This window comes from Marmota monax, unplaced genomic scaffold (assembly GCF_021218885.2).
Source record: "Marmota monax isolate L192 unplaced genomic scaffold, Marmota_monax_Labrador192_F-V1.1 WCK01_AAM20220418_F8-fsc00070, whole genome shotgun sequence".
Lineage (NCBI taxonomy): Eukaryota > Metazoa > Chordata > Mammalia > Rodentia > Sciuridae > Marmota > Marmota monax.
The window spans coordinates 165,466-237,554 of record NW_026692116.1 but is presented as its reverse complement, the minus strand read 5'-3'; the positions used below and the strand labels follow the sequence as shown (position 1 = coordinate 237,554).

The 72,089-nt window shown below is 37.4% G+C and overlaps 2 protein-coding genes and 1 long non-coding RNA gene across 8 annotated transcripts in view; all 3 read left to right on the top strand.

Annotated features, from left to right (window-relative positions):
* LOC124104412 (guanylate-binding protein 6) overlaps positions 1-26,590 on the top strand; it is a 30,818-nt gene extending 4,228 nt beyond the window's left edge. Inside the window, exons 2-11 of the mRNA XM_046461368.2 lie at positions 6,269-6,464; positions 7,860-7,987; positions 9,769-9,878; positions 10,066-10,262; positions 11,909-12,154; positions 14,161-14,441; positions 15,776-15,988; positions 18,308-18,410; positions 18,727-18,920; positions 26,062-26,590. Coding sequence (XP_046317324.1) covers positions 6,275-6,464; positions 7,860-7,987; positions 9,769-9,878; positions 10,066-10,262; positions 11,909-12,154; positions 14,161-14,441; positions 15,776-15,988; positions 18,308-18,410; positions 18,727-18,920; positions 26,062-26,289 — 1,890 coding nt within the window. The 5' untranslated portion in view covers positions 6,269-6,274 and the 3' untranslated portion in view covers positions 26,290-26,590. The remainder of the gene's footprint in view (positions 1-6,268; positions 6,465-7,859; positions 7,988-9,768; positions 9,879-10,065; positions 10,263-11,908; positions 12,155-14,160; positions 14,442-15,775; positions 15,989-18,307; positions 18,411-18,726; positions 18,921-26,061) is intronic.
* An 11,870-nt stretch (positions 26,591-38,460) lies between these two features.
* On the top strand, positions 38,461-55,572 carry LOC124104379 (guanylate-binding protein 5). Of its 4 annotated transcripts, XM_046461333.2 has the most exons (11): positions 38,461-38,784; positions 41,720-42,035; positions 42,676-42,803; positions 43,966-44,075; positions 44,331-44,524; positions 44,887-45,129; positions 46,279-46,559; positions 47,426-47,638; positions 48,494-48,596; positions 48,892-49,073; positions 50,489-55,572. In XM_046461333.2, exons 2-11 carry the CDS (start codon positions 41,846-41,848, stop codon positions 50,582-50,584), a joined length of 1,740 nt encoding a protein of 579 aa, XP_046317289.1. In that variant the 5' UTR covers positions 38,461-38,784; positions 41,720-41,845; the 3' UTR covers positions 50,585-55,572. The 4 variants fall into 4 exon arrangements, with proteins under 4 accessions (XP_046317289.1, XP_046317279.1, XP_046317271.1 ...); XM_046461323.2 differs by having other exon boundaries at positions 41,827-42,035; positions 48,892-55,572; XM_046461315.2 differs by having other exon boundaries at positions 41,789-42,035; positions 48,892-55,572.
* Positions 55,573-64,006: 8,434 nt separating this feature from the next.
* Positions 64,007-71,879, top strand: LOC131423146 (uncharacterized). 3 transcript variants are annotated; one of them, XR_006855423.2, is made up of 6 exons: positions 64,007-64,214; positions 66,325-66,606; positions 67,634-67,844; positions 68,520-68,620; positions 68,911-69,092; positions 70,493-71,879. It is a non-coding gene; the product is annotated as an uncharacterized LOC131423146 (long non-coding RNA). The 3 variants fall into 3 exon arrangements; XR_006855422.2 differs by lacking the exon at positions 64,007-64,214 and adding an exon at positions 64,379-64,707 and having other exon boundaries at positions 67,768-67,844; XR_006855421.2 differs by lacking the exon at positions 64,007-64,214 and adding an exon at positions 64,379-64,707.
* The last annotated feature ends 210 nt before the right edge of the window (positions 71,880-72,089 follow it).

Below are 72,089 nucleotides of genomic sequence, written 5' to 3'. Positions count from 1 at the left end.
ACTTAATCACTGAGCCACATTCCCAACCCTTTTTATTTTTTGAGATAGGGTCTCACTAAGTTGCTTAGGGACTTGCTTAATTGCTGAGGCTGACTTCAAACTTGTGATCTTTCTGTGTCAGTCTCCCAAGCCACTGGGATTACAGATGTGTACCACCACATCTGGTGCATTTGTTAGCTTTTAATTGTTCATGGTTCTGACTCTGTTAATTTTCAATAGATAATCACTTTGTGTGTGTGTGTGTGTGCTAAGAATTGAACCCAGAGCCTAACACTCTAGCCCTCTAACAATGAACCAACACCCACAGCCCCAGTAATCACTTTTGAATTAATATTTTGTCATGTTTACTTAAATAAAACATCCCAAATATATAAATTCCAGGTTCCCGTTGTCTAGATTTACTCTAGTGAAAAAATTGGTAGAATAAGCTTGGAAATAATAGGAGTGAATTTGGAATATAAAGTTGGAGACAACATACACATGTATGATTTTAGTCTTAATGAAAAGTGCTGATAACACTAGATAATAATAACAAGAAGAGAGAGAGAGAGCGAGTGAGCAAGAGATGAGCAAGTAAAAATTTAAAACATCAATCTTTACCCTACTAAAAAAGTACCACTGAGGTAGGATGTTGAAATGCTCTAGTCTTTGGTCACTGTGGTGACATTCCTGCCTGCTGTTCTATATCTATTGTGGAGGTGAAGGACCCCTAGGGGAGGAGGGACACACCCAGGGTGTTGAAATCAAAGTCCAGGTGTGCAGCAACAGAGGATGTTTCACTTGGCTTCAGCCATTCACTCCAATTTCCATTTTGGTTAAAATGCAATGAAAAGCCCCCCAAATAGTTGAATCCTTGAAAAAAATCACATACTTTTGATTTTGATTCTCTTCACCCTGACCTTAACTAGAGACCAAAATTCAGCACTCTGGTAGACAGGTGGCTGTGGAGTAGCTTCCTCCTGTCCACTCCCATTCTCTAATGTTTCCTGACTGTATTCTGTTGACCACTGGGAAAACAGTGAGAAAGATGATCTTTAAGAGAAAATACTGATCTTAAGAGATTGTAATTATCTGTCAGTCTTTTAATCAACAGTTGAACTAATTATTATTAAGGTTTGGATTATATGGTGTCCCCTAAAATCTCATGTATGAGATAAAACAAGAAAGGTTAGAGGTAAATGATTGGGTTATGAGAGCTCTAACCTAATTAGTGCATTAATACAATTGAATGGATTAACTGAGTGGTATCTGTACGCAGGTAGGGTGTGGCTGGAGAAGACAGGTCACTTGGGACGTGCCTGTGGGTTTGTTGGTGGTGAGCAGAGGTTGCTCTTTGCTACCTGGTATCCTGACCTGAGCTGCTTTCCTCCTCACACCTTTCTGCTATGATGTTCTGTTCCAGATGTCTATGGACTGAGACCTTTTGAAATTGTGAATGTCAAACAAACTTTTCCTCCTCTAAAGTTGTTTTTGTCATGTCTTTTGGTCACAGTGGTGAAAAAGCTGATGAAAACAATTACTAAATGGTTTAAACCTGTGGTTTCTCTCAATGTGTCATCCAAGCAACCAGACACAAAAATTACTTTCACTTTCAAGTTCAGTTTTTCACTCTGTTTTCCTTTGTGAGAATGAAAAAAAAATCCTCAGTATGTTTTCATCTTCTATAAAATAACATCAGAAAATTGGGTGGAGGAAAGAGAACAAGATGAGTGAACAACAATTGGCAGCTTTTTTGGATCACACTGCCCTGCACAGAGATAGAGCAGAAATGCTTATTCAAGGACTTTCTTTTAGTCTTTAGCTTAAGTTCCTTAATTTCTGACTTAAAGTGGCATATGAGAAGGGAAGTGAGGGAGAAGACAGTCTGATGGCCTGGATTGCAGGGTGCAGTTGTTAGCTTTAGTTGTTATTAGTCTAAAAGCTAGTCTCACTGCTAGTTTGGAAGTAACAGTGAGATGGGAGGCTCCTCCCCTAAGATCAGGAACAAAACAAGGATGCTCTCTTTTTTCACTTTTTTCCAACATAGTACTGGGAAGAACTAGCTAGAGAAAATAAGCAAGAAAAAGAAAGAAAAGACATCCAAATTGGAAAGGAAAAATTAAACTTTTCTGTTCCTAAGTAATGAGATGTAGAAAACTCTGTTAATTTCATAAAAATTTCTGCAAAGTGGCAGGCTATAAAATCAACACTCAAATATTAGATGCACTCCTATATATTAACAATGAATATTCTGCACAAGGAAATTTTAGAAATACAATTTCATTTACAATGGCTTAAAAAATTGAAATAAAAAACACAACGAAATATTACTGAAAGAAATAAAAGAAGACATAAGATAAATAGGCAACCTAGAGAATGGGAAACAATATTTGTAAATCGTATATCTAATTAAGGATTAATATTCAAACTATATAGTGAACTTCTAAATCCAGCAGTGCAAAACTAACCTGAAGCAAGAATGGCAGTGTATTTGAATTAACATTTCTCCAAAGACAATATACAAATATACAATGAGAACATGAAAAGATACCCAGCATTACAAATTATTATGAAAACATAAATCAATACTACCATGAGAAACCACTTTATACTCAGTAGGAAGGTTATTGACATTGAATATAAGGATTAGGGATGTAGCTCAATGATAGAGCACTTGCCTATCATGAATGAGGTCCTGGGTACAATCCCCACCCCCCACCCCTCACCCCGCAAATGAAATAAGTAAATTAATAATAAAAGTTAATAAAGGGAGACAAACACACATATACACAATAACCAGTGTTGAGAGGAATATGGAGAAACTGAAATGCTTCTGAGCTCTTGGTGGGAATGTGAAAGGGTATAACTGCTGTGAATAATGATAATGATGGTTCCTTAGAAAATTAAAAAATGTAATTATCATATAATTCATCAATTCCACTTGTGACTATATTCCCACAAGTATTGAAAGCAGGGTCTCAAGGAGACATTTGTTCACCAATGTTCAGAGCAGAATTATTTGTAATGTGTAAAACACAGAAGCCACTAGTTATTCATAATTATGCATGAATTAATAAGCAAATCATGGTATATGTATTTGATAGAATATTATTTAGTCTTTTAAATGAAGAATATTCTGACATATATTACAAATATGAATAAAGGCTGAGGTCATTGTGCCAAGTGGCTTATTTGCCAGTCACAAAAAGATAGTTGGTGATTCCTTATTTGAACTATTTTGAAACTTCAAGTATTATAAAATCATATAGACAGAAAATAGAATGTAGTAGCCTAGGGATGGGTAATAGAGATGTGGGATTATATTGTTTAATGGATACAGAGTATTAGTTGTGCAAAATGAAAACCATCTTGTAGATGCATAGTGGTTTTGGTGCAAAAAACGGCATAAAGATATTTGAAACCACTGAGCTGTACATTTAACAAGGTTTTATGTTGTTAATTGAGAAAATGGAAAAAAGGAAAATTTTAGTTTTCCTCAAGGACCTTCCTGATCAAATAGCATCCCTCACAAAGATGGTGGTTTGCAAATACAGAGAAAAAAGAGTTTGTCCCTAGTATTTTATCACAATTATCATTGGAAAAGATTGTTTCTTATTTATACTGGTGGAAAAATTAAGTACCTACATCTATTCCCTTTAGGTCAAATAATAGCTCTGTAGTCAAAACTGAGGTTTTTCTTTTTCTTTTCCATAGATTTATTTTCTTTAGGTATATCAGGATTAATCTAAGGTAATCCAATGTGTATCAATGTGTATGTACCCCATGTGTGGTGACTTTTTTACACACATTGATTCTTTTTGGGGGGTGGGAATGGAGAATCAAATTCAGGGGCACTCACTCAACCACTGAACCACATCCCCTCCCTTTCTTATATTTTATTTAGAGGCAGGGTCTCACGGAATTGCTTAGTACCTTGGTGTTGCTGAAGTTGGCTTTGAACTCATGATCCTCCTGCCTCAGCCTACCAAGCTACTGGGATTACAGGTGTGTGCCACCATGCCTGGCCACACATTGATTCTTAAGTTTGGGAATCTGGGTTTTACAACCACTCTGAGTGATACTCTTCTGTCTTACATTTTGAAAAGGACTTTCTGAGCACGAGTGAAAAACATTATTCTGATAATGTGAAGCTACAATTTGTGATTCTTTAATAATAATAGAGGCATGACAGGCCTGGTTTTTATAAATAAATTCTGCTATCAAATTCATATCATTTTGCAGTCCCCTTAATCTGCTCCTTGAAAAAAGGAAAGCAAATCCAGAATTCTAATGTGGCCAAAAGGAGTTCTTATTTTCCATATTCATAGAGCCTAAAGGTTCTAACAAAATAAACATAAACAAAAACAATGTTTTCAGCCTACTAATGTCTCATTCCAATGAAAAATTTATTTTACACTGTATGACTCTTTAACTTGCATTTACAGAATATTTTGAAATACATTATCTGGTAGACCAATCTTCATGGTAGTTTTTGCAGATTCATCTTTTTAAAAATTAATTAATTAATTAAATTTACAATAGAATGCATTTTGACATATTGTGCACAAATGAAGATTAATTTTATCAAAACCATCAATCTGTTGATTAAATAATGTTACAATAAAGGTTACATCATTCCATTTAAATCTCAAAACAAACTTGAGGTAGGAAGAATTTTTTTTTAACCTGTAACCCTCATAAAATGACGAATGTGTTTTGTTTTCATTCCTTGACACCCAGCTAGCTTAAGCTCTTTGCTCAAGTTACATGGGTAGATGTGTTAGTCAGCTTTCCAGTACTATAACACAGATCTGAGATGATCAGCACACAAGAGAAAAGGTTTCTTTTGGCTCACAGTTTTGGAGCTTCCAGTCAATGTCAATTGGTTTCATTTATTTGGGTCTATGATGACACTAGCATAACACATCATAGCAAGAGTGTGTGGCAGAGCAATACTATCCTCCTTGTGGCCAAGAAGCAGTAGAGAAAAAAGAGGAAGTGGCTGAAATCTGCAGTTATTTTCAAAAGCACACCCCCAGTGACTTGAAGACCTACCATGAGGCATCACATGTTCAAGGTTCTACCGTCTCCCCACAGTGCTACCTTGGGGACTAAGCTTTAACACATGGGCCTTTGAGGCACATTCAACATACAAACTGTAGCGGTAGTAAACTGTAGAGCTGAAAAATTTTGAAAGTCATAGATACATGCTAAATATTTAGCATTTAAAATATAAATATATTTGAGTGACTTCAACAGAATGTTCTTACATATTATTACAATAAAAAATTGGATATATCATAGAAAGCCACTGATATACAAAGCTAAATAAATGCTTGCCAAAAGATTCATACAATAATAGTACTTTTCATGCTTAATAAGCTCTAATTAAATCTTTGTTTTAAAAAAAATAATTCTGAATTATAGAGAAAGTTTAAGACTACATGAAAGTTCAGATATTTCTTCTCTTAGATTCATTCCTGGTGATATTTTGGACATCATTTATGTACTTTTGTTTTACAAATGGAAGCACAGTTTTTCTATTTTCATTCCTATTCCAATTTTTAGTTGACAAAATAGCAGAGAACAAGACCTCTCATGTGTGCAGGCCTGACTCTTTGTGGTATGCAGGCCTGACTCTACAGGAATAAGTGGAGTCCATTCCATCACCCTAATGTATCAGAGCATCATGCTGTTGGTAAAGGAGTGTCAATGGAAAGCCCCTGTATGTTACTGATTAAGGAGCACAGGAAGCAGTGTTGTTGAGAAAGATCATTCTGCCAGATGAGTGGTCACAAAGCACGGTGTAGGGAAGTGACATTCCTGGCTTCAAACGTTGGGACTCCCACTATTCACTAGATATGATGAAGCAAACTCCTCAGTCTTTCTGAACTTCATCTTGTACATATGCAAAGTGAGTATAAATAGCGTTAACTTTCAAAATTCCTGTAAACATCAATGAACTCAGGCATGTAACACATATGTGACAGCTTTGTATAGACTGTCAATGCATGATAAACATTGCTTGAATTTTATTTTTATTATGGAAGTAAAACCTTGGACTGGTACCTAACTACTTCATTACTTCAGATTTTTTCATTCATTACTTTTAACTTCAGATTTCTAGTAGAGGAAGCCCTATGCAAATGATATCCTACATTTTGTGCCATAGAAAAATATGGAAATCCTCTGAGCTCCCTCCTGTCATAACATGTTTGATTAAACTTCAGGGGTTGGGGGAACTAATTTGTGATCTTATTTCTACAGTGAGGCCCTTTTATTTTTGTAGATCACCATGACGTCTGGACCAATTATGTTGGTCCCAGTGTGTCTGGTAGAAAACAACAATGAGCAGCTAAGGGTGAACCAGAAAGCCTTGAAGATTCTTCGCAAGATTTCTCAGCCTGTGGTGGTTGTGGCTATTGTAGGGCCTTATCGCACAGGAAAGTCCTACTTGATGAACCGTCTTGCTGGAGAAAACCTTGGTGAGTGAGGTCCCTCGGCAGGGCTGTTTACTTCAATCTAGCTCTATCTCAGTTTGTCACTGCATCTTCAGGGTAATAAGGAGGGAGATTCTGAATCTCCTCTCCAACAAATCTAATTCTTTCCAGCAAAAGTGCAGCCTTGTCAATGTGTCCAATGCTGTGATTTACATCTGTCATTTCAGCTTCCTGTAAAAGGGATATCCTTCATTTCTAGCAGCTTAGGACCTGAGCTCTTACAATGACCTTCACCCACCAGTGGTTTTCCTTTTTCCACTATCTTATTCTTATTAACTTGATGCTCTCTCTGAATTCTGTATCTCATTATGGCTGCCATATCACTGTTTTTTTTTAAACTCTATCTCAAGCAAAATTATATTGTCTCAATTTCCTTTTTATACTTTCTTCCCACTTTTCAATCAACTCCTCTCTTTTCTTAAAACCCAACATTCCACTGAATTGCTCTTTCTCTTTCAATATATACCAATGACCCTGTCTTTTCTGATACAAATTATGTTTCTTTTTATCCATCCCAGACCCTTGCTTAGCATCACTTCTCCTGTTTCACCAGCTTGCTCCTAAAAACACTTTCCTTTCTTATTATCTCTATACCACACACTCTTGGTTTCTTTCTATCTCTGAGTCTCCATCTCCATCTTTTCAAGGTACTCACAGGCTTTAGCCTCAGAAGGGCAGGTATTTCAGCCTCATTCAGTCCTATTGTATCTCCTGGAGCTTTAACTTATCTATAGTACCTGGAAAATAATAGTTACTTAATAAGTAATTGTTGACTAAATTTCTTTGTTTATTCCTCAGATGATTAAAAGGACTTGATCTAATTACAATACCATCACTAGCTTAACTTCCTTTTGAAGTCAGGGTGGTTGGACAGCTAAGAATCAAAGCATCTTTGTGTGTAGTGTAACTTCTTTCATCCAGTGCACTGGTGGGCCACACCAACAGGAAGGCACATTTTCTTACAATGGGAAGAGGAATTAGAAATTATGAATAAACCAAACTTTAAAATGTGGGAGAAGCTGACCGAGAAAAATATGAGGTGTTTATGTGACACTAAGTTGGATTTCCTCAAAGAACAGAGAAGCATCATCTTTTTTTTTTCATTGCAATAAGTATTATCATTGTAAAATAAAATATAAATATACTATATGCAACAACATATCAACACCCACTAAAAACAAATATTCACACACACATATACTTATAGATATACATGCTTATACTTTATAAATATATGAAATGTACACGTAAATATACAAAATCAGAGAAGTAGTATCTCGTATCACCAGCTCTTACGATCCTACAAGTGCAATTCTGAAGTTCAGGAGGTTCCTGAATATCTGCTGGGAGTGTAAGTAGCTCTCTGCTCTTCACTTGCAGGCTTTCCTCTGGGATCCACAGTGCAATCTGAAACCAAGGGCATCTGGATGTGGTGTATGCCCCACCCCAACAAGCCAAACCACAGTCTGGTTCTTTTGGACACTGAAGGCCTGGGAGATGTGCAAAAGGTGAGGAAGAAGCTCAGACAGATCTTTTTTATTCTGGTATTTTTTCTTAGCTTTCCATGATACTTTTTATTTCAACTTCTGTATTTCATTCCTGAAATCCCCAAATGCTACTCTATGGAATGAGACTTTCTTCGATCTCTTTGAATTTATACCATATAATGTGATATGTTAGGTAAAATTGTATTCCTGAGAAGTGAATTGAACAGTTTCATCCATTTTAGTAAGCCTTTATGGAGAAGCTGAGATATAGGGTCTTGGGCAAGTACTGTTGATGAGGTAAAGGTCCTGCTCTCTCAGAGCCTTCAACTCTGTTGAGGAGATGGTGTGTATAAGTCAGCTAGAATACCATGTGATCACTGCTTGGGTGTGAGTGAACCAGGTGAATTTCCTAGAAAGCAGACTAAGAGACAGACACCAACAGGCAGGAGGTCTTTTAATTCAGGTTTTAGTTTGCCTATTTTTACGTTAGAGTGAAATTAAGACACCATGTCTATTTCTGTATCTGTCTCTCCCTCTTTTCCTCCTTCTCTATTTAGAGATTAAATTGGAAACAAGATCTATATTTCTGTAGGATTCATTTCCTCCCAAGATTAAGCAGATATTCTGTCCTTACTTATAAAACAACATACCAAAGATACGGTCTTGGTGCCAAAACCTATTGTTGTTTCTCCAAGTCCAACTTGTTCTGATCTCAATTTACTGAGAATTTGGGAAATGCAGTATATTCATAATATTTTTTCTTTTTCCAAATTCCCATATTCTGGATTTGAGTTTCAGGATTTTCATTTCCTCAAGCAGGTAATAAAACATATCAGAGTTTTACTACAACTGACTGCTGGCTTCTTCAGTGATTCAGTCAACACAAAAGCAGCTTTTCCTCTTCAAGGCTCTCACCATCTCTCCACAGAGCTAGCTTTGAAGCCACATCTTCTGTATCTACCCTTGGCTCTGAGCCAGTCAGACCTAAGAACTCTATGCTTATTTAATTCTAATATTGATTTGACTTCTGCAAGTATTTCTATTTGCATACCCTTTTGTTAAGTCCACATTTTACAAAAACTTCAGCACTCAGATGTAATTTCCATTTATATTCTATGTCACATACAGTCATTTCCTACTTTCAGTAGCTTTTGTTCTCATTGACACATTCATTATTTTTATTCAATATAATAGCCGTCCCTTTTACTTTAGATCCATTACTAATATGTAAACCCTTTAAATATGTTATTATCCTTGTTGCCTCTATTTTCAAATTAATGTGTTATTAGATAATCACATAGATTGTAAAAATTGCTGTGCTTAACTATGTTTTTCACCAAATAAACAAGGTGAGCAACATTTTTTAGTAGCCCACACATATGTATGCTCTGTGGATTTGACTTAAATGCTCAGTGGTGATTAGCACAGCATGGATTATGTGGCCCTCTTATTGTTAAGTGAGACATGGTCTCTTACTACTAAGCAACTAGTTGCATATTGGACCCTGTTTTTTCAACCTGTATTTTCTTATTTCATCTCATTCAGAAAAAGAAGGATCATTTGAAGAAAGTATTGTTAGAATCCTTCCATAGATGAGGAAACAGGGGTCACAAGAAATTTCATTGCTAAAGTTGAGATTTAATTTTGTTTTCATGTTTTTTTTCTTTGTGTCAACACTATGCTGTCTGTAATAACAAATGAAAAGTAACTGAACAACAACAACAACAACAACAACAACAACAAAACCTGAATGAACATTGAAGGAAAAGATCATTCAGTGCTTGTTTTAACATGTTTTCCAGGGTGACCCTAAGAATGACACATGGATCTTTGCCCTGGCTGTGCTTCTGAGCAGCATGTTGGTGTACAACAGCATGGGCACCATCAACAATGATGCCTTGGAGAAGATGCAGTATCCTTTTGTAGTTTATTGAGAAATTGTGGAGGGAATGGAGACCAAGCTGAATCCTTCCCCCAGTGGCTGAGTTGCCTTTGGTAGGACAGAGAGGACCCAGGGGAAGGGAGAGCATTCGTAATAATTTTTTAAGGGGAACAAGGAAATTGTGCCTGGCCGCTCCTTTTCCTTAACCAAGTCCTAGTTATGTGACAGAACTCACAGAACTAATCAGGGTGAAGTTTTCCCAGAGACTTGATGGAGTAGAAGATTCCACAGAATTTGTGAGTTTCTTTCCAGACTTTGTTTGGACTGTACGGGATTTCACTCTGGAGCTGAGCCTACATGGTCACCCCATCACAGAAGACGAGTACCTGGAGAATGCCTTGAGTATGATTCCAGGTATATGAGCATGATCTGGGTGGGGAGCTGACTAGTAAGGGTTGATATTTGGTGAACATTGTCCATCATCTCTGGGGTTGCATTGTACTTCAGACTAGCTCAGGTCTACAGAAATGACTGGGTTTTGGGTTATTACTCTTTGATAAGTTTTAATGACTAGAGTTAACTCACCCAGTGACAGTAGGGCATGAATGTGTACAAAGTTATTCCAAACCAATTTTCACTTAAAATAATTTGTACTTTAGCATTTAGCTTATGTCAGGCACTAAACCTTTCCAGATACCTGACATTGCTCTTTCTTATGCTTCTCCTTTTTTTTTTTTTGGAAAAACAATGAGAAAAACAATGTACTAGTTAATTGTTAGTCATAGAATTACAAGGCAGAACCTACTTTGTTCAGTTTTATTTATTCTCCTTTCAGACATTGTTTTAGTCAGCTTTTTCACTGCAGTGACTAAAGGTCCTGACCAGAACAACTCTAAATGAGGAAAAGTTTATTTGAGGACTCACGGTTTCAGAGGTCTAAGTCTATAGAAGGTCAGCTTCATTCCTCGGGGCTTGAGGTGAAGCAGAACATCATGGCAGAAGAGTGTGGAAGAGGGAAACAGCTTACATGATGATCAGGAAGCTGAGAGAGAGACTCTACTTGCCAGATACAAATATATACCCCAAAGCCACGCCCCCAATGCCTACTTCCTCCAGCTGTGCACCACCTGCCTTCAGCCACATAACGTCTGCCTCAACTCCATTAGGTGATTAAATCACTGATAGATTAAGGCTCTTGTAAACCAATCATTTCTCTTCTGAACCTTATTGCATTGTCTCACTCATGAATTTTTGGGGGACACCTCACATCCAAACCATAACAGAAATGTATTAACTTTTCAGAGAATGGCTAGTTATGTCTTCCATAAAAGCAACTTTACACTCCAAATAGGCCTCAACAGTCCCTTCCAAACTTTTTCAATACTTCTACTGTCTGCCAGAGCCTTCATTTGTGTTTCCCTACCATATCATTCTCTTCATATTAGCACCTATGATGATACTGTTCTCAGTTAATAAATTATTCTAATGTATTGCATTTAGGTGGGTGAGTGTCTGATAAAACCCATGAGTTTATTAAGTAGAGACAAATTATATAGCTTACATTTTGAGAGTTTATATTCTTTAGAGTTTATACCCAAACTACATAATCCTATTTGTTGTGTGAATAACAGTGATTACAGTTTTCCTTAACAATGTGTCATCTGTCTTATTTTAGTTATTGCTCTACTATCTTTATTTGTGGCTCCTCTTCATTCAGTTTTACAGTTGGACTTCCACTATCAGTACTATCAGACCAGAAATTGATATGTAACCATCTACCAATCAAATCACTCCTGAAAATCTTATAAGCCAGGTGCTAATCTTGGTTCAGTGGATACCAACCCAAGTTTTTTTTTTTTTTCCTGGGCACATGCCTCCCACAATTCATTTACAGAGATGCATCACTGACATGAGTTTGATTTGCACTAAGCCATTGAATGAATATATAAAATTGGATCTTTAAGAAGATTCCAATGAACAATAATTCCAAGTCATGATATGCTTGAGATGCCTTGTCCCTAGTTTGTGCTCAGAGTGACTCTGTTTTCCCTCTTCCTCAGGTGATAATGATAAAGCGAAAAATACTAACACATCAAGGGATTGTATTAGGCGTTTCTTTCCCAACCGGAAGTGTTTTGTCTTTGACCGGCCAAAATATGAAAAGGAGCTCCTAGCTCATATTGAGGACGTGTTGGAAAATCAACTAAATCCTGAATTCCAGGAACAATCAAAAAATTTCCGTTCTCACATCTTAACCCACGCAAAGATCAAGACCCTCAGGGAAGGAGTCAAAGTCACTGGGAATCGTGAGTTTACTTTTCTTAAATGATACTTCTGTGTGGTCTAATATTTGTTGAATCATAGTACGTGCTATTCAGTTTTTTATTTCTTTTTATACAGAAGCGTATAGACTATTTATCAATATTCATATACCACATGAAAATGTGTAAGTGTTCATTTACAAAATCCTATTATTTATTTTATTTTCCAAAACTTCAAACATCACTAGTATGGACATTTCCTACATATATGAAGGGACCCATCTTGGATGAAATAAAAGTGATAGGGTTAAAAACAGACTGCATTGTCTTTTCACGGGAGGTCCTGTGAAAAGGGAGACTATCTGGCAGTTTAAACCAGTCCAAAATAAATGTTAGCTTATGAGGCCCTGAAAATCCTTTGAATGCTTAATAATTAGAAATAAATGATTTTTGGATTCCCCTACCTCCTTAGTCTATCTGTTTATTCTACTTTTCTCTTCAGGTATGTTAAAAAAAAATAGTTTCTTTTTTTCCTGAACAACCATGATTATTTTATTTTATTTTTCAAAAGAGAAAGAAGAATCACAATATTATGGTATTTGTAAGTAATCACAATTCCTTACTAATGGGATATGGGCTTGAGAAACCTGCCTAGATCCTACCTCCTTTAGTCCCTTGTCCACATTGATTTTCATGGTTCAGTTGCTTTCATCACTGTAACCATTTAAAACTCAGCTTTGTAAAGATCTCAGACCATATCTTTAAAACTTTTTAGAACATTATAGTTAGTATAGTAGTTGGGTTCCTCCCAACAAAATCACACATGCATGGAGTTCAATTTCAGTTCATGTCTGCCCTTCTTCTCTTCCCTCCTCCCTTCCCCCATTATCCTTCCTCTTCTCCACTGATCTTCCTGTCACTCATCTATTTATTTATATTTGATTAATTCTTTCTATTTATATATAAAAGTGAGATTCCCTGTGGTATATTTATGAATGTACTTAGCATGATTTTAAAAAATTCATTCCACATTTCTCTATTTCCCATCTCTTTTCTATCCCTCTCAATTTCCTTCTTCTATTCCATGATCTTCTCTATATTTTTATATATTTAATCCTCCCTCTTTCATTTCTTTATTTTGCCCTAGCTTCCCCATATAAAAGAAAACATTTGACTCTTGATTTTATGAGACTGACTTATTTCAGTTAGCATGATGTTCTCCATTTCCATGAATTTACCAACAAATGATATAATTTTATTTATTTTTTTGTGGCTAAATACAACTCCATTGTATATATGGAGTTGTATTTAGCCACAATAGGTATATATACACCATAATTTCTTAACCCATTTATTAATTGAAGGATACCTGGTTTGATTCCATAATTTGGGTGTTGTGAATTTTGCTACTATAAATATTGAGGTGGCTGTATTGCTATAGTATGCTGATTTTAGTACTCTTGGATTAACACCAAGAAGTGGGATAACTGGATCATAATCATCTAAATCAGATTTTAGATGAAGGTTGGTATTCAATATTTTAAACTGTTAAGTCCCAGTGAGTAATAGAATGAAGAAAAGGTGTGAAATTGTATGTGCTGATAGAAAAAGTATGCAAGGCATGTGTTTGTTTATCTTTGTCCTTTGGACTGTTATTTAAAAATACCTTAAACTGGGAGTATGAAACAACATACATTTTTTTCTCCAGGTTTTGTAGGCTGGGAACTCCAAGATCAGGGTGCTAGCATGGTGGAGTCTGAGAACTCTTCCAGGTTGCAGACTGCTGAGTTCTTGCTGTGACCTCACATGGTAGAAGGGGCAATTTAGCTCTCTGGGGTCTCCTGTAACATATTAATTCTGTTCATGAGAACTGTTCCCCCATTGTCTCTAATCACTTCACAGAAGGCACCACCTCCTAGTTCCATCACTTTCATGGTGAGAATTAATAATCAGTCCATGGTGTTATGTGTGATTTTAAAAACATAGTCTCAGACTCTTGTATCCTATTAAGTGAGAACTTGACATGCATACCTATTCTCGGCCTTATTCAGGGCTGGGGAGTTTGGTGAAGACCTATGTGAATGCCATCAACAGCGGAATGGTGCCTTGTTTGGAGAATGCAGTGACCACTCTGGCCCAGCGTGAGAACTCAGCAGCTGTGCAGAAGGCAGCCGACCACTACAGTGAGCAGATGGCCCAGCGGGTGCAGTTCCCCACAGACACACTTCAGGAGCTGCTGGAGGTGCACGCAGCCTGTGAGAGGGAAGCCATCGAAGTCTTCATGGAGCACTCCTTCAAGGATGACAAGCTGGAGTTCCAGAAGAAGCTGATGGTAATTAACCTTAGCTTATACCTTTCCTGATCTTGTCCTGGAATAAGGTTGATAGTCTTTTTTTTTTTTTTTTTTGTGGTGCCAAGGATGAAATCCAGGGCCTTAAACATGATAGGCAATCACTCCACCACTGAGCCACATCCCAAACCCCTAGGCCTAACATTTTTCTTCCAGGGTTTGTATCCTTCTTATCTCAGAAATAACCTAGATTTTTGTGGGTAACAAGACTCTGCAGGCTACAAGTGCTCTCTTTATCTAAAAGGTGACACTTTGTTTTCTACTGCTGCAAAACAAATGATCATGTACTCAGCAGCCTAAAATAGCATGCATTCATTAGCTCACAGTAAGGTTAGATCCCAGCATAGGGTATGTGGGGGTTCTGCTCAGTGCCTCACAAGCTGAAAACAAGATATAAAATGGCTTAGTTCTCATCTGGACACCTGGGTACCCTTTTCATCTTCAACATACCAGTGATACATCCCATCTTTCCTTCCTTTCTAGTCTCTCTGTTTTCCCTTCTGCCACAGCTGGAAAAAACTGTTCTAATGTGCAGATGTGGTTAGATTCAATAGGGTACTGTTCATTTATTATATTTATCCTGTGTAATGCCACATATTGTAACCATAGGATTACTAACCATCGTATTCACAGACCCGGGGACAAGGCAGGAAGTGGACATGGAGGAGAGAACTCTCAGGTGACAACTTAGTTCGGCTGATCAGATGTACCTTCACTGAAAGTTTTTCTTTCAGACTATTTAGGACAGATCTTAATTTGACAAAATTCTCTTATTTCATATTGAGGAAAATCCAGCTGGATTGTAATTTCCAAATAGAAACAAACAAACAAATGCACCTATTCTTATATCCTCACACACTGAAACTGTCACGGAAAGAACTTGCAAAGCAGTCAAAACTCTGCTCAGAATATACTTAACTTGTTTCTGGTGGGTAGGTGTGCCATGCATATATTTTCATCTGTAGCAACCCGCACTCTCTGAGGGGAATTTTACTTCAACCAGAATTAAACATTAAACATTTTATTAGTGATTGTTAGGGTTTCGGTTGCTGTTAATCATACTATTACTAAATAAACTATAAAGTTTATGTCTTCCAACTCCATCATTTCACATATATTGAGACTGACATTGAGGTAAGAGACTTTTCAGAGTCACACAATGAATTGGCCAGACCTGGGACTGAAGCATGTCTCCTGACTCCTTCTATGTTCCAGTCCTCTCTGAGGCGGTCAGACTGCTTTTTCTGAGAGGATACCAGTTGGGCCTTCCTTCTAACAACTTCTTTGTATTTTACTTCCCTACATCTCCCTTCCAGGACACCATAGAGAGAGAGAAAAAAGCTCTCCTGCTGCAGAATGAAGAGGTATCTGTCAACTGCTGCGAGGCTCGGCTGAAGCAGCTTTCAGGGCCCCTGATGCGAAGCATCTCAAGAGGAGTGTTCTCTGTTCCTGGAGGCCATAGGCTCTACTTAGAAGCAAAGAAGAAGGTGGAACTTCAGTACAATCTAGGGTCCAGGAAAGGAGTGAAGGTGAGGAGTAAGGGGAGGGGAGAGGGCCAGTATGTGGTCAGAGGGTCTGTGCTGCTCCTTCTGAAACTAAGCTGCCACCATTATTTGTGAAACAAAAGCAGAGAATGGCTATATGTTGACATTTATATAATTTTATATCCCCTGTTAGTTAGATCCTCTTAAGTAAACCAGAAACAGTTCTTCCCAGAGAGGGTTTAGAACCAGGAATTCAGGTGAAACCAACCATTTCTTTTACTTGTCAAAAAAAGCGGTTTTAATTTTTTTCTGCTAAAACACAGAAGGTACAATATGAAAGAAATGACTTTGTTCTTGTGAGGCTTAACATATTTCATTTGGACAAAAAACTGTCAATGGTATATGAAGTGATAAGGTTATCATAAGTTAATGGTAACTGGTGTGTACTCATAGTAGCAGAGAATGATGATGGACGTAATTGTTAGGGAACATTGAACATTCTCTTCCTACACCAGGTACAGGTTCTGGTGATTTCCTTACATTACCTATTTAATTCTCAAAATACACAAAGTACATATTACTATCTTCCATATTAATACCCTTAAGAAAGGTAGTGCACAGAAGGCCTATTACGTGACCTAAGATCATGACAGTCTGTCAGTGACAGAGCTCGTGGGCAGCCATTTTAAACTCAGAATTTATTTTTAAGGCGGGGGGATGGGGGGATCCTCCTACTGCACCACTTCAGATTCTTCCAGCTATTCTACAAGGTTCCCTTTTTTCCACATCCTCAGCAACATCTCTTGTCCTTTGACTAATTGATAATAGGCATCCTCACAGATGTACTAAGATCTCATTGTAGTTTTCATTTGTGTTTCACTGGTATTAGTGATGTTGAGCACTTTTACAAATATCTGATTAACATTTGAATTTCTTCTTTGAAGAATGTTTATTCAGGTCCTTTGCCCATTTTGTAATCAGGTTATTTATTTTTTTTACTGCAGAGTTATGATTTTCTAATATGCTTTGTATATTACCCCTTATTAGATACATGGCTTACAAATATTTTCTCCCATTCTATACATTGTCTTTTTCATTTGGTTAGTGGTTTCCAGGCTGTGCTGAGACTTTAGTTTGTTGCAGTCACATTTATTTTACTTTTTGCTTTTGTTGCCTGTCTTTTGGTTTTAAATACAAGAAATCTTTGTAAAGGCAAATGTCAAGGTTTCCCCCCTAATATTTCTTCTAGAAGTTTTATAGTTTCAGGTCTTATGTTTAAATATTTAATAAACTTTTAGTTCATTTCATAGAAGGCATAAGATAATGGTTCAATTTCATTCTTTCCTGGCTCTCTATTCTGATCCACTGGTGTATGTGTCTGTTTTTATGGTAGTACCATGCAGTTATGAATACTAAGTAATACAACTATACATATCATATATGTGATAGAATATCATTCAGTCTTAAAAAAAAGTACTGTCAATGACAACAACATGGATTAACCTAGGGACATTGCACTAAATGAAATAAGTCAGCCACAGAAAGATAAATGCTGCATGGTTCATGTTCAGTGGTGCCAATCAACAAAAGGAGCAAAAAGCCATTAAGCTCATATTAACATAGTGTTCAGTTAGAGTAGAATAGTGATTAGCAGGGCCTGAGAGAGGGGAAGGGAGATACTGGTAAAATATATAAATATGCAGGCATAGATGAGTAAGTGCTGCCCACCTGATGTACAAATGTGACTGTAGTTAAAATACTCTATTGTGTACCTTAATGTTACTAAGATAGTAGGCCTTGTGCATTCTCAAGACAATGGAAAATGTAACTGTGTGATGTGGTCAACATGAAACTGGCTTGATTGTAGGAACCATTCAACAATGCAGTCATATATCAAACGTCATGTTATATAATTTCAAAGTATACAATTTTTATTTGTTAATCTCAACAAAGCTGAAAAGAAACTCAGAAGGCAGCCTAGAAAAGCTTTCTAGTATAGGAGGTGGAAGACACAAGTCAAACAAACTGTAGATATGATGCTAGTTAAGGAAGGCTAGAACAGATCCAGAAAAAGGATGTGCACATACCACAAACAATGGAGAGGGTACGTGTTTGTAGAACTGCTCTTACATATGACTGGGGTGGCTGGTGGGCAGCACTCAGGGGAGAGGAGTCTACTGTCGAGGGTTTTCATGTCTCACCAGAGCACGGACTTTTGTTGTGTCCTTAGAAGGACAGGAATCCCTATGGGATCCTAACTAAGAATGATGCAAAATAAAGTCAGTCTATTGAATAATAACTTCCTTATCAGAAGACTAGATCTTTGATGTCTAAAATGTTTTTGTTCCTTCTTGGTTTCCCCAGGCAAACGAGGTCCTTCAGAGCTTCCTGAAGTCACAGCTTGCCGTAGAAAAATCCATCCTGCAGTCAGATAAAGCCCTCACTGCTCAAAAGAAGGCCATAGCAGGTACAGGGGAGGTCACAGCTCTCAGAGAGTGGGGAGGTTCCTGCATAGACTGACTGACTGGACAGGAAAACCTTCCTGAAACCAGAAGATTCTTCCTGCTGTGGAGCACATGCTCTGCTAAATCTGAGAGCAACAGGGGAGGCCAGCAAATCAGTTTTTCATCACATTTGGAGACATACTGTGGCTATCATGGCTAAAGGGAGGATTCAGATATCCCTCTAGCTTTTTCTGAAATAAGTTTGGTTTGTGAAGCTAGGATAGTAGAGCTCAGACCTGACTGTTTTTTTTTTCCCTCCCTAAAACTTTTGTGGAACAGTTGAGCGGCTCAAGAGGGAGGCAGCTGAGAAGGAACAGGAGCTGCTAAGACAGCAACAGCAAGAGCAGCAGGAAATGATGGAAGCACAAAAGGGAAGCTTAAAAGAACACATTGCTCAGCTGGAGAAGAAGTTGGACAGGAAAATGGAGAACCTTCTGAAAAGGTTGGAAAATAATCTGGACCATAAGCTAAAGGTGAGCCTGGACAGGGCCTGGCAGTGCCTGACAGACAGTGCCCTGGTTCCTCAGGAAGGAAATTACCAACATGTTAAGCATGGACATGATTTCAAAGGGAAACTCAAAAGGTGCATGTTTCACTAACTCCTCATGTATACCTGCATCCTCCTGAAGTCTGTAAATCTCTGAGACTCCAGCACCTTGTATATTGATAGAATTCAGAGTATACAGTGTTCCCCAGGGTGATGGATTAAGGTTTGTTGAGATTATAGGGTGGTCTTACTGTGTCCCAGTTGAATAGTGTGTTAGTCCATTGGTCTTTTTAGGATTCTTGGCACAACCATCAAAGAGATCAAAATTAGATCCATCTGAACTGCACATATCACCTTTGACCTGCTATAAAATGTAGGATCTTTGAAAGCCCTGAATTTGCTCCATTTATTTCCATGGCCTGATTCTTTCTACAACAAAAATAAAGTCTTTGTCCCAACCAGGAGCTTGATAACTAGTGTTCTCTACTAGATATTTCCTATTATTTGTTAGAAGATCATAGCCATGCTACTTCAGTGGAACTGATAATTCATTAGATCTCAATCTGTGTACCAAGAGGAATTCTCTTTTTTGGGGATTTTAAAATCATGAACAATGGCATATATTAATTGTACAAGTTAATGGAATTTACCATGATATTTCCATACATGCATATACTGTGCATTGATCAGGTCCATAGATCCTTCTTCTACCCTTTTCCTCTCTCCCTTCCTCCCTCCCAGCCCCAATCCTGGTCCCTAATATTCCCTCTTCTACTTTCTGGTCACTTTTGTTGTTGTTTTATTTCCACATATGAGATATTTTCCCAGGAGTGGGATAGCTGGATCACATGGTAAATTCTAAGTTTACTTTTGGGAAACCTCCAAACCATTTTCCATAGTAGCTGTACTAATTCACATTCCTGCCAACCACATGTAAGTGCTCCTATTTCTCCAAATCCAGAACTTGCCATTATTATTATTATTTATCATTATTATTTATTTTGACAATTGGCATTCTAATCAGAAGGAGATATAGTCTGAGGGAAGTTTTGATTTGAATTTCCCTGATAACTAAAGATATTAGTACTTTGTAACATATTTATTTGCCATTTGTATTTCTCCTGTTGAGAAATATCTGTTTAGGATATTTGCCCATTTCTAATTGTATTACTTAGGTTTTTTATTGTTGTTGTTAAGATTTTTAAAGTTATTAATCCTATGTCAGAAGAATAGATGGCAAAGATTTTCATGTAAGGTGCCTCTTTAGTGTTCTTACTTTGGTGTGCAGAAATTTTTTTAATTTGTTGTATTCTCATCTGTTAACTTTTGCATTTGTTTCCTCTGTTTTTGTGATCCTATCTAAAACACCATTGCCTGTGCCAATATCTTAAAGGGCTTCTGCTGTTTTCCTCTCGTGGTTCCTGAGTTTCAGGTTTTATACTTTAGTCTTTGATCCATTTGGGGTTCTTTAGTGTACAGGGTGAGAGATAGGAGTCATTTTCAGTCTCCTACATGTGGATATTCAGTTTCCCAGCGCCATTTGTTGAAGAGTCTGTCCTTCCTCCGTTGTCTCAGTTTTGGGTACCCTCATTGAGAATCGGTGAGGGGAAGGTGTGTGGATTCATTTCTGGTCCTCTGTTCTATTAACTGATCTACAAGTTTGTTTACATGCCAATATGGTGTGGTCTTTGTTGCTATGGCCCTGTAGTATCTCTTGAAATCAGGTATTGTGATGCCTCCAGCTTTGCTCTTTTTGCCCAATATTGCTTTGCCTATTCAGGATCTTTTGTGCTTTCATATGAATTTAATTTTTTTCTCTGAAGAATGTCATTCATATTTTGATGGCCACTGAATCTGTAGATCACTTTGCTTGTCAAAGCATATTAAGTTCTATTACACAAATGCTAAGGTTGCATCACCAGAATGAAGATAAAGCTACAAACACTTCTCTGATTTGGTCAATGGCGGTGATATGGCTAAATTAGTCAAAATAGCTAGTAACCTTTTGGCTGTTATAGAAAGAAGAAATGTTTATAATCCTCAAGTTAATAATACAGTTTGTTTATAGTTTGAGTCAGCAAGGCAGGATAGTATTGATGGTGTGAAGCTATAGGCAATGATTAAGGCTGTGGTTCCTGTAGAATTTCATGATGTTTGAATAAGAATAACTACAATTGTTATTAATACTATATGATTTATAGGTTATTAAGTAATTAATGAATTTTGATCTGATGTAAGAAAATAAATTTTGTTATAATTATACCTCATAAAGATGATATAAAAAATGGATAGGCTAGATGATCTGTTAGTGGATTTAGAACTGTAGTGATTCATATTATACCATAATCTCCTAGTATCCACAATACACCCAAAAGAACCACAGATTTGGTGATTAGAGTCTCTGTTATGCTTTTGATAGTCATAGATGGAGGCCACAGTGTGTTTTTATGTAAAAGCTTTCATACATGTTAATCACAAAATGTTATTAGATCAGTAGTGTGGATGTGGTTTAGCTTTGCAAATTTAGTCAGCTTTTTGCTGCTAAGACTAAAGAACCTGACCAAAACAATTGTAGAGAAGGAAAGGTTTATTTGAGGGCTCACAGTTTCAGAGGTCTTAGTCCAAAGAAGGCCAATTCCATCCCTCAGGGCTTGAGGTGAGGCAGAATATCAGGGCAGAAGAGTGTGGCAGAGGGAAACATCTCATATGCTGATCAGGAAGCAGAGAGAGGTTTCCACTTTCCAGATACAAATATATACCCCAAAGCCACACCCCAATTCCCACCTCCTCCAGCCACACCCTACCACTTCAATTACTACTCAGTTAATCCCTATCAAGGGATTAAGACTTTCACAACCCAGTAATTTCTCCTCTGAACCTTCTTGCATTGTCTCACCTGTGAGCTTTTTGGGGACACCTCACATTCAAATCATAACACTTTGTGATGGTCAGCTAAAAACTTTAGTGATTCTACTGTATTTTGAGTGTAGATTAATGCATAGGAAGTTGTGGAGAGCAACAGATATGTACAATAGAAAATAAAGTCTTGCATTTAATTATTCTGTTTGATTTCTTCACTGGATAATATGATTAAAGTTGGGATTAATGTTGCTTTGAAGAGCATACAAAATATAGTGGCTGTGAATGTTACAATTGAAAATATTTCTAAGGAGATTAATATTGCAACATAAAGTTTTTGTAGAATTGATTATTTAGTTGATATTGACATGCTAGAATTATTAGGGATAGAATTCAGGTTGCTACTATTAATAGGGTGAGTGATAATGAGTAAGAAAAATACTTTAGTGAAAAAATTAAAACTTTCTGCAGAATTAATTGAGAAGAAATAAACTCCTGGATATTTTTTGGGGGGTGAGTACTTCGGATTGAATTCAGGGGCGTTCAACCACTGAACCACATCCCCAGCTCTTTTTTGTATTTTATTTAGAGACAATGTCTCATTGGCTTAGCACCTCACCATTGCTGATATACATTTATCCAGAAATTAAAAAATAAAACAAATGGGGTGGGGGAATGAGAAGAGAAGGTAGACAAACAACTATGAGATACCAAGGAGAGAGAAAAGTATGACCAAAGTACAAGAAGAAACATAGCTCAAATACCTCCAATGAACATGACTATAGATTTAATTCAATTTCCTGGGGAGGGGGGTTGTCAATATGCACTGGATACTACTCCTCTATTTTCTTTCAGTATTTTCTTTTCTATTTTGAATGGGATTGTTTTCCTGATTTCTTTCTCATCAAATTCATATTGATGTATAGAAGAGTTACTGATTTTGCATATTGATTTTGTATCTTACTACCTTCCTGAATTAGTTTATTGGTTACAAAAGGTTTTTGGTAGAGTCTTTAGGTTTTTGTATGTATAGAATCATATTATTGGTACATAGAGATGCCTTTTTCCTTTCCTGTTTGTACCTTTTATTTCTTCCTCTTGTCTAATTGCAATGGCTAAATTTTCTAGCACTGTATTGAGTGAGAGCACTGAGAGTGTATACCCTTGTCTTGTTCCTGATCTTAGAGGAAATAATTTCAGTTTTCTTCCATTAAGTATGATGTTGGCTATGGATTTGTTACATACAACCTTTATTATGTTGAGGTATCTATACCTCATTTATTCAGAGCTGTTTTCATGTAGGTGTATTGAATTTTATCAAAGACACTTTCTGCATCTGTTGAGATGATCATGTAATTTAAAAATTTTATTTATGTGATGCATTACATGTATTGATTAGATATGTTGAACAATTCTTGAATCCCTGAAATGAAAGTCAACTTAATCATCATGTATGAATATTTTATTGTGTTGTTGAATTCAGTTTGCAAGTATTTTATTGAAGATTTTGCATGTGTGTTTATCGGGGATAATGATGTATATTTTCTTCTCTTCTTGGTGTGTCCTTGTAGGGTTTGGTAGCAGTGTAATGGTGTTCTCAAAGGATGAGTCTGGAAGGGTCCCTCTTTTCACTACAGTGGAATAATTTTGTGAATCATTTTTGTTAGGTCTTTAAAAGTTTGGTAAAATTCAACCGTAAAACCATGCAGTTTTGAGTTGTTATTTTTGGAGAAGTCTTCTAAACTGAATTGGTTTTGTTACTTGTTATTTCTCTATTTAGGTTTTTGTATCTTCTTGTTTTTTGTTTGTTTGTTTTGTTTTGTTTTCACCAGAGATTGAACCCTCAGGCACTTAGCCACTGAGCCACATCCTCAGCCCTTGTTTTTATTTTAAAATTTGAGACAGGTTCTAACTTGCTTAGAACCTTGCTAAGTTTCTGAGGCTGAACTTGAACTTGGAATTCTCTTGCCTCAGCCTCCCAAGCCACTGAAATTATAGGCATGTGCCACATACCCACCTTTGGTTCAATTGTGGCAGATTGCATGTGACCAGAAAGTTCTTCTTTTCTTCTAGATTTTCCAATTTATTATCTTATATCTATAGGTCTCACAAGAGTGAAGCCATTCTGGTAATTCAGCCAGGAGTTGTGTGGACATAGTGTATGCATTTCTATGTTTACTATTACAGTGGGATTGATTATTTCTATCAAGTGATGGGGGTTGATATTGGCTCTGTTTTTTTTTAATATGATTCTGATACACATGCTCCAGTCATGGTACAGGGCATGAAGCTCTTGTCCTCTGATTAAATACTGGTGCATGTCTAGGTGGTTCATGGGGAGAAGTGGGGGTCAGAATCACAGTTCTCCTCTAGTGGCATTCACATATAGTCTTATCAACAATGCATGTTCTGACAAGTTGCAGGTGCAGCCAATGCAGAAATAATCCATAAGAATGATGTCAGCAAAAGTTCTGTAACTCTTCTCTTCACTATTGTGGAGTGTCTTCCCAGGAGTGGGAACTCAGAGCCTCCCTACCCGTACCCACCTGAAGTGTCTGTCAGGTTTCAAGTCTGTCAAAGCTGGAGCTGGATACAATTCCTCTCAACTGGCTTGGGAATGCAGCTCCTCAACTGAGCAGCCATGCAATTTGTGTAAGGCCCTGAGCTCAATCCAAAAATAAAGTAAAATAATAAAAATCACAAAAATAAAGACAAGGAGAACAACAAGGAGAAAATATTATTACTTAAATAAAAAATTAAATTTTAATAAAAGTAAAACTAACAAGTTAAAAATAAAACTAACAAGAAAAGTTAAATAAAAGATAAAAATAAATAATAGCAAATGAAAAAAACAAAAGAAAAGATTTTTTTTTTTTTTTTTTGAAAAGAAGAAAACAAATTCTTCCACTCGAGATGCTTGGAAAAGTAAGAAAGGTATGTTATTGCAGCCTATTTTAAGTCAGCTTCTCTGCTAATCTTAGAGTGTGTTTCCCAGGGGTGGGTTTTTTTCATTCCTCCCCACCATTCTTTCACTTGTGGTAGCCACCAAGGAGCCACAGGCAGTGAGACCCATGAAGCTAACTGAAACTCCTTTTAGCTAGATGCAGGCCAGAGCTAGATCCTGTGTAAGATGGGTTTTGCCAGGCCTAGATTCCCTCTGGCATGTCTCAGGCTGTGTGCCCTGAGGCAGGACATATTTCCGAGCAAAGTATCTCAGGGCAGGTAATTGGGAATGAAGGTGTCAGGGGCTGACTGGACACTAGAACAATACAGTTTTGTAATGGGAAGGGAACAGTGGGAGCCACATAATCCTCCATCATAATCCTGGCATCTTCAGGCCTGGTAGCCATGAGAGACCACTCGCAACTACTCAGTCCCTTTTTTCAGAGGACAGGTTCCCTGGTGAGATGATTGTAGAGGGTGAAAGCCTCTGCTCCCCTTAGCTTCACAGCCTGCATTCCCACGAATGGGACTCTTAGTGAGTTTGTGTCAGAGCCAGTCCCCCAAGCCAAGACCCTCTCAAAAAACTGTCACCCACTGAAGCAATGCAGTGGAAAGTCCATGCGGTGCTAGAGATGGGAATATGCCCCTCCTGAGCAGGGAAAACTCAGACAATGGGACCCTTCTCAAGATGACTCCTGGCTTCAGCACCCTGAGGGTTTGTTGGGAGATGGAACAAACCTAAAGTGTAGAGCTCAGGTCTCTTACTTATTTAAATTGTATGTCTGCAACATATTGACCTGTGCACCAGTGGAGCTGGCTGGGACTCTTTCCCCTTTATTCCCATTGAGAGAAGATCCCAATACCTGATCTCAGTGATGGGCAGTAGGTACTGGGGCATTCTGTTTCTCTTGCTATGCTGTTATCCCAAGATTCTGTGTTTTCACCAGGTCCCCATCTCTCTGCTGCTGAACTCTAGCGCTCTTCTAGGGCCACTCACCTCCACATGCAGTTCCACAACTATTGCTTTGTTTCTAGTCCACAGAGGAGAAGGCAAGCACTGGGTGCATCTATTCTGAAATCATATGGCTCAGGACAGTCTCTGGGCTTGAACAAAACATCTCTCCAACATAGCCCGGTGGTGCTGAGGAAATCTCACAAATGTATGAACCATGGATTGTCCCATTATCCAAGTCCAAATGTCTAGAGACATCAAAAAACATTCTAAGGTGGTAGAGAAATGAACACATGATTAACTGCTGAAGTTGTTCAACATAAAACTCTGTTAGTAATGGGATTTTCAAAAGTGGACTTCTTCTCTTTCACAGGTCCAAGAAAAACTTCTGACTGAAGGATTTCAAAAGGAAGCTGAGAAGCTCAGAAAAGAGATAGATCGACTACGAGATGAACTAGATGACATCAACACCAAAAAATCCTCAGTTGTCTCACAGATCCTTGATTTTGTTTCCTCTGTGATAAGGGTAGGAACTTCTGCTGATACACTCTTGGATGTAGTGAGGAATATATGTGATCTATTACGAAGGCATTTCTCCTAAGAAAATGATAAAATAAAAATTTAAATTTTAATTACACAACATGTTGTTCAATATTTAAGTAAACAATATAAAGAAATGGGAAACAAATAAGGAGATAATGAAATTGTTAGTAGAAAAGTTTTGAGTAAAGCAAAGACAAATGCCAAGATGAAGAAAACATTTGCAGTTTGATTTTAGACATGATGATATTATAACTAAAGATGAGCTCTTGTGAGAAGAGACAAACAACTACATTTCTAAATCAGCAGAGATATGATAAAATTTTTGACTTTACTGATAATAAAATTTGTGCAAAATGAAATTATGAAGTTTGTGTTTCACTTCATTTATGGGTAAGGAAGAGTAATTTTTCCAGGACCCTGAGCTAACAAGGGTTTGGTGTAATCAGTGGCCTCTCTTATTTGCTATTGGGATTGTGAATGGCTGCTACTATACATTAAAAATTAGAATGCAGATATCTTTGATCTAGCAATTACCCATTTAGTCATTTCTCTTATATATTTATTTACCCAAGATGAAATGGACATTGTTAATGGTATGCTATAATGACAAAAGACTGAAAAACAATACTTTGAAGTCCCTCAGTCACTGATATTGTTTTGATCTTAAATGTCTCCCAAAAGCTCATGTTTGAAATCATGATACCCAATCCAGAAAGGTTTGAAGGTGGAATTTTAGGCAATGATGAGAGAATTAATCCATTTGATGGGTTAATAATTTAAATGAACTCCTATTAACCGTAGGTAGGTTGTGCATGCCTGGAGGAAATAAGTCATTGAGGTTGTGTCCTTAGGGATTATATCTTATCCCTGGCTCCTTGAGTGTCCTCTGTCATTCTCTCTCTTTGTTTCCTGGCTACCATGCGCTGAGCAGCTTTCCTCTGCTATTTCCTTTCCACCATTTCCATCTCAGGCCTAGAGCTATAGAGTTGACTGACCACAAACCGAACCTCTAAAACTCTGACCAAAATAAACTTTCTCTCTCTCTCTAAGTTGTTCTTGTTAGATGTAGCCATAGTGCCATAGAGCTGACTGACACAATCAGGTATTGATAACGTAAACCTTGGGACATACTTTCAGAAGAATACTCTGCATTTTCACTGATATGAAAGGCAAAGCTTTATTGGTATTGATATGAGATCTTCTCCAAGATACATAATAAGTGAAAAACAAGATGCAGAAAGTGTATATACATATTATCACTGAATTAAGAACATAGTGTATGTGCACACATGTTATTGTCTACCTCTGGAAAAACACAAAAGAAACTAGTATCCATGGTCACAATAGATTGGGACTTAGATAGCTGAAGTAAGAAATAAGAAAACAACCAACTTTATATTGTATATTCTTCCACAACTGTAACACTTTAGGTGAATTTGTCACCTATTCAAACAAATAAATACAAATTAAAAAGCTCCCAGGACAGGACGAAAGCTTTTAATACTACTAGAAATAGTATAAGTAGGCCCAACAGGAATAATTTACTCACAAGAACAGGGAACTAGAAAGCCCAAGACCTGCATCTTGATTTTGTTTTCATTATGGCCTTTCAATTGTCCTTAAAAGTTTATTCACCAGTATATGTTCAGATACAACTCCCGTAAGATATTAAACTGGAATGGTCTTTAAATTTCCTCCCAGATTTATAAAGATGATGAAGTCGAAGGGAAAATTTTCTTCAGGGTTAACTCAGTATTTCAGGAATTCTTTTCAGCTGTGTAATGCTTAAGACTTCCAGCCAGAATGAACTGTGTGTTAGTCTACAATTTTGCTAAATACTAGGTATTGGCTGATTAATCACATTCGTTTTTATCCAATAGGGCTCCAACTTATGAGGTCCTCACCCTGTTCCTCAGTCTCTAGTGCTTTCAAAATGAAGGACACAATTGTAGGAACTAGTGCTGAAAAAACTCATTGAAGCAAAGGGACCTGTACCCTAGTGTGAAACTGCTGCCTATTTCTCTGATGAACTGGACACCCATGAGCCCTGAGTTCTTAGAATTTCTCACTCATAGTAACTACCCAAGAATGGCTTAAAAGTAGGATGTTTAAAATAGTAAACAAAGTATTCATGCAAACCTCATTCCTGCCATAGTCCTTCTATCATGCTGAAATAAAACCACACATTTTATATGAAGATCAAATTCTGACAGAGGAATCTGCTTAGTGTCCACAGAGCCACAAGACTGCAACATTGCAAATACTCCTTATTTGTTCCTTCCCTCTAATGTCTTAAGAACACACCTGTGCTTTCTTTAGGATCTTAAAGTAATGGTCAGTCACCTTTCAGTTTCCCCAATAAAAACCACTGATAACAGAAGTTCTATCACTGAACCAGTCCCCAGGGACCTGCTGCTGTCACTCAGGGGAATACGCTGAATAGTGCACACTGGGATAGTCTGGTGAAGGGCAATGAGGGGGTAGGCTAGAGTTCTGGTGTCCCATCATGTCTTCTCAATACACATGACCAGCAATGGAAAGTGAAACCTCAATAAGGAAATGTTGGCATGAAATTATATCTATTTATATATCATGAAGAAGTCAAAAGGGAGGTGATAAAACAATGAAAGTAGAGAAAAATTATTCTCTACCCAGTATAAAGTTAGTCATAAGTCATCACCTGTTGGGTTAATGTTTATATATACCACGAATAAGTTTCCAGGCAAAAGACCTCTCACATACTTGAAAATCAACACGTTTTTGTTGAAATTTTGAATGTATAATGGATCTATCTCAAGAACCTTCTCGACAACTCTTTTAGGAAGACCAGTGCACATTCACTCCTCCTCCACATGGTATTTGGGCCACTTCTAAAACTCCTTGTTCCTGTTCTCAGATAGTGTCCACAGCCTGCCTTGCTAGGGCCACCTTCTCACCTATTGGTGCCAAGTCTGAACAACCCAGATTAAATCTGTGTCTTCAGGAAACTCCTCTTGTGGACTAGAAGTTAGGGCTGGGAACTTGGAAATACAAAGAAATGGAGAAGACCTGTGTCCTAGAGAACTGGAAATAACATAAAGAAGTAGGAAAGCTGAGGAGAGAGTTGCATGGTCTCCTTCTGGCCTCCTCAGTCTCAGATTACATTCTGTCACACAAGCATATATTCCTCAGAGGGAGGAAGTAAGAACATGTAACCAAGCTGCCAGCATCCCAGTGAGAGGCCTCTTGGAAGTAAAGTCTCACTAGGAAGGGGTCATAGGGAGGTTCTCAGGGAGGTTTTCCAGCTTGGAAGAAAAACCAGAAATAAGATCCCCTATAGTGAGGGAAGCAGACAGCAGCTCCAGTCCAGAAATATGGCATGACTTCCGTGGGCTTCTAGGACTGCCATAGCTTCCTATGTCATGTTCATGAAGGAGAACAGGAACCTATTTACTTCTCTTAAACAATCACATCCTTTAAGAACAAATCAACACCAAAAGCAGTAGAACACAGGAAATAATTAAAATCAGAGCTGAAATCAATGAAATCAAAACAAAAGAAACAATTAAAAAAATTGACAAAACAAAAAGTTGGTTCTTTGAAAAAATAAATGAAATAGATAAACCCATGGCCATGCTAACAAAGAGAAGGAGAAAGAAAACTCAAATTACTAACATATAAGATGAAGAAGGAAATATCAAAATGGATGTGTCTAAAATACAGAAGACAATTAGAAGGTATCTTGAAAATTTATATTACAATAAAATAGAAAATATCGAAGATGTCAACAAATTTCTAGAGACATGACTTACCCAAACTTAATGAGGAGGTCATACATGATTTAAACAGATCAAGTTCAAGCAATGAAATAGAAAACACCCTCAACAGCCTACCAACCAAGAAAAGCCCAGGACCAGATGGATTCTCAGCGGAGTTCTACAAGACATTCAAAGAAGATTTAACACCAATACTCCTCAAAATATTCCATGAAATAGAAAAGGATGGAACCCTTCCAAACTCATTCTATGAGGCTAATATTACCCTGATACCCAAACCAGACAAAGACACATAAAGGAAAAAAATCTTCAGACCAACATCCCTGATGAACATAGATGAAAAATTCTCAACAAAATTCTGGGAAATTGCATACAAAAACATATTAAAAAGATAGTGCACTACAATCAAGTGGGGTTCATCCCAGGGATGCAAGGTTGGTTCAACATATGGAAATCAATAAAAATAATTCATCAAATTAATAGACTTAAAAACAAGAATCATATGGTCATCTCAATAGATGCAGAAAAAACATTTGACAAAATACAGCACCACTTCATGTTCAAAACACTAGAAAAACTAGGGATAGTAGGAACATACATCCACATTGTAAAAGCTATCTATGCTAAACCCAAGGCCAGCATCATTCTAAATGAAAAAATATTGAAAGCATTCCCTCTAAAAACTGGAATAAGACAAAGATGTCCTGTTTCACCACTTCTATTCAACATCATCCTTGAAACTCTAGCCAGAGCAATTAGACAAAAGAAAGAAATTAAAAGGATACAAATAGTTAAAGAAGAACTTAAACTATCACTATTTGCCAATGCCATAATTATATGTTAGGAAGATGCAAAAAAATGCCACCAGAAAACTTCTAAAACTAATATATGAATTCAGCAAAGTAGCAGTATATAAAATCAACACCCACAAATCAAACACATTCCTATACATCAATGATGAATCCACTGAAAGAGAAATTAGGAAAACTACTCCATTCACAGTAGCCTCAGAAAAAATAACATACACGGGAATCAATGTAGCAAAAGAGGTGAAAGACTTCTACAGTGAAAACTACAGAACACTAAAGAAAGAAATTGAAGGAAACCTCAGAAGATGGAAAGATCTCTCATGTTCCTGGATAGGCAGAATTAATAAAAATGACAATACTACCAAAAGCATTCTACAAATTTAATGCAATTCCTATTAAAATCCCAATGACAATCCAAATAGAAAAAACAATCATAAAATGTATTTGGAAAAATAAGAAACCCAGAATAGCTAAAGCAATCCTTAGCAAGAAAAGTGAAGCAGGAGGCATCACAATTCCAGACTTTAAACTATACTACAGAGCTATAGTAACAAAAATGGCATAGTATTGGCACCAAACTAGACTTGTAGACCAATGGTACAGAATAGAGGACACAGAGACAAACCCACAAAAATACACTTATGTCATACTAGACAAAGGTGCCAAAACATTCACTTGAGAAAGATAGCATATTCAACACACAGTGCTGGCAAATCTGGAAATCCATAGGTAGCAAAATGAAATTAAGCCTCTATCTCTCACTCTGCACAAAAATCAACTCAAAGTGGATCAAAGACTTAGCCACTAGAACAGAGACCCTGCACCTAATAGAAGAAAAACTAGGCCCAAATTGTCACCATGTCAGCCTAGGATCTGACTTCCTTAACAGATTCCTAAAGCACAAGAAGTAAAATCAAGAACCAATTAATGGGATGGATTCAAATTAAAAAGCTTCTCAGCAAAGGAAATAATCAATAATGTGAGGATACAGTCTACAGATTGTGAGAAAATCTTTAACACATATACTTCCAATAAAACATTAATCTCTAGGATATAAAAAGAACTCAAAAAACTTAACACCAAAAAAGAAAACACACACACACACACACGCGCGCACGCGCGCACACACACACAAATAACCCAATCAACAAAATTGCTAAGGAACTGAAAATACACTTCACAATAGAAGAAATACAATCAATCAACAAACATATGAAAAAGTGTTCAACTTCTCTAGCAATTAGAGAAATGCAAATCAAAATTACACTAAAATTTCATCTCACTCCTGTCAGAATAGCCATCATCAAGAATACAGGCAACACTAAATGTTGGTGAGCATGTGGGGGGAAAAGTACACTCATACATTGCTGGTGGGACTGCAAATTGGTGCAACCACTATGGAAAGCAGTATAGAGATTCTCAGAAAACTTGGAATGGACCCATCCTTTGGCCCAACTATTACCACTCCTCGGTTTATACACAAAGGACTTAAAATCAGCATATTACAGTAATATAGCCATATCAATGTTTATAGAAGCTCAATTAATATATAGCTAAACTATGGGACCAACCTAGGTGTCCTTCAATAGATGAATGGATAAAGAAAATGTGATGTGATATATATATATATATATATATATATATATATATATTTTTTTTTTTTTTTTCAATGGAATTTTATTCAGCTTTAAAGAAGAAATTATGGCATTTGTCAGTTAATGCATGGAGTTGAAGAATATCATGCTAGGTGAAATAAGCCAATTCCAAAAAAAACAAAGGCTGAATGTTTTGTCTAATATGTAGATGCTAATTCACAATAAGGTGGGGGGCACTAGTGTTAGATTAGATGTAGAAAAGTGAAAGGAGGGGAGAGTAGGAGATGTGGGGATAGGAAAGATTGTAAAATGTCACAGACATTATTACTGTATGTATATATGTGACTGCATGACTAATATGTTTCTACAACATGTACACACAGAAAAATGAGAAATTATATCTCATCTATGTATGATATATTGAAATGCATAAATACATTCTACTGTCATGTATAACTAATTAAAACTAATAAAAAAGAAATTAATGAGCAAGATTATTGTTAGACATAAAACTGCAATGGAGAACTAGGTTTGCTCAGCGATATCTATAATAGCATAGGTACCAAGGAAATGTGTAACCTGTTAGCTAATGGATAGTTATAACCTCTTCAAAAATAATCACACATTCTAAATAGATCTAGGGTGACTTTCAGTTTATAGTTTTTCAACGTATCTGATATCTGCTGGATTATCAATTTTTCATTCCCCATCACATATTTCTCTTTATTCTAACAGATTTATTTATGTGGATGCTATTTAAGTTTACAAATCATCTTAACATGTTGAATTTAGGTGGGTGAATACCTGGAAAAAAACATGGGTTTATTAAGTAGAAGGAAATTCTTTAAATTACATTTAGGTAGTGTTTGGTCTTTGGAATTCATAGCAAAAAAAATTATACACAATTTTATCAAAAGTTTTCTTTAATGAATAAAGTGTCATCCGATCCTTGTTAATTGTTGTTCTTATTATCCTTTTTTGTTGCTCCTCTTCATGCAGTGCTATATCAGCAGGCATAAACCAGAGATTGATATATGACCATTAACTAATTAAGTCATTTAGTAAACATCTGTTTTAGCAGTGTGTCACTGTGACCGAAAGACCTGGCAATGTAGGGGGCGGGGGGAAGTAGCTCTGAGCCTGAGATGAGGCAGAACATCATGGTGGAAGGACTCGGTGGAGGAAAACAGGATATGGCAAAGAGGAAGGAAAGAGAGAGAAGAGAGAGAGAGGACAAAATTCAAACACCAAGTACATACCCCAGTGACCTACATCCTCCAGCCATACCCTACATGCCTACAGTTACCACTTAGTTATCATACCATTGGTTTGGATTAATCCACTGATTAGGTTATACCTCTCATAATCTAATCATGTCACCTCTGAACATTCTCATGTTGTCTCACACGTGAGCTTTTGTGGGACACCTCATTCTAAACCATAACATCACTTAATAATCCATGAGCGATTCTTGTTTCTATGGATATCAGCTATAAATTTCTTTGCCTTGGAAAATGCTTCCTACTATTTTATTTCCAGAGATACATCATTGGTATGAGTTTGATTTGCACTGAGGCATTGAATGAATTTGTAAAAATAGATCTGTAAGAACAAATAACTCCAAAGAACAAGAATCACCAGTCAAAATTCTAGAGCTACCTTATCCCAAGACTGTGCTCATTGCAACTCCATTTTCTCTCTTTCTCAGGTGAAAATCCCAAAGCTAAAAATCAACATATCTATGAAGGATACCAGGCATATCTTTTAAAATTGGATGTTTTATCTTTGACCAGACAAAATATGAAAAGGAGTTCCTAGCTCATATTGAGGACATGTTGGAAAATTAACTAAAAATCCTTAATTCCAGGAACAATAAAAAAATTTTCTATTCTTAGATCTTCACCAACACAAGGACCAAGACCCTCAGGGAAGGAGACAAGGTCACTGGGAATGGTGAGTCTCCACTTCTCATCCTAACTGGTGAGGTGGACAGAGATATTAGGGGGCACACAGGTGGCTCTGAGGTGTTCCACCTTCTGGGTGCTGTGTTCCTAATTGCCAGCATCTCTGTTTGGTCCAGAGGTGTCTGTGAGGCCAAATTCTTGCCAAAGTGCTTGCCCTATTTCTGAGGATGTGCTGCTTCTCCTGGGGCATCTACCAGAGAATGGTAGAAAGGAGCTCTGCGTGGGAAACTGAGGAGTTCTTTCCACATTCCTCTGAGGAAGGAGAACTGAAGTCCTTTCCCTGAGAGACCAACATCCAGGTTCCTGGTGTTACATGGAGCATGAATGTCAAGTAGATTGTTGTCTCACAAATTCAAGGAATGAAATCTGTGGACACAGGGTGAGAGCAAAGAAATGGATTTATTAGAGTAATAGAAAGCACAGCTCCCAAAATGGGAGGGGGTTTCAAGAGACAGATGCCAATGGGTGTCTGTTGTCTAGAGATTTTTAAAAGCATAACTGATGGCCCAGTGCAGGTGACTGGTGGGGTGTGGGACAAATCGAACTCTTCATGTTCTGAGCTTAATACATGCATAAGTTTAATGCCTTATTTACATAATTAAGAGGACCCATCCAACCTTGTGGTTTGACATGTCTGTTGGGGAGAGGAAACACTTTACATAAGGGTAGATTTGGTGGTCAGCTATTGTTAACGGTAGGAGTAGGGTAGCTAAAAAAGAGCCATTGTGGTTAAAGCTGTCAGGGGTAGTGACAGGATGTTCTATAGGTCTGACATTTCCTTCTGATATATCATGATATTCTCCTCCCCTTTTGCCTTCTCTGAGGCCCTTATCCTGTCTGTCTATGGGTGTTCCTGCCTCATGGAGGCAGAGGCACTGCTGTGGGATTGCCTCTTCCACCTTTCTCCTTCTGTCCTCAGACACTGATTTTGTGATTGTGCCCTGACAGGAAATGAAAAAATAAAAAAGATGTTTCTTAAGGTGCAATTTCCATCTTAAAAAATTAGTTATTACCTGTTGGTTAAAAATACTAGGTTGATTAATTAAAAAAGAATAGAAGAAAGTGGTAGTGTCTACAATAAAATGAGCAATGTTGAAAGAAAGTGATTGTTCCTTGTATTAACAACATTCAATACTACATACATTTGATAAAGCTGGTTTTATATGGAATAATTAACTTTCAGTCTCTCTGATCAACTCTCAAATATCACTACTAAATGGTCAAAGTTTATTTATCCTGAACTGTTTCTAAATAAATGATCCAAACATTGGATCATCCAAACATTGGAAAGTTGACTAAAAATCCTTAATTCTAGGAACAATAAAAAATATTTCTATTCTTAGATCAAACAAAAAAACGCTACATAAATTACTTTTGAGTTGTTTTTTGCTCCATTTTCTTTGTGAGAATGAAACAATACACCCTCAGTTTGTTTTAAATTTCTTCCCTAAAGTAGCAACAGAAAAGTGGGAAGAGGAAATGGAGCAGACTGGCAGCTTTATCTTGACCACACTGACCTGCACAGGAGCCGGGCAGGAAATGCTCACTCACAGCTTAATCCCTAGTTTCTGAGCAGAAAATCCTTAGTTTCTGATTCATTGAATCTGAGGGATGGGGAGGCAAGGGAGAAAGTAGGCTGATAGCCTGATCTGAAGAGTTCAGCTGCTGGCTTTAGTTGTTATTACTTTAAAGCTATCATTATTGTAACTGTGGCTTTTAACTCTGTATTTTATTGTCCACATGATTTAAGAGACAGTGTTGTTTCAAGAAATGATTAGTTCATGTTTTTAGGCACATAACATATGAAGGTATAATTTCATCATATCAATGACTAAAAGGGGTGAGGAAGAACCTCTTGAAGATTAAGTCTTTTGTATGTTATTGAAATGAAGCTGGCATAAGTTTCTATTAGAGTTTTATGGCTTTAAGGTATTAAATATAAGCTGGGGGTGGCAGCACAACGCCTATAATCCCAGCGGCTCAGGAGGTTGAGGCAGGAGGATTGTGAGTTCAAAGCCAGCCTCGGCAAAATTGAGGAGCTAAGTAGCTCAGGTGAGACCCTATCTCTAAATAAAATACAAAATAGGGTTAGGTATGTGGCTTGGTGGTTGGGTACCCCTGAGTTCCATCCTTGGTACCAAGAAAAAAAAGATATTAAATATAATCCCCATGGTAAATATTACATGTGAATACTGTCCCTACTATTAGGATTAGTATAGTCACCCTAATATTAAACAAAATTCACTTTGAATCAAAAGAGGTAGAAGAGATAGAAGAATAATACATACTAATAAATATTCTAATACAGAAAGAAGATATAAAATTATAAACATTTATATCACTAATAATGGGTGTTCTCAGGTGTTGAAGTCAAAATGGACAAAACTGAAGTGAATATAGGCAGTTCTACAGTAACTGGAGAATTCAGTACCAAGGGATAAATAGACATATTCTCCATGGACTCGATCATGAATTTCTGATCCACTGACAACATCCTATGTTTCTGCTGGAGTATAAGAACGGTTCTTAAGGTAAATTTAGGCAGCATTTCTCCAAAGGGTCTTAATAATGTTCCAATACATCTGAATCTACAGCTGTCATTCAATAGGTCTCTTGTAAACTTACTATTGAATCATACTTCAAACAATAAGTGAGATTTTTTTTTTGTTGGCAAACTTAACCAACCATGATTTGTGTGAGCAGATGGTACGTGATAGAAGGAAGAGTATGTCTGGTTCTCAAGGATTCATTGGGAGTCTGTTGTTATTTCTGTGGTTGGTTTAAATGTATTGGAAACAAGCACAGCCTAACTGGAACAGAAACAGATTTTTTAGGATCCCTTGTAAGTACAAAGGAAGAACTGATGGCTAAGTATGAGTAATCTAGAATGGGTAGAAGAGGGGAAGATCTTGAATATCAATTTTGATCATAAAATCCATGGCAATAATGAGGGCTATAGCTTAGACTTTCCTGTTGTGGGTACCTAAAAAAAAATTATGAGAAGCCATCCATTTTAAGAAGTCTTGAAGAAAGGAGTGGATTTTCTGTGAGATATGAGGGGATCTTGGCAAATAGGAAATGGTTTTCACAGATGCTGTAGGTGCCCCACCCAGCTTCCCTTACCACTTACCCTTTCTGCACATTCCACTGATGTTTTACAACAAATATTTCAGATCCCCTAGTTAGTGTTTGCTCTCAAGGCACACGTGGCAAGGCCAGCAATGCCAGGGAGTCAGGCTGCCAGGATCATGCTGCAGATATTGAAGGAAGCAGGAGGAAAACGCTCCCATCCTAAGGGCCAGATTCCCAGGCAGATTTTACCTGGTTTCCTGGAGTTAGCTCAAGGGACTAACCTCGTGGTTCACACAAAAGGAACCACTGGCTCTTGCCCCATTCCTTGGCTTCATTCCCTTCCAGTTTTCATTCCCTATCTCCTACTCTGCTTTGTAGCATTATCTTCCGAGCAAATCCCTCAGTCTCAAATCCTTGACTCTGGAAGGAAATCTCAGGCAACACAGCCCAAGACCCCTGTGTTTATTCTAAATTACAGATAAAACCAATGGTCCTATATGATTGTTGTCAGAATAAAAAGAGATCTAATTATGAAAAAGAAGTAATGATGCTGATGGCAATTATGACACACCACAAACCAGAAGGACTCCAGGAAGTGCTCTGGTTTGAACCTTAAGATCTGTTTATCAGTAGCTCTGTGGTTTTGAACGGGTTACTGAACCTCTGAGGGCTCTAGCTGTTTTAAAATGGAGGCAATTTTTATTGGGAGAGTTAACATAGGGTACTCCATCTAAACTAGTGAGCCCTGTGCATGGAGTATAGCAAATGTTTAGAAAATAACTTCCTTGTCTGCATTCATTGTGTACTAATGCCAGGACCTTTGTCTTTTCCTATCAATTGAATTCTCAGCTTCTGAACCTACCATAAAAGCAATAAACTAACTACTACATGGGTGCACTTAACATTTCAGTTTACCAGACCTACTAAAGTATGTTCTTCCCAGTTGGAGATAAATATCATCTTATCTCAAGCTAGTTCAAATAACACACCCTTGGAAAACTCACAAAAGAGCTCAAAGTTCTCCTTCAGTTACACTATGTATCCAAACCTTCCACCAGAGGAAGCTCGGAATATCCCCTTTGCTACTACTTAGTCACTGAATGTGCTCTGTGGTTTCAGTTATCTGTAGAGAAGTTTGGTAAACCCCTTCTGACTTTTGGCATGCTTACATTTTATATTCAAGTTATCTTCAGGGAGGTGGGAGCTGGGAAAGAATGGAAATCCCCAGGATTGGGGGAAGAGCTCATCAGAACTCATCACAGCTAAACTAAAGTCAGCTGTTGGGACTAATCTTACCAAGTACTCCTGGAAGCAGCTTTTCTACTGGCTCCAAAAGATCTTTGCTCCAGATTTTACAGGTAAGGTAAGGACATGGGCAAGGTGGGAAGAGATTTGCAAGGTTCCGGTAGATCTTAAAACATTGTATCCAGTATAGCGTGGCATTCTGCCTGACATGCTACATAATGGATCTAGTAAAGACTAAATTGTGGTGTAGCCACATAGACAGCAGAATTCATTGTCTGCTAAGTTTGTTTCCTGCTGAATCAGACACAATAGCAATGGGGAATAGCTGAGGGTTCAAAATGTCTTAATACTGTTTTTCTTCTTCTGCCACCTTATGTCCCATCATATAATTGTCACTAAGTGACATTTGTCTTTACTAACACCTGGTTTTGCTGTTTAAACTGTAGCCTGAATATTTTAAGAAGTTTTCATTATTTTCATGAGGGAGCAATAAATGAAAACGTCAATCAACATAAATATTTGCTGGCATTGTTAAGGACGAAAAAATAAAAGAGAAAATAGAAAGAAAATAAAAAGGAAAAATTGAAACCCAGAGTGAACAATGAAGTGGTTTTTTGAAAAGAGTAATATATTGTTATCATATTGGCTTGCCCCCTAAACCCCCATGCCATCCACTCCTGCAATCTCCGTAGTCCCTTTTGTGTTGGTTCCTATTTTTTCTACTCTAGTGTCTCCGCTGTTAGGATCACTTAATTCAACAGCTCCATATTGCTGTCCTCTGGGATGCATTCTTTCCAACTGTGGTAGAGGCCCATGACTTTTATAAATGTACAAGATGCGAGAGTGGATCAAAACACATAGAAAACAAATGCACATTTGGGCTTATTGTGGATTCGATTTAATTTCCAAACTCAATATTGGTCTAGCAATTTTGTCACTCCTTGGAACTCCTTCCTCCTCTCAACTTCTTTCCATAGCACATGCTAATGAGTCTCATGTTTGTTTGATTTCCACATATCTCTTTGATCAGTGCCTTTTCCTTTCCCTCTAAACTTTGAACAAAACTACACAAAATAAATCAAAAGCAAACATAATAAAAACAGCAACAACAAAACATAAAACCCAAGATAGACTAACATGGATTTAAAAGAGAATTGTTTTCTTCCAGAAAAATCTATCAACAACACTTCTTAGCATTTTCTTTTATTTCTTGGCATTTTTCTTCTTTGAACTTTTTCTCTCTCTCCTGCAAACCTCTTTTTTTTTTTTTTAATAGTAGCTGTACTGATATAAATAGAGTCATTTACTTCCACTTTAGGAAACATTACTTCCACTTTAGGCTTAAAGAATTGAGTGAAATGCCAATGTGATAGCTAGTTACAGGGCTGAGAGATTGAAAATTAAATTTAACTCACTACAAATCCAAATGTGCATTTGTTTTCTATGTGCTTTTTAAAAATATTTTTTAGTTGTCAATGGACCTTTAATTTTTTACTTATTTATGTGTGGTGCTGAGAATCAAACCCAGTGCCTTACACATGCTAGGCAAGTGCTCTACCACTAAGCCACACCCTCAGCCCTGATTTCTATGTGTTTTGATCCACTCTTACATTGTTTTCATTTATAAAAGTCTTGGGCTCTGCTAGAGTGGGAGAGAATGCATCCCAGAGGCACACGCAGGCTGAGATGTAAATTGCAGAGCAGCAGTTATGAGTGTGGCTCGAACACTATAAATACTCAAAGATGTGCTAGAGATTTGGTCTTCTAAAAGCACTAAAGATGTTACGCAGAGAACACCTGGGAACAATATATAAAGCACTATTATTAATACACATGCTAATGCTATTCACGAGAAAGTCCAAAACCTTAAAGCTGTTAGCTCCCACATTAGTAAATTCACTCGAAAGCATGAGAGTTTGTAAGCTCAGAATATCTGTATACAGATTTAGTTATATAACTTCTGTTTTTATAGCTAATTAGTGTAGATTATAATTGGGAGTTGCCACATTTTTCTAATCTAAATATGATTCTCACATCTGCTACATGTAAGTCAGGCAGCCAGAATTCTACTTATCTATGGTGCCAATATTGCACTAGCAGTATATTAAAATGGAAAGACACCTGGCATCTGAGCTTCTAAATTCATCATAAAATTGCCCCTTTCTGCAGTACAAGCATTCCCTGACTTCCATGCCCTGGAGCTGTGCCATGTGTGGAGGCAATTTGTGACTTCCTACTATTGTTTCCAAGCAGCAGTTTCTGTTTTGTCTTTTCTAGAGGATTGACAGGGCTTTGGGTATGAGAAAGGGAGAGAATGGATCTTTATGGTTGTCAACAACAACAACAACAACAACAAAGAAATTCACAGCTTATATAGTCTGCTACAACAATAGTCCAGAAGTATTCATTTTAAGATGTCCATGAAAATAAAGTCAAACAGATAGTGAATTCTTAGTTTTGTAAAATGGCAGAAAACTCAAGAAGAATTTTAACAGCATGACAAGTAAGAAAAGCAAAAATTTGATTAAAAATATTTTACCAGAGACTCCTCAGATTACAGGAGCTAAAGAACAGAAGTAGAAATTGGTTAAATATTAATAAAAGAAGTTTTGTCTTCCACTCATATAGCCAGGCATAAAATCATCATGCTTTGAACATTTGTTTCAATAAAGGGATTTATTAACTAAGTAAAAAGCACTTCAAAAGTACAGCTTTAAGAAATAAGCACCTGCAAATTATTTTTAATGCTAGATAATGGCTTAGAATTAATGCAATTCACTTTGGACCTGGACTTAAATAAGAGAAATACAAAAATTTATATTTGGCAAATAATCAAGCTAGGGACATATAAAAAGGAATATAAGTAAACCAAAATCCAGGGGAAGGAGTTAGATACAAAGAACCAGTAGGTAAGATTCAGGAAATAAATTTTCGATGTCCACCAAATATTTAAGAATAAGCAAGGTAACTGATAGCAGGCCTAGGACCGACTTTACCATGGTGCTCTTGATTATCTTTTTTTATATTTTGTTTTTTTAATGTCTTCAGAAAGAGACCATGCTGGGGAACAGTTATGTTTTCAGGTTCAGTAAGCAAAATGGCTTTTTCTGCTTGAAGACTAGAAATTGCTGCTCATCCTACCTCTTCCCTTGAAGACTAAGGAACATCCCAGATATGGCCTCAGAGACCTACATGCCCGGCCCTGTGTGCCTCATCGAGAACATGGAGGGGCAGCTAGTGGTCAAGCAGGAAGCCCTGCAGATCCTGTCGGCCATCACGCAGCCTATGGTGGTGGTGGCCATCGTGGGTGTCTGCAGCACAGGCAAATCCTACCTAATGAACCAGCTGGCTGGGAAGAAAAAGGGTGAGTGCCACCAACAGAGCTCTGCTGAGCCTTCTGTCCACCACACTATGGGCGTCCAGCATGGGGATGGAGAGGAAAAAGACAATGCCAAGGAGGGACAGTGAAAACCAGTGTTTGGGCCACACCTGGGTCTTTTAACTTGGGGAGATAAAGGGAAGGTTTCTGTCCCTGACATATAACTTTTTAAAAATGTCGATCTTAATGTCTTTCAGGGAGAAACACAATATATTCCCCTCATACAGAATGAGATCAATGAAATAATTTCCATATTTATTTATATATGACAGCGGAATGCATTACAATTCTTATTACATATACAGAGCACAATTTTTCATATCTCTGATTGTAGACAAAGTATATTCACACCAATTCCTGTCTTCAAACATGTACTTTGGATAATAAGATGGTCCATATGCATAATTATAAACTTTAAAAAATTTACTTGCATATTATTATGAAAACCATAAAAATTTTCCACTTACAAAATTTGACTTTATTCCCCCATTTCTCTATTGTAATGAAGATCGTATTTTCTGCTGCTTTCTTATCTTGCTTTCCTTAAACCCTAACTGAATCATCAAGAAAATACACGAATTCTAGATCCCCTTCTCTGTGACAACCCCTGCACTCCCCTCTGCAGGCTTCTCTGTGGGCTCCACTGTGCAGTCTCACACCAAGGGAATCTGGATGTGGTGTGTGCCTCATCCTGAGAAGCCAGGCCACACCTTAGTTCTGCTGGACACCGAAGGCCTGGGTGATGTAGAGAAGGTAAGGACAGAAGATTCTTTTATGATTAAACTCCTTATCACTGAACATGCTTTGTACAAGGAGTTTTTCATTTTCTTTTTATAAATTTGTACATTTACTTGACTGGACTATATTGCCCCTCATTTTTTTGTTTCTATTTTCAATAGTGTTTGGAAGCCTAAAGTGAGAAAATATACTTATAATGCAGAATGAGTATTAGAACTACATTGATGTTTTTCCTTAGTAGTTACCAGGTATATAAAAATGGTGCAAATAAACTCACTTTACAAGCTTATATGGTTAGTAGTGGGCACAGGAGGAGATGAACTTCGGTTCAACTCAGAGCTCTGGCACTTTTTGCTTTCTGACCATGACAGAAGAGTGAGTCTCCCTAAATTTTTTATATTCTTTTGGGTCTTATTCAACTCATCATAGGAGAAATAGACACATGGATCCTTTTTACTGCATGGGTCTTCTCTAGTTATATTCTAATAAGTATTTAGCAACAAGTTCACAGAAGAAAATGAATTGGATTTGTACAACTTGAGCATTCCATAAAGATTCCTATCATAACTAATTACAAGCTACTCAAGCGAAGTCACTAAACTCAGACTTGAGAAGAGATGTACACAGTTGACTCTCATGAGCTGTTTTTTGCAACTAACCAAACTTTCTCTTGAATGTCCACTGTTTGTTTTTTATGTTTTGATTTTGATTTTTACATTTGATTTACCTACCAAGATGCAAAGATAGTAATCCAAAATTTCAGCTTCAGTTTCCTTACAAAATGGCGATATTAATTATGAGTTCATCCCACAGCATTAAAATTAGGTAAGATCAGTAATATGAACTCCCTTGTGGATAATAATTATTTGATAAAATAGATATATGGATTGTTCACATAGGCTGATTTTGTTTTAGTACCTGGAAAACCTTGATTTTAACTATTCTGGTTACCCCATTGACTATTAATTTTGCAATTATCTATCAGTGGCTATAAGTGGGACTTGGGAGTTAGAAATGTATGCTTTTGGGTAAAATTATCAATGATAAAACTATGGAAGTTCATGTGTTTGATCACTTGTGTTTTCCCTGCTTAACACTTGTATATCAGAATCTTATTTTCAATGATAGTTCATTTGGAAATGCCATTTGACATGACTTAAATTTGTTTGACTTCTAGGGTGATGATAAGAATGATACCCAGATCTTTGCTCTGGCAAGCCTTCTGAGCAGCACCTTTGTATACAATACCATGAACAAAATTGACCAGGGGGCTATTGACCTACTGCAGTATCCTTGTGAGGTTCAGGATGGCACCAAAGCCACAGAGAACGCCATTCATCAGCTGCAAGTCTGTGAAACTTTGTAAATCCCCCAAATGAAAATGGGTAGACACTGAATGTACAGTCAAGAGCCCTCATATTCACTGATGATGAAATGTTTATTTGTTAGTTGCCAAATGCAAAATGCAGGTTTAGGGAACATGAAATCAAATATAGGCTTAGATGCTGTGCTATTTCTTCTACTTTTCCTTAATCATCTCAGCAATGTGACAGAACTGACAGATATACTCAGGGCAAGGACATTGCCTGACAATGGAGTGAAAGATGCTGATGACATTGGAAACTTCTTTCCAGACTTGGTGTGGAGTATAAGAGACTTCTACCTAAGCCTGGAAAGAGATGGACAACTCATGACAGCAGATGAATATCTGCAGAATTCACTGAAGATGAAGAAAGGTAAATAAATGCTTTGGTTTTGGAAAGAAGAAGGAAAGTAACCCAAGAAATGATCTCTTTTGGTAGAAGGCTAAATGTATCATTTTCCCTATTTATCCACCTAGCTGTTTAAAAAAAATAATGAATATTATTAATTTCAAATGAAGTAATATGTTCAATATCAAAATTTATTACTCCCTTGTTCTTGGGAAAAATTCTTTCCTTTTTTCTTTCCCCTGATTAGTTATCCTTAATATTTTTCTAACGGTATATGAAGACATAATAAGTTGAGTAACACCAGGGAAAGGACATATATTTGAGGAGAATAGATTAAAGTGAATGTAAATTCTAAAGAAAATAAATACTGTTTTTTTCTTCTCCAGGTAGTGATCAAAGAACTCAAAGTTTCAATTTGCCTCGTCTGTGTATTCAGAAGTTCTTTCCAACCAGGAAGTGCTTTGTCTTTGACTCACCCACTCACCAGAAGAAGATCTCCCAGCTAGAGACACTGAAGGAGGATGATCTGAGTTTTCAGTTTGTGCAACAAATGGCAGAATTCTCTTCCCACATCTTCAACAAGTCCAAGATCAAGACACTTCCAGGAGGCATCAAGGTCAATGGACCTTGTGAGTATCTCTTTAAGGATTTTCCTTCTATTCAACATAATGTGTAACATGTAACAAGGTCCTTGGGTCAACATTGCATAAACAATTACCACTGTGCAAATCATATGCACCATGTTTACAAAAGCTATAATGAATACAAAAAGTATTTCTAATATTTGTTTTAGTAATGCCTATAAGATTACATGAAACAGGAACATGATGAAGTTAGATATTTTATCTTTCAGTCTTCCCCTGTTCATTTAGATTACTCTCCGTAGATTGACAGCATTTGTTCAACAAATAAATTAGATGCATGTGGTGTGTCACAATTTTGGTAGATATAGTGACACATACCTGTTCCCTGTGAAAATGGAACTTGGTTGCTACAAGTATTGAACTAAGGTCCAGTATTGAACTAGACCCTCTAAAGATATCCAATCAGACTTCTTGCTCTACCTTTACCTAACAACTTCAGGTTTCATAACTTTGTAAATGATTGTTGTATTATTGAGGGAAGTAGAAAAATGACAAAGAAGGAAAACCAGAAAGTTCCAACACAGAATAAGGGACAATTGGTCTAAATTGTATAATTTGCTTCTTTTCAGAGAATGGTATGATAACTTAAATACTTAAAAAAAAATGAGAGAAGAGGAAATTTTGAAGAAAATGGAAATCCAAGGCAGAGGGAAATAAAAGGAGGATTAAAGAGGCAAAAAATCCAATCACATGAATGTGCATGATTTTATAAGATCATCTGCTTACTTCTCTATGGAGAAGGATTAAAATCATACAATCATATATCTTGGGGCTGAGGTTGTGGCTCAGTCGTAGAGCGCTTGCCTAGCATGTGTGTCGCCCTAGGTTCGATTCTCAGCACCACATACAAAGAAGTAAAAAAAAAATATCAACAACTAATAAAAATATTTTTTAAAAAATCATACAATCATATATCTAGACTTTTTTGCTATTTTCTTTTTTAGCCCCTATTTCTTTTCCCAAAGAAGGAAACACCTGTCTTCTTAATCTCACGATTTCCTAAAGAAAGTTCTCTACTGGTCAGAAAGTTGTTGAATGAATGTTATCAGAATTAGTTGACATTAATTAATCAATTAGTCAATTGTTTCATTGACTTTTTATGCAAATAACACCAGAATCTCTTCCTCTGTGCAGGTTTAGAGAACCTGGTACGGACCTATGTCAACGCTATCAGCAGCAGGGATCTGCCCTGCATGGAGAACGCAGTCATGACCCTGGCCCAGAGAGAGAATGCAGCTGCAATAAAAAGGGCACTTTCCCACTATGACCAACTGATGGGCCAGAAGGTGCAGCTGCCCACAGAGACCCTCCAGGAGCTGGTAAACCTGCACAGGTCCAGCGAGGGAGAGGCCATAGAAATCTTCAAAAAGAACTCTTTCAAGGATGAGGACCAAAGTTTCCAGAAGGAATTACAGGTAATTGTGTGTTTTATTCTAATTCATGTGGTTTAGGGTTAACAGAAGGAAAAATATTACTGTGAATAACACAATAAGACTTTTTTAAGAAAAACAATTCCTATTAGACTAGAAAATAATGATATTTGCCTATGTGTACATATTGTCACTTTTCATTTGTAAACAAAATGTAAATACCTGGGCCCTTTAGGGTCTGAAGTTTTCCTCTATGCACACAGCTCAACTTTACCATGTTACACCCAAGAGCTAAATTTGAATTGATTTCATTCCTTTAAAACATTGTATTTACAGGAGATAATATTGGCCAAAATATATTGTTGTATTCTTTGCATGTTTAAATACATAAAAACAAATCCCATCATTATATACAACTACAATGAACCAATAAAAATGTGAAAAGAAAAAAAATTGTATTTACAAAGTCATGTTTTATCTTTTTATTAAGCAGAGAGAATTGTCATTTGGATCTGCTAAAGTATGAGCTATCTAGGATTAATAGAGCAAGTTGACGTCATTCCAGCTAATTATTCACTTCTACTTCTTGAAGGTAGAAAAATCCTGAAACCAGAAATGCTGAAAAAGAGTAGGCTGCATTTAAAATGAGGATTTGAGTTTAGAGGTCTGTGGACATAAGATCACATCTAAAGTAGAAATGCAAGAGAGGGGTTTCAGGAAATTTCATACCCCAAAATGAATGCCATATTTTATAGACTATCATTTTTGTAACTATTTCAGGTTTGCTGGGAAGGGTATAGTCTTGCTCATATTCTTTGACATTTCTTAAATAAATAGAGAATCTCTTTAAAAATAAATTTCAGAAAGACTGAGGTGTTGCTAATATCTCCGTGGGTTCTTTCCCTTTGAAGACCCTACTAGATGCAAAGCAGAACGACATTTGTAAGAAGAATGAGAAAGCCTCTTCTGATTGTTGCTCAGCTTTACTTCAGGATATTTTTGGTCCTCTGGAAGAAGCAGTGAAGCAGGGGCTTTATTCTAAGCCAGGAGGCCATAATCTCTACCTTCAGAAGACAAAGGAGCTAATGACAAAGTATCATCAACAGCCCAGGAAAGGAATACAGGTATTTCCCAGGATTCTATCTATTAATTATGTGAAATGCTGAGGTATCTGTTTTAAAAAGCCATTGAGGACAGGACATGCACACAGGAACAGAGGTGCAGTTTATGTCTCTGCCTCAGAGTTACTCTGTAACTGAATGAGCATGCCTGGGAATTATGTACCTGGTGTTGGTATTTTAGCACAGGATGTGGGTGTGCTAATGATAGCTGTGGAATTAAACTGAACCATCACCATAATCACTAGAATTCTATTGCAAACATGAGTACTGACTGCAACAAAGGGACCATTTTTGGCTATACAGAACAGAGTTCCAATTATTGTAACTTATTTAAGAAAAACTATAATTGGTTTAAATATCTAAAATCAAAAGTTTTTAATATGAATACTTTCCAGAGTTCAAACAGTGTCCTCAATTGTCTTCTTTTCCTTTTCCTTTCCAACCCCTATTTCATTATTCTGCTCCATTTTCCTGATAATTGGCTTCATTTTCAAATAGACTTGCCCCACATGACAACCAGGAAGATACAACTGAATAAAAGTTTAATTCCTCTTAGTGCCTCAATCCTCCGGGAACAGAACATGTCTTTCCCAGCATCCTTACCAGTCTTTAAAACACTCAAGTTGTAGTATTTTTCCTTCTGTGAATGAGTTCTCTTCATCAAGTGGCCTTGGGTGCTCTGATTGGCCCAGCCAGGTTCTGAACCCCACCTGTGGAGAGGCTTGATGCACCTCTCCATCAGGTGCAGGCAGAGCGCCTTCTAAGAGGAAAAGATGATTGATGGAACAACAAGTATAATTGTAGCACATCGCTAAACACAATTTCCTGGATCTTACTGTGTGTTTTTGGGGTTCCTAGGCTGAGGAAGCTCTACAAAAGTATTTAAAGTCCAAAGAGTCTGTTCGTAATGCTGTTCTACAGACAGACCATGCTCTCACAGCGAAGGAAAAGGAGATGGAAGGTGAGAAGAGAACAGAAGTAATGCAAGAAAGACAAGAAATGTCCAGAAATTTGAAATTCATGTATCCTGGCCTAGCTGATAGATCATTCACCTAGATCAAGACAGACAAAGAGGCTTCTTATCCCCACAGGTGGTATCTGAGTATGGCAGGATCAGTTGCAGTATGGTTATCTGGAAGGAAAAACAATGGCAGGAATTTTCTGTGTGGGTTGGAACAATAAGGAATGAGAACAGGAGGCCCAAGGGAGGGACAGAGCTGTCCTAGAAGGTTTATCCTTTTCCTTGTTCTCCTCAGAGGCACGTGTGAAAGCAGAGGCTGCCAAGGCTGAAGCAGAAAATGCGGTGGTGATTCATAGGCAGATGCAGCAAATGATGGAGGAGAAGGAGAGACTCCATCAGCAGCAAATAAGACAAATGGAAATAGAAATAGCAAACATTTTGGCACAGCAACACAGGAATTTGGCACATCTGCTCCAGGTATTGAATCAGTTGTTTCAGCCTAGGGTTGTGTTTCTGTCCTTTCTCTATAAGGATGAGAGCATGAAACAGTGTGGGGAGATGAAGAGTACTAGGGTGGCTCGGGGCAGGGACTGTGGCATCAGACCGTGGGGTGTGCATCCAAGCTCCACTGTTACCAAATACATGGTGTAAGCAAGTTATCTATGTCCTCTGTGCCTGTTTTCCTCTTGCATAGAATAGAAATGGGGGTTAGACATATTTGTGAGGTTATTGTGATAAGCAAGTACATTAATATTTGGATTTAGAATGGTGAGTGGAGTAGAATAAGAATATAAATTATTAAATCTATAGCAAGGCATTTCTGTCCCATAGTGATTAGCCTTTTCTGTTAATTTGTTAATGGCTTTGGAAAATCCTTTGTCCCGATTATACCTGTTTCATCAATTTCATCTTGCATTTTGTCTTTGCTGTTGTCCTTGCCTAAGTCATCTCTGGTTCTTATGGCCTTGAACTCACAGTGCTTGTTTCACCAAGTCCTGTAGTTTCTCATCACTCAATAAGCAGGAGTTCTTCTCTCCCAAGCACTGTACAAAGCCCTCTGCATGCATTCTCTCATCTGATCTATTTACTGTGAAGCAGAACTGTTGTGTCCCCAGTTTTATATGAGGTTAGCGATGCCCCAAAGAGATAACTAAATGTGAGTATCTCACACCCTTGTGAGCCATTGAAGCTGCCTTTCCCATTAGTGGTATCCTCAGTGTTGCTGCTCCCTAGATTCTTTGGCGAATTCCTGTGGGAACACCTCATAAGATAGACAACATCCTGACATTTTCCCTGGCTTACCATGGAATCTGTGGATACCAGATTTTCAGTAACTACCTCAGGGTATTTTGGGGATTATAGCTCTTTTCTGAAAGGCATTATGGGCAAACTCTGGTGTTTGATCCCCTCATTCTTTTCTTGTACTTGTCCCTCCAAATTTTGGTGACCTGAACAATTTCCCTCATCTAAGGCTCAGACCTCGCCTGACTGAACATCACCTAGATATTCTGTTTTTGTGTCAGTTTCTTCTCTTACAAACACTGTTAATATTTTCCTAAAAATGGAAAAGAGGATTGGGAAAGAGGATTGAAGTCAAGTTGTGACTAAGATTACTCAAGGAAATTGGGTAGTGTAGGTGAAAAAGGAGCCTTGGGATGGAATTCTACAGACTCCAACATTTCAGGGACTGGATGTTTCTGGAACTAGAGAAAGAGGAATGTGACTAACTGTAGAAGTAGAATGGACCTACCTAAGTGGAAAAGAAAAATATGGAAATGTCTATTGTTTCTGTGCATTAAAGGTAGTAAGGACAAGTCAGTGGTGTAGGCAATCAGAATGAGGCTGACCTTGCTTATTGCTAAGTTTTATTGTTTTTATTTATTACTTCTCAGGAAAGGGGTGACATGATCCCTCAAGCTCATATCACCAGGTTTCATGATCAGATCCAGCATCTCCACCGTGCTAGTGATTCATGTAGCATACTCTAACGTACTGAAAACATCAGAGCTTCCTCTTCCTATTTCCTTTCACTGAAGATGAGAAACTATAAAATGTGGGACAATGAACATTTAAACAATCCCAAAGCCTTTTGCCTAATCTTTCATTTTGTCTCTAGGTATGACAAGTTACCTAGGTGTTGTTAACCACAGTCAAATGGAAATTGTTCTAGGTTTTGGCCTCTGTTCAGCATCACTCTTGCTGCTGGCCCAGTGCTAGATGCCATCAAAAGGAGGCCCCAGTGGTAAAGTTAAAACAATGTGCCCTTCTCAACTGGGTGAAGGCTGCTCTTCTATGAGCAATGGGGCAAATCATCAGCATTGTCAGTTGACCTCTGCATGGAGAAATTCCAAGCTTAAAGCAAATAATGTTATGATGAGATGGACATCTCTAGAGGATGAAAGGAAATACTACTGTAAAATTGTGTCATGTGCTTAAGGGCTAAAGAGAAAGCCTTTTCCTTTGCATTCATCCTCACCTGAGTTAGTTCATAGCTCAGAGAATTTTATAATAGAAAACATTGGTCTTAATATTTATGTATTATTTAAAATCCTTTAGACCTCATAAATAATAGGCATAAGTAATGTGTAATGTGCCAAAATTCTGATGATGCTCATTTAGTTTTATACTTTCTATATGTGAAAGTTAAATCCTCATAACCTTTTCAGTCTTTTATGAGAGCCTCTTGATTATTTAAAAATATTGATTAAATGAATGTATCTGTTAATACATAGTTTTAACTATAAAATATTATTAAGCCATAAATCTATTATGGTTTTAACTCTTTTTAAAAATGTTTCACAGTAGTTAAATTCTATGGGGAAAGCTTCTAAATTTTCATCAGGAGATTAGGAATTTCTTTAAAACTAGAATTAAAATACACTTTGCTACGCCTTTCTATTTGTTTTGTTTAACTCCAATAAAAGTTTTAAAAATTGTAGGAATACTCCACAAAGTTACATTTCTTTATCCCTTATAACTACTTAATTATGTAAAGAATTAACAGTGGGGAGATATTAGAAGTCCATCATTTATTTTTTAGTTGCTCAAAATGTTTTTTACTTATATACAAAAGAAAAGCACATTAGTGTTAATATCTGTACTTTTTTTTCTGTTCTTTGAGAATTTTATTTCTCTAAACTTCTTGTATCAGCAAAAGTCTGCTCAGCTATGTTTCTAGACTTGACCTCAACTCTATAAGGTACCAGCACACTGGCTGAGCATTTGTTTAGCAATACTCTATAGGAATCTTTGTGAGCTATGCAGACCACAAAACAGAAAATAACATGTATTTTACACCTGAGGAAATGGCATAGTTGGAAAGAACAACTTTCTTTATCATTACTACTCATCTTCAACACACTTTTAAACCTGGGTCATACCATATTTAATCTGCTTATCCAAAGTTCCCACCATTTATACTGTTAGTCTAGACCACACTACAAATAATCTGACATCTAGCTCACTAACACTCCTCTAGTATCTCTCCACCAAATAAGAGGTCTTCCCCTTAGAAAACTCTAGAGGAGCAATTTGCTTCCACCAGTGGTCCACAAACTTTCCTTCCCACCAGCTTCCTTGGCTCCCATGTGTCCCCACATACTCTGTCACCTAGAACAGAACTGTGTCATTGGATACAAAATGACAAGAAAAGGCACTGAAAGATGAACAGGGACAGTTTTTTAGTACTAAGACCTAGACTATGTATTTCTGTCCCCATTGATCTTATTATCATGAAATTAAATGATTAAATTATTTAGGTACAATGAAAAGTGAGGAAATAGATTCTCTCCTGGAGTTTTCATATGAATCACAAACTTGCTAATGCCTGAGATTAGCCTCGCAGACTTCTGATTTCCAGAACTGTAGGGTATAAGCTTGTATTTATTAAAATATTATTTTAGTTGTAGATGGATATGATACCTTTATTTATTTATTTTTATGTGGTGCTAAGGATCTAACCCAGTGCATCACCCATGCAAGGCAAGGGCCCTACCATTAAGCCACAACCCCGGCCCTTGCTCTTATTCTTTCTTCCTCTCTCTCTTTCTTTCTTTCTTTCTTTTTTTGTAACATATTTATTTTTATTTTTTGTAGTTGTAGATGGATACAGTACTTTTATTTTATTTATGTATCTTAATGTGATGCTAAGGATCGAACTCAGGGTCTCACAAGTGCTAGGCAAGTGCTCAACCACTGAGCTACAACACCAGCCCTTTCTAGCATATTTTAAGAGATAATTTTACTGAGCATCCTGAGTAAATGTTTATTTCCAACATTTCTCAAGTTCTATGTTGTCATATAATAGAAGCTTCTATACCACATGTGCCATTTTCTCTGAGCATTTTAATTTATTATTACTGAAATGTTTTTTAGAAACTCAGATCTCACTCTTATTATAAGTTTTGAGTCACTTAGTTGGTGGTCATTTGTTACAACGCAATAGTAAACGTGTACAACTTCTTTATTCCTTAGCATCGTAAATAGTTAGTAATAGCAGCTAATATTTTTTCAGGATTCACCATGTTCCAGTTGTGGTCCCTGTAATAACACATCTATTGCTCACAAAATCCTATGAACATGAAGTATTGCTTTATTGTAATTATCATTATTTAAAACATTTTCATGTTTATTAGTGGGACTATTATTAAAGTTATTAAATTTAAGGCACTGAAGATAATTAAGTCATCTCAAGGCAATACCACAGGAGGCTTTTGAATCTGGACCCCACATTAATAACCATTTTGATATTGTCTTTCTTGTCATGCTTAATAAAACAATAGTAAGTAATATATTAAAATGTAGAGAGAATTACTGAAAGAATGAAAACCAAAAGCACAGTGTGAAAACAACATAAAAGTACTCAACACAAAAAAAGAAGATACATTGTTAAAAATAAAGGTTAAAAATGTGGTAATGAGTCTTGAATGTATAGATCACCAATGGAACAGAATAGAAAGTCCAAAATAAACTATAGGAAGTATGGAGAGTAAAGGTGGACTTCTAAATAGAAAGAGACAACTGCATGGCAAACTTAGAAAGAGACCAAATCAGAACCAGATCTTACATTCTACACTGAAACAACAACAACAAAAAAGTTTAAAGTGTAACAATATAAACTGTATTTAAGAAACCCAAGGTTATATTCTTTATGAACCTATAGGAGAGGGCCTTTCTATGAGTCAAAAGTATCTTGAAACTTCTCTTGATCCTCTATCTCAATCAGTTATAACACAATCCCTTGATCCTTTTCAAAGCAAGATTCTAGCAAATTATATCGCCTTCTCTGTTTTTCAAAATTATGAAATATGACACATTCAGAGGAGTACATCAAATATAAAGCATAAAAATTATAAAAATCACACCCCAGAAACATAAATTGAGCATTGCTAAAACCCCAAAGGAGTGTATTACAACCTCTGACTACCCTACTAGAGACAACCAGTATCACAACTTTTGAATTCCTCATGGATTATATCATACACAAATGATGTCTGAAATAACGTAAGTTAGTTTGACCTTCTTTCTAGATAAATCAGATTTTATTGCATGTCTTCTTTTGTACTTTGCTTCATTTCCAAAAAGATATCAATAAGATTCTTCTATTTCATTGTGTAGTTGGAAATGTATATATTGTATATAATAAAATGACTTTGTTTATTTTACTATTGATAAATATATAAATTCTCAGGTTTATCTTTTCTGAAATATTATTCAGTTGATTTTGAAATATGTGTGTGTGTGTGTGTGTGTGTGTGTATGCACAATTGCCTTGTGTAACACCCCTAGGAATGGACTTCCTAGGTTAGAGGAAGTGAATCTTGTCCTTCTACATCAGCTTTGCCATGACTTCAGAGTCTTTCTTGCATAATATGATTGTTTCCACACCAAAATTGCCCACATTTTGAAGTACAGGGGCTGTACTGTATATGGTAATGTGTTGTATCTTATTGAGATATTAATTTGCATTTTTCTCAAATAAATTAGGTGCAACACTTCTTCATGTGTTTGTACACTAGTTCTTTCTCATGTTTTGTGATGTCTTTTTCTATCATATTCTGTCTTTTTCTTGATTTTTAGGCATTCCTTAAATATAAAGGATATGAGTTTCCTGTGTGTTATATGATTTGTCAATGTCATTTCTCATTCTGTGATTTGCTTTAACACCTTTTATGGAATTTTTGTGAAAAGAATTTTTGACTGTAGTCAACAACATTTTACTTTATGGTAGGAGGGATGTATGTGTGATTGCCTGTGTGTATCTTCACATCTATCTACATGGTGCTCCTTATATATTTATTTCTCTAAATGTGTGTCATTTGACCTTTCATATGTATCTGTATAAATTTCTGCAAAAATTTAAGATCTATGTAGTGTGAATTATGGGTTCAAAGTATTTTTCTGAAAAAGGATGACCTATTTTCCCAAAACAATTTAAACAGAAGATAGTCTTTGTCTCCAAACTCATGAAGAAATTGTAAGTTTGATAACAATATATGACTGTTTATTTTGCAACTCTCCCAATTCTTTCGGCCTGTTGACCCACTCAAGCACAAATATAATGATGTATTACAAACTAAAGAATCATAAGAATTATGTCTTATTTCTACTGTGCTCAGTCTTTCTACAATGTTCATCAAAAATTTCTTGGCTGTACTTAAACATTTGCATTTCTATATAAATTATTGGATCATTCTGTACCTCCCAGAAAAAAATCATATTTTTTCTTGGATTACATTGAATCCATTAATATTTGTTTTCATTGTTTTTATAATTTGTAAAACTCTGTATTTACAATTAATAGACAAGTAAAACGAAGGCTAGTAGAATAGAGGAAGAGAGAGGAGGGGAAGTGTGAGGGGAGATGGAGATCATGAACTGAAATGGATTTTCATTCATGTTTGAGTTTATCAGGATGAACCCAGAAACTATGTGTAATCATTAAGCTCTAATAAAAAATAAAATAAAAATTTTAAAATCTCTGTATTTACATTTATTTACAAACATTGTCACTAGGTAAAGAATTTGGAATTGCCATTTTCTATTCAATATCTTAGAGATGTTTTTTCTATTTTATCTCACTTGTAGAGTTTCCATAAATAACTGCTCCTATTTTTATTTTTAATTCCTCATATGTAACATTTTCTCTAGTTGCCTGCAAAATGCTTACTTTATATTAGGTTTTATTATGTTGCCTATGATGTGCATGAGTGTGTTTTCCTTGCATTTATTCTGCTCGGTTTCTCTGCACTTGTGGATCTGTGGTTTGTTGTCTTCGAGTAGTTTCAGAAAGCTCTCAACCATGTTCTCTTCCCTTTCCACTTTGTCATTTGTAATCCCAATCATATTTACAGTAAACTCTTTGACATTGGTTTTGGGGATGCCTCAAGCTACTGGGAACTCAGCTATCATTGATTGTACTCATGAATCTCTTTGTGCTGCTGTTTTTTAATTTCTATTGACCTTTTTCCAGGGGCTCTGATTCTTCTCTCTGTTATGTTCATGTGTAGTATTTTGTTGAGCCCACTGAAGAATTCTTCATCACTAATATTGTGATTTGTGGTTTACAGAGTTTCCACCTGACTGTTAACAATTTCCACTTTCCTGCTGCAAATCCACATCTGTTCATGTATATTGATCACCTTTCTGCTAGAATCCTTAAACATCATACATATATAATTCATCATAATATATAATTCTATATATGTTGCTTGCTTTAGCTCTTTAAAATCAATAGTTTTAACTTCATTTTCCCAAGTGTCTCACAATTTTTTACATCATTCATTGATGAAGAAATAGTTGAGAATTGTATGATAATATTTGTGTTGGAAATAGAAATACCTCTTTTGTATTAAGATGTTTGGGGCAAGCATGGGTTCAGTGTCATCATACTTCAGCTGGATTTGAGTTTCTTTTTTATGGATAGCTACCTTGAAAGTACCACAAGCCTGAACTTTCATCAGTGATGTTCTTCAATGACATTGATCTTTATGTAAGGTCTAGTGTGCTAGAAAGTCTGTCTCAATATTGCTGTGACATTTCAGTTTTAGCAGACTCTGCATAGCTATCTCACATGGATATCAAAAAAGTGATACTATTCCTGTCTGAGCATATTCTCCAGACCCCAAATTGAGTAGTGTAAAAACAACAACAAACAATCAAAGAAAACCACAAATTAAAGCAAAACTGTTTCTAAAGAAGATACTACATTTATTTCGGGGGTTCAACTAATGGAACAGAGAAGAACTTTATTTCAGTTAAATAAAGTCTCATTAAACTATCAGTTTAGGAAAGTATTTCAACAAGCTTTCCTTAATCGATATTTTAACTTTTATGAGGCTTACTGAATATCATTTTAAGAGATGTTCTTTCTTGCAACAGCTTGAAATCATGGAGCGAGAAGAATGATGCCAAATTTGCTTTTTTCTTCCGTTATCAAATAATGATCATAAATCTTCCTTATGGTCAGAAAGAACAAATAAGCCTGAATATCTTCTTTTCTAGAGTCATGTCTTCATACCTGCATGAACAAAATGAAAACAAACAAAATGTATAAGAGAGGGAGAGAGACAGACAGAAAGACACTGACATTTTAGATCCCATTAATAGAGAAAGGACTGTTGTTATTTAGGCTTGGACAATGTGCGTGTCTACTAGGTATGTCCCTCTCTGTCTCAGTAACTATAAGAACACTGTACTTAGCCCAGTTTGAATTCGTCTCCAGAAATTGCCAAGTTTAATTTCAGGATTAAAAGAAATCTCTATCAGATATGGTTGCATATATCTAAGAGTTATACTAAACGTTTGCCTTTAAATATTCTGTGATTATATTTTACATGAGGAGTTCATGGCAACCTAGAGAGAGGTTATATTTTTTCTAACTGCACTGCAAGCTGGTATGGCCAAAGAGAGTAAATATAGATTATTTGTACATCTGTGTCACAGAATTTGAGTCTGCACTTCACAAATTCCTCATTCCTCTCTCTCTGTCTGAACCTTGTAGATGAGTAAAATGGCTTCTTGGGAATAGAATCAAGGGATACCAGGAGCCAGCCTCCCTGGATGGTCCTGTGGTGCAGGGCTTACCCTCAAGCCAAAGGGGAAGGGACATAACATATTTTCCAAACTGTAGCAACAGCCTCTTGATGAGCTCTCTCTTTCTCCATTATCTCCTCTTTATGCTTTCTTTGCTCCTGCTATCAGATTGACAGTAGTGAAAAATAAAGGCTGAAGCATGCCTCTGAAAGACAGTCCATAGCCCAGGTGGCCACTGATCTTTCAGTAAGCCCACCACCTGCAGTGACACAGGTTAACCTGAACCATTTACTTTCTGTCATTATATACTCTCTCTCATTCCATTTCTTTGCTCTAAAATAAATGTTCTACAATATCTCCTTGCTAAATTTGAGGAATCCTTCAAGATTCTAAAGAAATAAAGCCTCCTTGTGATGACTTCTGCAACTTATCCAATATAATTTATCATTGTTGATAGAGATGCTCAAACACTTTGTAACATTAACACAGATCCTTTCTCACTTTGTTTTGTAATTCATGCCCTCTTCAAGATAAAGTTTTATTAGGAACTGAAAAGGTGGACTGGGGATGTGGCTCAAGCGATATAGGCCTGGGTTTGATCCTCAGCACCACATACAAACAAAGATGTTGTGTCCCCCGAAAACTAAAAAATAAATATTAAAAATTCTCTCTCTCTCCCTCTCTCTCTCTCTCTCACACTCTCTCTTTAAAAAAAAAAAAAGAACTGAGAAGTTTGCTCTGTCTTTCTTTACATATTCAGTGGTTCTCACATTGGATTACATTTTACCAGTATAATATGCCCTCAATAGTTGAAGGAAAAAAATAGCATTTTTCAATTTTATATAAAGACAATTGAAAAACTTGATCATGAAATTTTACTTTGATGCTGTGTAAGAAGAGTACAATTAAAAAGCTGTGTTAGGAAAGAGTGTTTATACATTCACTTTAAAGGTGAACTTTCCAATAAAAATGTTTTACCACCGACTTAGACATTGAAACTAGGATTGCTTTACAGTTCTAATGATCTATAATCATTTTACTTCTGATAATTCCTGCATTAACACAGGATCCTTTGGAGTATACCTCATATCCTAACCAAAATATTCTGCTCCTGATTCTCAAAAGCTCATGTCCATCTCACAATGCAAAATGCATTCAGTCCATTACTAATAGTATTATTTTCTTTACAGTTTCAGATTGCCCAAATATCCACATCCAAAGTCTCTTTTGACACTCCTAGGAAACTATTGGCTATGAAACTCTATAAAAACCAAAAGCACGTCACATATATCTAATAAGTAATGGCACAGAGTCAACCTTTCCATTCTAAAAGGGAGGAATTGAGGCATAGAAAAAGGGATGGGATCAAAACAAGATCAAAACCTCACCAGGCAAACAGATCCTATATCTCCACATACAGCATCTAGGACCCACGGTAGCAAGATGTGCACAAAAAAAGACTTAGGCAGCTGTGTTAGAACCATTCATTTCCACTGGAATATTTTGAGGAATGGTACATAATGCATTTCAGAACTCCGACCCCAAGAAGTCAAGAAAGAAAAGCATTTATTCATCAACTTCCGTCCCTTTGGGATGAAGACTGATCCCACAGACTTATCTTCTAGTTTGTACAGGAATGATTTTAAGTGTGTTCTAATGAGAGATCCAGTCTGAGCATTAGAGAAGTCTTAGGGCAGGAAAAATAGCAAAGGCATAGGCCTGAAGCAGAGTACTCACCAGCATGAAACTTGTTCCAGCCCAGGTAGAACTGGATGCAGTAACATAATCTGGAGTACAAATTGGACTATAAGGAATATAATTTAGTCTCCCTCTTCTCCAGTAGAACCAGTCCATGATAGAGTCTCTTCAAAAAGTGTATCCGTATGGGTTATGGTCATTTATGAGACCAAAACACCTGACCAGAACAACTTAGAGGTGGGGAAAAGTTGACTTTTTTTTTTTTTGAGATCCTGGTTTCAGAGGTTCAGTCCACTGATGGCCAGCTTCATATCTCTAGGCCCAAGATGAGGTGGAACATCATGAAAGAAGAGTACAGTGGAAGGTAACTTCTTGATTCATGGTAGCCAAGAAGGAGAGAGATATGGTGGTGGTGGTGGAGAGAGACAGAGACAGAAAGAGGGAGCGAGAGTAAGCAAAACATATACTTCAAAGAAATGACCACAGTGATCCACCTCTACCAGCCATGCCTGCCTTGAATTACCTCCCAGTACAGTAGTCCTTTCAAATATTAATCCATTGAATAAATTAATTTATTGATTATATTACAGCTCTCATAATATAATCATTTCATCTTATGTATTAACACAAGAGCTTTGGAGGACACCTCATATCTAAGGTGTAAAAATTCATTGTCACCAGGAAACTCTGCAAGGATTTATTAAAGAACGATTAGTGGAAAACTAACTTCCTGTTTACAGTGGCTGATTTTATAACCATAAATGATATTCTTCATCTGCCTCTCTTCCCACTTGCCTTGGTCCATCCCAGTTGCTCTAACAACACTATAGACTTGAAAGTTATAAATAATAGAAATTTATTTCCCTCAATTCTGGACCCTGGAGAGTCCAAGATTCAGTTGCTGCTCAGGGCTCACGTTCTGCATCCAACATTGCCCCTAGCTGCTGTGTCCTGACATGGGGGAATGGTAAAATGATTTGTTTGTCCCTTTTGACATCTGTTGTAATGACAAACACCATTCATGAGGGCAGAACATTCATGATTTGATTATTTATCCAAAGCTCCCACCTCTAATACTATCACCTTGGGGACATATGAATGTTGGAGTGACACATATACTCAGATTATAGTACTGCTTAGTAGGTTTCCTTATTCTCAGGGACACTTCAGATGTTCTATGTTCTTTGTGAGGTGAACCAAATCATCACCTTAAGGTCTGAATTCTCAGTGACATTGATTTTGAACTGTGGTTGCTGGTTCTGTCAGTTCAACATGGACCACAGAAAAGCCATGTCATGCCCTGTATTCCAAATAAACTCCTTATACCTCTACTGTGAAGAAGTAACTATGGTTCCTCATTGTAATCAAGGTAAATTATAACTACCAGTGTTTAAGTAGTGGCGCATTGCTGCTTAAAATTTATTCCGAAAGATAGTGACTTACAAAAAATATTTTCTCATAGTGATTTAATCAGTATTTTGGTCAGAAATTTGGGTCAAGTTTGGCTGTGAGATACTTCTGCTCCAAGTGGTTCCAACTGAAAATACTCTGTTGTATTCAGACGATAAGTGCACTTGTCTACAGGTCCACAATCTGTGGCCTGGTTGAGGATAGTTAGAGACATGGGCCTGTCCTTCATGGTCTCAGACACTGAAAACAGATTCAGGATTTTGGCAGGTGAATGAACATGCCAGGTGCAGTAGTGATAGTAGACATACTTTTTTGGAGGCAGCAATATCTTCCCCCACCCCAGTCTGTTGAGAGCCACAGCCCAGTTGGAATGGCCCCTGGCATTTTGCCAGAAGTAATGGTTGAGAGGCGAGCCATTAAGATGATGCTGGATTTATTCAATCGAATATAGACCCCTGCTGTCCGCCTTGGGCGCCCACTACTTTGGAGTTCTCCCAGGAATTCCTGGGGAGTTCATGTTGGTTGGTGAAGTTCCAGGGTAGGGAGTTCCACTTGGGGTGGTGTGCCTGAGAGGGGCCACGTGGGTGGTGTTTGGGAGAGTTCCCCGGGGAGTGTGCATGGAGTGCTGTTGGAGTTCAGGCAATAAAGTTTCCTGTTTGAACCTACAAGTGCCTCATGGCGGCCCGGTTATTTGTGCCCAGCCAGACTGCGGCACCAATCATTCCAGAGGCCTATTTATATGCCGGCCAAAAAGAAGGCATATTGCTAACAGAAAATAAGAAGGCATATTGCTAACAGATTAAATAAGTGAGGCCATGCCCACAAGAACATGTTTATGACTCTGAGTACATATGCTGCATCAAAGTGTTTATGACCTTGGCTACATACTAAAAATAGCCCGCCAGAAAGCTTGAGGAGAGAGCCTAACTATAATCATCTTGGGCCAACCCTACAGATCCCATTTATAAATGTCATTTGAAGTTCCTACATATTTCTAATCCAAATTTCTAAAACATAGAGCTTCTTGTTAGGATATCCATTACTGTTGGCCATAGCCTGGGATACCCCCAGTTCAAAGCCTGAGAGAAAGGTCTGAATGAAAAGAGTTTTCTTTTTAAAAAAGTGATGAACAGATAAAATATAAGGGTTCTAGGTAGAAGAGCAGCAAGTCAAGCAAGGATGCACTGGTACTGATACATCATGGAGAAGCTGTCAGGCTTATAGAAAAATGGAATATCCACTTAGTGATGTAACTAAAACACACTGTGGGATTGTTCACTGGCATTCAAGGTGTAATATACAATTGATGAACGAACAGCCATTGCAGGCTGGCTAAATATATAGGCCTGGGAACCAAGGGATTAAAATAGAAATGTTCCCATGGACTCATTTGTGAATCTCTGATCCTCTAAACACTTCTTGAGTTCCTACTGGACCAGAGAGTTGATTATCAGGGTGGAGTTAGGCAGTATTTCTCCCAAGGGTCATAGTAAGGTTGCACTAAATTTAAATCTGTAGCTGCCATGTGGCTATGTTGTAAACTTCCTATTACACTAACCAGCAGGCAATGAACGAGGTTGTTTTACTGGCAGACTTAACTGACCATGATTTAAATGAGGAGATTGTGCATGATGCTACTCAAGGATTCATTGGGAGTCTTGTGTTATTTCTGTGGTCTGTTCAAATGTATTGGAAGCAAGCATAGCCTAAATGGAACATAGAATCAGATTTTTTTTTTTTTGTCCCGTATGAATGCACAAAAAGAACTTCTGGCTAAGTATGAACAATTTAGAATGGATAGAAGAGGGAAAGATCTTGAATATCAATTATGACCTGAAATCGATGGCAGTAATGAGGACTATCACTTAGACTTTCCTATACTAGATACATTAAAAAAATTATGACTAGCTGAACATTTGAAGAAGTCTTGAAGGAAAGAAGTGGATTTTCTGTGAAATATGAGGAGATCTGGACAGAGAGAAAGGGGTCTTCACAGATGGTGTGGGTGTTCCAACCATCTCCCCATGTCTCTTACCCTTTATGCACATTCCAATGGCATCTTACAGCAAACATCAGAGACACCCTATCTAAGCATTTGCTTTCAACCCACATGTGGGCCAGGCCAGCAATGCTAGAGGGTCAATACTCCCAGTAGCAATCCCCATTCAGATATGAAAGGAAATGGAAGGCAAAAGCCCCCATCCTAAAGTACAGATTCCCAGGCAGATTTTATACTGTTTCCTAGAGTTAGCTCACGGGGCTGGGCTCACAAAATGATCTTCTGACTCTGTAACTTGGTTTTATTCTCTTCCCATCTTCTCTTTCCCTCTCTGCTACTCTGCTTTGTAGGATCACCTTCTTAGCAAATCCCTCAATCTCAAATCCTGGGCTCAGGACTGGAACCTCAGGAAACACAGTCTAAGAACCCCTGTGTTTATTTTAAATTACAGATAAAAGCAACAGTCCTGTAGCATTGTTGTCAGAAAAAATTGAGATCTAGGGGCTGGGAATGTAGTCAGTGGTAGAGCACTTGCCTAGCCTGCATGAAGCCATGGGTTCAATCCCCAGTACTGCCCCCTTATCCAAAAGAACCAAAGACAGAATAAATTGAGATTTAATTATTAAAAAGAATCATGGTACTGGTGACAATCATGAGAATACACACCACAAACCAGAGGACTTCAAAGAGTGCTTGGGTTTGAAACTTAAGATCAATTAATTGGTAGCTCTATAATTTTGAACAAGTTAAAAATCTCTCAGGGCCCTAGCTCTTTTAAATTGGGAGAAAATATTTGTGGAATATTTACTCCACATAAACTAGTGAACACTGTGCATGGAATATAGCAGACGTTTAGAAAATAATTTCCTTGCCTGCATTCATTGTGTACTAAGTGCCAAGACCTTTTGTCATTTCCTGTAAATTAAAGTTCTCAACTATGGAACCTACTGTAAAAGCAACAAACTAATTCCTATGTGACTGCAAATACCTTTTCAGAAAACCAGACCTCAAAAAATATGTTCTTCCCAACTGGAGGTAAATATCATCATATTTCAAAAGAGGTAAAACACACTTGGAAAACTTGCAGAAGCTCTCCTTGGTAACATTTCTCCTTCAGGAACGCTTTGCAATTTCTGGAAAATTAGGCCAAATATATCCAAACCTTCCACAAGAGGTGCTCAGAATATCCCCTGGGCACCATCTAGTAACTGAATTGAGTCTGTGGTTTACGTTTCCTGTGGAGAAGTTTGAAAACCTCTTCTGACTTTTGGCGTGCTTATACTCCATATCCAAGGGTCTGCTGGGAGGTGGGAGCTGGAGAAGAAGGAAAATCCCCAGGATTGTGGGAAGATGCTCATCAGAACTCATCACAGCTAAACTAAAGGACAACTGTTGGTACTGACCCTGACCAAGCCCTCCTTAAAGCAGGTTTTCTGCCTGTTCTAAAAGATCTCTGCTCCGGATTTTACCTAGATAAGGTAAGATCGCCAGCAGGGGTGGGAAGAGATTTACTAGGTTCAGTTAGTTTTTAAAATTACCCAGGAGATCGAGGGAACCCGCAGCTCATGAGGAAGCTGCAGGTTACGGTAAGAAGCCGCTGCCTAACCCCCCCCCGCCCCGCCCCCAGCCCTCCTGCGGCTGCGCAGGCGCTCTCGCCTCCGCAGGTCCCGCCGCGGCCTGGCCTGCGCCATGCCCCCGCTGTCCAGGAGGTCTTCTGGGTACTGCGCCTTGGCCCTTAAAGATGGGGGAATGAGCCGGTCTAGGGTATTTTTGTGTGTGTGTCACTCCGCGTTTCTGGAGTTTTATACCTTCCAATATGGCGCCTCAGCCAGCCGCACCGCGGACTCCGGGGAGGGGAAAGAAACATGTATCAGGACTGGGTGCAGCTTTGCCTGAAGGGCCCTAGGAAACACAGCAGGAGTAAAGTGAACTTTGGTGTTCAGACAGGCAGCAGAATTCATCAGTTGTCTGGTAAGGTTTTTTTTTTTTTTTTTTCCCTCCTCCTTTTCCCTGCTTAATTAGACACAATACTAGCGGGGACTAACACAGAGTTTGAAATGCCTTAATACTATTTTTCTTCCTTTGCCATCTAAGGTTCTAACAGGGTTCATATTTGCAATTTAAGTTATCTTTGTCTTCTCTGACACCTGATTAATCTGGTTTCACCTGCAATCTGACAGTTTGAAGAAATTTTCAATGTTTTCATGAGAAAGGGCAAGAATGAGATTAGAAATTAAATCTAGGTTACAATAAAGCTAAAATGTGTATTTGTTTCTGTGTGTTTTGATCCACTCTTGCATTGTTTTCTTTTATAAAAGTCATGGGCTCTACCAGCATTGGAGAAAATGCATCCCAGAGGTACACACAGGCTGAGTTGTAAATGGTAGAGCAGTAGTTATGTGTGTGGCTCAAACACTGTAAACATTCAAAGATGTGTCAGAGATCTGGCTCTTCTAAAAGCACTAAAGATGCTATCCAGATAGCACCTGGGAACAACATATAAAATACTATTATTAATATAGATACACATGCTATTAACCATGTAGTCCAAAACCTCAAAGTTGTTCTCTCCCATATTAGTAAATTCACCACAGAGCATGAGAGGTTGTAAGCCCACAATGTCTGTGTGTAGATTAGGTTTATATAACTTGTTTTTGTAGGTAATTGGTATAGATCATAATTGGAAGTTTCCACATTTTTCTAATCTAAATACAATATAAATATGGGACTAAGGCCCCCAAATCTAGAACCTCTAAAGATATCTAAGCACACTTCTGGCTCTAGGTTTCCTAACATCTCTTTCAGAACTTTGTAAACAACTGCTATATTATAGAGGGAAGTAGAATGTAAATGGTCAAGAAGTAAATCAGGGAAGTTCCAACAAAGAATAACGGAAACCTGTTCTAAATTGCTCAATCAACCCTTTTTCAGAGGATGGTATCTCCCATACTGGTTTATCTGTGAAAAGTGAAAGAGTTTTGAAGAAAATGGATAACTGAGGAAGAAGGAAAGAAAGGGAGGTTAAAGAGGCGAAACCATATAGCATTCCAATCAAATGAATGTGCATGACTTTTTACTTCTCCAGAGAAGGAGTAAACGTGGACCATCCGCTATGAGCTACATTTTGACATTTTTCCTATTTTCTTTGAACCCTGCTTTTTTTCTCTAAAAAGGAAACACCCGACTTCTTACTCTCATAATTTGCCAAAGGAATTTATCTAGACTACTTGGATACTGTTTAGAATGCTGAAAAATTGGGGGCAGTATGTTGTTAAATGAATGTTCTTAAATTTTTGTGTTTTCTTTTTGCTACTAGGACTTGAACCCATAGGTACTGAACCACTGAGCCACATCCCCAGCCCTTCTTTATATTTTTATAAAAAATACATTGAGACAGGGTCTTGCTGAGTTGATGCTCAGGGCCTTACTATGTTGCTGAGGTTGACTTTTAACTCAATCCTCCTACCTCAACCTCCCAAGCCCCTGGGCTTACAGGTGTGCACCACTGCAACTGGCTGTTCTCAGAATTCAATGGCATAGATAATAAAGTATCTCTCTAATAACACAAGCATCTTTTCCTTGGTAAAGGTCTAGAGAACTTGGTGCTGACCTACATCAACACTATCAACAGTGGGGATTTGCCATTCATGGAGAACAAAGTCCTGGCACTGCCCAGACAGAGAATGCAGCTGCAATAAAAAAGGTCCTTGCCCACTATGAAAAGCTGATGGGCCAGAAGGTGCAGCTGCCCAAAGAGACCCTCCAAGAGCTGCTGGACCTGCACAGGACCAGTGAGAGAGAGAGGCCATAGAAATCTTCACAAAGAACTGTTTCAAGGATGAGGACCAAAGTTTCCAGAAGCAATTATAGGTAACTGTTTTTCTAGTTCATGGGCATTAGGGTTAATAGAAAAGAAAGCTTTGCTCTGAAAGGTATAATAAAACCTGTTTAAGAAAAGCAATTCCTATTAGACTATAAAATGATGGTCACTTATGTGGCCACATTATCACTCTCATTCTGAAAACAAACAAATGTGTAAAAGTACTCTGGACTTTTAGCATCTGAAATTTTCAAATGTGCACACAACCTTTCCCATGTTACACCAATTGGCTAATTTGAATTGATTTAATTCCTTTAAAACATTGTATTTACAAAGTATTTAACACATTGCATTTACAAAGTATTGAGTACATCCCTTTATATCATTATATTTGCAAAGTATTCTTTTATTAATAAAGCAGAAAGAATTTCCCTTTGGATCAACTAAAGTATAATGTATCCAGGATTAATTTAGTCAGCTGACATCATTCCAGCTAATTATTGACTTCTACCTTCTCCTTGAGGGTGGAAAACACTGAAGTCAGAAATGATGGAAAAGTAGGCTGCATTTAAAACGAGGGCTTGAGGTTAGAGGTCTATGGTCATAAGATCACCTGTAAAGCAGAAATTGAAATAGAAGGGTTTCAGAAAATTTCACACCCGAAAGTAAATGTCATTTTTCTTCTTTTTTTTGGGAGGTGGGGATGGGTGGGTACTGGGAATTGAACACAAGGGCACTCCACCACTGAGCCACATCCCCAGCCCTATTTTGTGTTTTATTTAGAGACAGGGTCTCATTGAGTTGCATAGTGTCTCGCTTTTGCTGAGGATGGCTTTGAACTCCCTAACCTCCTGCCTCAGCCTCCCAAGCCACTGGCACACAGGCATGTGCCACTGTGCCCAGCTAAATGTCATTTTTCATAGACTCTCAAGTCCTTGAAAGTTTTTCAGGAAGGGCACAGTCTTGCTTATATTCCTTGAAGTTTCTTAAACAAAAATAATAGAGATTTGCTGTAAGATAAATTCCATAAGTACTGAGGTGTGGCTAATATCTCTGAGGATTCCTGTCCCTTTGAAGACCCTATTAGATGAAAAGCAGAAAGACATTTGTAAGTGAATGAAGAAGCCTCTTCAGATCATTGCTCAGCTTTCTTCAGGATATTTTTGGTCCTCTAGAAGAAGTAGTGAAACAGGGGCTTTATTCTAAACCAGGAGGCCATAACCTCTACCTTCAGAAGACAGAGAAGCTGAAGACAAAGTACCACAAGCAATTCAGGAAAGGAATACAGGTATTCCTGGTTTTACCTATTAATTATGATAAATCCTGGGGCCCCTCTTTAACAAAAACCATTGAGAACAGAAGAAAGGACATGTGTATAGGAACAGAGATGAGATTGATGTCTCATCTGGCTCAGACTTACTCTGTCACTGAGCATGCCTGGGAATTATGTGCCTGGTATTTAGTTTCAAGTGTTTAAGAAAAGCAATTCCAACTAGACTATAAAATGATGGTCACATTCCAGTGTTCAAACAGCATCAGCAGTTGTCTGTTTCCTTTTTTCTTTCCAAATCCTACTTCATTAGTGTGCTCCATTCTCCTGACTATTGGCTTCATTTTCAAGTAAACTTACCCACATGGCTACAAAGAGATACCGCTGGGTCTAAGTCTAACCCAAGTTTACAGCCCTGGTGACAGAACAGGTGTCTTTGCCAGCACCCATATCAGCCTTTATAACATTAAAGTCATAGTATTTTTCCTCCTTTGAACAAGGGGCCTTGGGTGCTCTGATTGGCTCAGCCAGGTTTGGGACCCCACCTGTGGAGAGGCTTGATGGACATCTCCATCAGGTGCAGGCAAAGCGCCTTTTAACAGGAAAAGATGTTTGATGGAAAAGGAATCATGATTTTATCATATTGCCAATCACCATTGCCAGGTTCTAACTGCATGTTTTGGGGGTTCCTAGGCTGAGGAAGCTCTGCAAAAGTATTTAAAGTCCAAAGAGTCTATGAGTAAAGCTGTTCTACAGACAGACCAGGCTCACAGCCAAGGAAAAGGAGATGGAAGGTGAGAAGAGAAGAGAAGTAATGCAAAAAAGACAAGAAATGTCCAGAAATTTGAAATTCATGTGTCCTGGCCTAGCTGAGATGATTCACCTGAAGCAAGACAGACAAAGAACCTTCTTAACCTCAGGTGGTATCTGAATATGGCAGGATCAGCTGCAGATGGTAATCTGGAAGGAAAAACAATGGCAGGGAATTTTCTCTATGGTTTAGAACAATAATGAATGAGAACAGGAGGCCCAAGGGAGGGACAGAGCTGTCCTAGAAGGTTTATCTGGTTTTTTTTCTCTTCAGAGGCACGTGCAAAAGCAGAGGCTGCCAAGGCTGAAGCAGAAAGTGTGGAGGAGATTCGCAGGCATATGCGGCAAATGATGGAAGAGAAGGAGAGACTCCATCAGCAGCAACTAAGACAAATAGAGATAGAAAGAGCAAAGTGTCTGGCACAGCAACAGTTGGAGCAGGAACGTCATCTGGGGGTATTGATCAATTGTTGCATCTCAGGACTGTGTTTCTGTCCTTTCCCTATAAGGATAAGACCGTGAAAGAGTAGCCGTGGGGGAGATTCAGACTACTAGGGTGGCTAAGGGCAGGGACTGTGTAGCCAGACAGCTGGGTGTGCATCCGAGCTCTACCTTTACCAAATGCATTGTTTAAGCAAGTTATCTGTGTCCTCTGTGCCTTTTTGTCTAGAATGGAAATGGTGGTTACACATATTTTCTAAGGGTATTGTCATAATGAAATGCATTAGTATTTGCATTTAGAATGGTGTTTGGCATAGATTAAGAATATGAATTTTAAGTATAAACCATGGTATTTCTGTCCCACAGTAACTTGCTTTTTCTATTAATTTGTTAATTACTCTGGACAATTCTTTGCTCTGATCATACTTTTTTATGTCAATTTCATATTTCAGTGTCTTTGCTCTTGTCCTTGCATCAGTCATATCTGGTTCTGATGGGCTTGAACTCAGTGCTTATTTCACCAAGTCCTTTAGTTTATCATCACTCAATAAGCAGCAGTTCTTATTTCCCATGCACTGTACAAAGCCCTCTACAGCATTTGCTCATCTAATCTGTTTACCGTCAAGCAGAACTGTTCTGTCCCCAGTTTATATGTGGTGAATGAAGCCCCAAGGAGATAACTAAAGGCCATTACCTCATAGTCTTCTGAGTGCCTTTCCAGTGAGTGGGATCTACAGTGTTGCTACTACCGAAATCCTTTAGGGAATTCCTATGTGAGCCTCTGATGAGACAGACAATACCCCAACCTTCCCTCTGGTTTATCGGGGAACCTGCAGGTACCTGTTTTTTAGTAACTGCCCTAGAGTATTTGGGAGATTGGAGCTCTAACCTGAAGGCCATTATGGGCAAACTCTGGTGTTTGATCTCCTCAGTATTTTCTTGTATTTTTCCCTCCAAAGTGTGGGGACCTGGAACATGTCCTCATCTAAGGCTCAGATGCCTCCTGGCTGCATATCACTTAGACATTCTGTTTTTGTGTCAATTTTTCCTCTTACAAACACAGTTAATATTTTTCTAAAAATGAAAAAGAAAGTTGGGAAAGAGGATTGAGGTCAAGATGTGACTAAGATTACTCAAAGAACTTGTGTAGTGTAAATGGGAAGGGAGCTTTAGGATGGAATTCTAGGGACAGCTATATTTCAGGGACTGAAACAATGTTTCTGGATGTAGATGAAGAGTAGTAGTGTGAATAACTTCAGAAGTAAGCTGGAGTAAGTGAATGGAGTGGGGAGATTCAGGGACTGTTTACTGTTCCCGTGGATTAAAGGAAATAAGGACAAATCAATAGTTTAGACAATCAGAATGAAGCAGACCTTACTTTTTGCTAAGTATTAGTGTGTCTATTTTTCACTTAGGAAGAAGCCGAAAAGCTCAAGTTGATGCATCAAGCTGAAATGGCAAGGTTTCAAAATCAGATCCAGCATATCCACAGAACAATGTCTGAGCCACAAGCTGCTCGATGTATCATACTCTAAAGTACATCAAAGCTTCCTTATTTCTTTTCGCTAAAGACACAAAGAAACAAGAAACTAAAGAATTTGGAACAATCAACATTTAAATAATCCCGAAGCTTTCTGCCTAGTCTTCTAATTTGTCTCTAGATATTGCAAGTCACCCAGGCGTCTAGGTATTGCAAATTATCACATGGGCTCAGTCAAATGGAATGGTACCCTGTTCAGCATCACTACTGCTTATGGTCATGTGCTGGATGCCATCACAGGGAGGCACCAATGGTACCATGGAACAATCCACAGTTTTTACCTGGTTGGAGACTGCTATGCTATGTGCAGTGGTGAAAATTATCAGCACTCTCAGTTGGCCTTCTGCATAGAGAAATTCCAAATTCAAAGGAAACAATGTTAACATGAAATGGAAATCTTTAGAGGATGAAAGGAAATACTACTATGGAAATTGTGTCATAAGCTTAAGGACTAAACAAAAAGCTTTTTCCTTTTCTCTAATCCTCACTAATTCATAACTTATAATAGGTAACAACTTACATGTGACTTAATATTTTTGCATTACATATTTATAATCCTTTAGAGCTTGTAAATAGGAATCATAAGTAATAATGTGTAATGAGCCCAAGTACTGATGGTGCTCATAGAATGAGTTTGGAAGGGTTCCTTCCTTTTCTATTTCATGTAATACTTTGAGGAGTATTGGCTTTAATTTTGCTTTGAATGTCTCATGGAACTCGGCTGAGAATCTGTCTGGTCCTGTGCTTTCTTGGTTGGCTTTTGATGGTGTTTTCTATTTCATTACTTAAAATTGATCTGTTTAAATCATGTATTACCTCCTAATTCAGTTTGAGTAGGTCATATGCCACTGCAAATTTGTCAATGTCTTTGATATTTTCTATTTTATTGGAGTATAAATTTTCAAAATAGTTTCTAATTATCTTCTGTATTTTAGATGTGACATTGTGATATTTCCTTTTTCATCACGTATTTTAGTAATTTGAATTTCTCTTTTTCTTTTTGTTAGCATGGCTTATCTATTTTGTTTATTTTTTCAAAGAACCAACTTTTGGTTTGGTCAATTTTTTCAGCTGTTCCTTTGTTTCAGTAACATTGATTTCAGCTCTGATTTTAATTATTTCTTTTCTTCTACTGCTTTTGGTGTTGATTTGTTCTTTTTCTAGGACTTTGAGATGTGATGTTAAATCATTTATTTGTTGATTTTTTATTCTGTTAATGAATGAGCTCAATGCAATAAACTTTCCTCTTAGTAGTGCCTTCATAGTGTCCCAGAGATTTTGATATGTTGGTAATGTCTCTTGAATATACATATCACCAATGGAAGAGAATAGAAAGTGAAAAAAAAAAAGACTATGTAGGAAGTATGGAAGGTAAAGATGGACTTTTAAATAGGAAGAGACAACTACATGGCCACTTAGAAAAAGATCAAATCAGAACTAGCCTTTACATCGTTCACTAATAACAACAACAA

Bases quoted from the DNA above. Each gene is read 5' to 3' on its own strand.
- LOC124104379 (XM_046461323.2), top strand. From the start codon at position 41,846: ATGGCCTCAGAGACCTACATGCCCGGCCCTGTGTGCCTCATCGAGAAC. The intron at 42,036-42,675 runs GTGAGTGCCACC...TCCCCTCTGCAG, and splicing joins GCTGGCTGGGAAGAAAAAGG to GCTTCTCTGTGGGCTCCACT. The intron at 45,130-46,278 runs GTGAGTATCTCT...TCCTCTGTGCAG, and splicing joins CATCAAGGTCAATGGACCTT to GTTTAGAGAACCTGGTACGG.